Source organism: Macrotis lagotis, chromosome 1 (assembly GCF_037893015.1).
Source record: "Macrotis lagotis isolate mMagLag1 chromosome 1, bilby.v1.9.chrom.fasta, whole genome shotgun sequence".
NCBI classification, from domain to species: domain Eukaryota; kingdom Metazoa; phylum Chordata; class Mammalia; order Peramelemorphia; family Peramelidae; genus Macrotis; species Macrotis lagotis.
The window spans coordinates 776,096,972-776,169,060 of NC_133658.1; the positions used below are offsets into that span (position 1 = coordinate 776,096,972).

General features: G+C 34.5%; 2 protein-coding genes across 2 annotated transcripts; both read right to left on the reverse strand.

Annotated features, from left to right (window-relative positions):
- Nucleotides 1-10,815: 10,815 nt before the first annotated feature.
- On the reverse strand, nucleotides 10,816-22,763 carry LOC141508181 (stromelysin-1-like). The gene is made up of 10 exons (XM_074216564.1): nucleotides 22,537-22,763; nucleotides 21,286-21,530; nucleotides 21,035-21,183; nucleotides 19,833-19,958; nucleotides 17,096-17,260; nucleotides 16,482-16,632; nucleotides 14,449-14,582; nucleotides 13,019-13,178; nucleotides 12,203-12,306; nucleotides 10,816-11,151 (listed from the first exon to the last, which is right to left on the reverse strand). Exons 1-10 carry the CDS (start codon nucleotides 22,642-22,644, stop codon nucleotides 11,051-11,053), a joined length of 1,443 nt encoding a protein of 480 aa, XP_074072665.1. The 5' UTR covers nucleotides 22,645-22,763; the 3' UTR covers nucleotides 10,816-11,050.
- A 25,886-nt stretch (nucleotides 22,764-48,649) lies between these two features.
- Nucleotides 48,650-67,376, reverse strand: LOC141508182 (macrophage metalloelastase-like). Its single transcript, XM_074216565.1, has 10 exons — nucleotides 67,239-67,376; nucleotides 65,583-65,827; nucleotides 61,314-61,462; nucleotides 61,094-61,219; nucleotides 58,322-58,483; nucleotides 57,414-57,549; nucleotides 55,480-55,613; nucleotides 54,402-54,561; nucleotides 52,130-52,233; nucleotides 48,650-49,703 (listed from the first exon to the last, which is right to left on the reverse strand). Exons 1-10 carry the CDS (start codon nucleotides 67,338-67,340, stop codon nucleotides 49,603-49,605), a joined length of 1,419 nt encoding a protein of 472 aa, XP_074072666.1. The 5' UTR covers nucleotides 67,341-67,376; the 3' UTR covers nucleotides 48,650-49,602.
- Nucleotides 67,377-72,089: the final 4,713 nt, after the last annotated feature.

Sequence of the window (72,089 nt, forward strand, 5' to 3'; positions counted from 1 at the left end):
ATAAGAGAAATATAAGTGTTACAAGTATTGTCTTCCTGTGTAGGGATGTACAGTTAAGTCTTATTGGCTAAAATTTCCTCCACCACCACCACCACCACCCCACCCCCTGCCTTCAATTTACCTTTTTGCGCATTTCTTGAATCTTGTATTTGAAGATCAAATTTTCTGTTCAGTTATGATCTTTTTATCAGGTAAGTTTGAAAGTCCTCTATTTTGTTGAACATACATCTTTTCCCCTGAAAGAATATGTTGAATTTTGTAGAACAGTTGATTCTCCTTTGACCTCTGGATTATCATATTCCAGGCACTGTGATCTTTTAATCTTGAGGCTGATAAATCCTGAATAATTCTGGATATGGCTCTCTGATATTTTAACTTGCTTCTTTTTTGGTTGCTTGCAGCATCTTCTTTAAGTGAGAATTCTGAAATTTGGCTACAACATTCCTTAGGGCTTTTATTTTTAGGATCTCTTTCTGGGAGTGATCGATAGATTCTTTCTAGGGCTATTTTATATTCTGAGTCTAGGATATTAGAAGAGTTTTCCATGATAATTTCCTGAAAGAAACTGTTCAGGATGTTTTTTTGATCATGACTTTCAGACAGGGAAATAAATTGTAAATTCTGACTCCTAGATTTATTCTCCAGTTTGATCATTTTTCCTAAGTGATACTTTATATTTTCTTCTATTTTTGATTTTGTTTGATGTAATCTTGGTGTCTCATAGTCATTAATTTCCATTTTTCCAATTCAAGTTTTTAGTGTTGTATTTTCTTCAATTAGCTTTTGTGTTTCCTTGTCCAATTGGTTAATTTTACTTTTAGATGAGCTATTTTCTTTTTCCAGATGGTTAATTTTACTTCAAGATGAATTACATTCTTTTTCTAGTTGGTCAATATTAGTGTTTGATGAATTATATTTCTTTTCCAGTGGACCAGGTTTACTTTTAAAGAAGTTGATTTCTTTTCTTTTTGACCATAGGTATTGTCTTCTTCAATCAACTTTTCATAATTCTCCCACGTGACTCTCATTTCTTTTCTCAGTTTTTCTTCTTTGGCTTTGAAAATTCTTTTTGATCTCTTCAAAGAGTCTTTTTGGATTTGAGACCAATTCAAAACTCCCTTTGTAGTTTAACATGTAGCCATTTTGTCACTGCCTTCCTCTTCTGAGATGGCATTTTTATTGTCCCTAAATTGTAGCTTTCTATAATTAATGTTCTTTTTTGTTGTTTGGTGGGGGTCAGGGGTTATAATCTCAAGCTTTTTGTCCTGGGGGTCTGCAGTCTGGTCCCAGGATTTCCATTCTAGCATTTCTGGTGTTGGAATTTTGTCCCTTCTGCTAGGATAGCCCAGTGCCACTCCAGAATTCTGGGGCTTGAACTTAGTTCTCTGGGCTGGAGAGGGATCCTCAGTGCTGGCCTACTGTACCACCAGCCTGCTGTACTGTGACTAAGAGTCTTTTTTTTTTTTAGGTTTTTTTTGCAAGGAAAATGGGGTTAAGTGGCTTGCCCAAGGCCACACAGCTAGGTAATTATTAAGTGTCTGAGACTGGATTTGAACCCAGGTACTCCTGACTCCAAGGCCAGTGCTTTATCCACTACACCACCTAGCCGCCCCTGACTAAGAGTCTTTTATTGACTTCCCAGTTCTCCCACCTACACTGGGCTACACTTCCCTTCTACCTATGTGAGATAGATCTTTTCCATGAAGTTCCTTCAAATTATCTTGCTAAAAAAATTGTTTCTTTTTTTGTGCATTCTAGCACTTTAGGATTTCCTTAGGGGGGTCATTCAAAGTTGTTCTGGTAAAGGCTCTGGGAGTCTCCTAACTTCATGCCACCATCTTAGCACTTCCCAGGAAGTTCAGAGTATCAAACTTGAGCAAAAAGAAGTCAGTATTGCTGAATATTAGAAGGTGTTAAACAGAAGGTATATGAAACTTGGCAACTGAGAAAAGGCCCAGGTTATAAAAACATATAAATGTCAAAAGAGACTTTATATTTGATTCTGGAGTCTGATTGAGTTTAGAGGAGGTCAGGGTCAGAAGTCACTTTGGTAGCTGAGTGGTGGGGGGGGATTTGAGAAAAGAAGATAATAGCAAAGACCACAAGGAAACCATCAGGAAAGAGATGGTTAAGGCATGTACCAGAGTGACTGTGGTATGAAAGAAATTGATAGAAAATTTTGAAGATAAATAAGATTTTGTAATTTGTTGAGTATATGTTATGAGTAAAAGTTAGGAATAGAGAAGGTCTCCAAGATGGACAGACCAAATAGATGGAAGTTCCTTTGATAGTAATAGAAAAGTTTAGATGAGGTGAGGGTTTGTAATGGAAAGATGTGAGTTCTGATTGATTATGCTGAGTTTGAGATGTTCAAAAATGAGTTGGTAATCTAGGAGACTTGCTCAGCAGGTAAATTAGGGAAGAATGTATACATCTGGAAATCATTTGCATAGAGGTAATTGCTGGATCCAGGGAACTAATGAGATCACAAAGTAACACAGTATAGAGGGAGAAGAGAAGGGGGCCCAGAACTAAAATCTGGTTAAGCTTCTTACAAAAAATAAGTGAATCTTTAATGTAGAAAACATTTTTTTGTAATTTTGGTATATGCTTGAGCTCTCCTTCTAATCCAATAAAGAACTTAAGTAGGGTTTATCATACCAGATCCTGTGAATTTTTCAGATTAGAAACAGGTAATACACTAGGATGAAAATGTTTGAGGTAAAAATACTAAGTAAAGAAAAATGCAATAGTTGTTTCATGTGGTGATAAAGAATGGAAGATCTAGACAAGACCCATAGACTTCATGGTTGCAGTCTTTTGTCCACTAACTAATTTTCTGATTTCAACTTAACTATTATCATTAGAAAGAGATAAAAAGGAGGAATATATTGAAAAACATTGGCTAATTTATTTCTTCTTAAAAAAATCACTGAACAAATCAGGGCATTTGATGTGCGATAAGAATTTAGAAAAATAAAACTGAATATCTGTTCATGATTGCTTGCAATTATATTTGATTTTCTCATCTCTCATATAAGGTTCTAACCCTGTGTAAGCTTTGCTTCCCCAACACTAGACAGTAATGTTTTATTTTTCCATCTTCTGGACAAACCTGACAAGTGAAATTGAAGCTGCCTGTAAAAATACAAATTTCAATGTGGTTAGGTTCTTCAAAGAAAATGCTTCTGATTTCCCCCTCAATAAAACTATCAGTAAATTGGACCATGGAGTAAGGATGACCTGATTCTTTTTCTTCTATGGGATTTTCCCTAAAGTCTAATCCAGAACAGTGGAATCATTCTGAATCAACAGTCACACATTAAATGGCACGAGGTGTTTCTGATTCATCCAAATTAAATGGTTACAAGAGCAGTTTTTCTGTTCATGTCACTGAAATTGTGAAACATGAATTTGCATGCCAACAGTTTTATTGAAACATCACAGTACCTTAGTCAGAAAATTTAAATACTAGAGTCAGATTGACAGAGCAAGAGAGATAAATATCTAATCTATCTGATCCCTTGGTACAACCATAATGATAAAGATGGAAGTCTCTCTCACACACCCTTGAAAATAAGAAATTAGACATAGATTGGCAAGACATGAAATAGTGTCATTCACTAGGAACAACTTTACTGTCAATTCTTGTGTTTTTCTCCAAACTTCCACACAACAGCATATAGTTAGGAAATGAGCTGCCAGGAATTGGATGGCACCAAATACTTTGATTCTATCTGACTCAGCTATAGACACATCTGTTCCATCCCAGTCTGTGACACATCATGCCAAACATCTGACTGCTAGCAGTTATCCAGATGCTGAGTACATGTAGAAAAAAATAATCTTATGGAAATGAATTAAATAGTTAGCCTTGAGAGGTTAACTTCATGTAGCTTTCATGAAACTAGTCTAATTATTAGCTTACAAATATATGTATATATGTGTGTGTGTGAATTCTGTATTAAGCATATATATATATACATATATATACATATATATATATCTTTCAGTTTCATTACTTTTATAATAGGGTGGGTTTTGCTACATTTTGCATTCTATAATTATATTTTATACTATAGTTTTTATATTATTGTTTGTATTTTGCATCAACCTTCCCCAACTAATTGCAAGGTCAGTTATTATGATCTAAATTTTTACTTTGAAGCTACATTAGATAAACAGGTACTTTGAGTTTATGTTTGAACAACTGGCATGCATGGCTAAAGTGCTCTTGAGAATTCAACCTCTACCCATTTCAATGTTGTAGAGTAGCAGGTAGATGAGAGACCTGTTGGAGATGTAGTTTACCTTGCTCAAAGTATTTGTCTCTTAGCAATCTTCTTATAATAATCCTGGGAAAAGGATAGAGAGAGATATAGACTGGATGATAGTACCATTAGATGAATTTGGAACTGATTGAATAATCAGACTAAGAGAACGATCTTTAATGACAATATCAACATGGAGAGATTTCCTTAGTGGAAGAGATGGAAGATATGCCCTTGGTCTTGTGCTGTTCATCATTTTTTTTTATGAAATACATGGAATCATAGATGGCATGCCTATCAAGAAAAAAGATAAACCCAAACTGGGAGAGATAGCTAGCCATGTCATTGAATAGTATATTGACTAACTGAAACAATGGGAATCATTATAAAATTGACTAAGGATAAATGTAAAGTCTTATGATTGTGTTTTCAAAAAAGCAATTTCTCATGAACAAAAGAGAAAGATATGACTAATGAATATTTTATCTCAGAATTATCTTGGAATTCTAGTACACTACAATTTTAATTAAGTGAATTCTTGGTTTATAGATAGCAAGAGGTGGGTCTACTGGGGGATAGATGAACTGCCAGATTATCCCAAGAACATCTACAATACTTCTGATTTTCCTAAAACTATGAAGAATATTGATGCTGCTATTTTTGATAATGATACTGGGAAAAAAACAAACTTTGTAGTTAATAAGTCTTGATAAAATTATTATTTAAATTAAATTTTTATTACTTGATGATTTTTAAAATAATATTATCATATCATCTGCATAAAAAGATAGTTTTATAACTTCATTCCCTATTGATTTCTTCCATTTAATTTTCTTCTCTTATTGTTATTCCTAGAATTTCCAATAAAATGACACTAGGCATCCTTGTTTCATGCCTGATCATACTGGGAAGGCTTATAGTTTATTCCCATTGCAAATTATGCTGTTTGATAGTTTTAGATAAATGATTTTTTTCAATTTAGGAAAAATATATTTATATCAATACTTTCAAGTGTTTTAATAGTATTGTTTTGTAATTTGTCAAAAACTTTTTTCAAAATCTATTAATGCAATAAATATGTTTTTACTTTTACTATTGATATAATCAATTATATTAATAGTTTTCCTAATGTTAAACCAACTCTGTAATCTAATATAAATCCCACTTGATTATAATGTATAATTCTTGTAATATATTGTTACAATCTTTTAGTTAGTATTTTATTTAGGATTTTTACATCTATATTCATTAAAGAAATTGTCTATAGCCTTCTTTTCTGTTTTTACTGTTCCTTATTGTAGTAGTAATATCATGTTTGTTTCATAAAAGGAGTTTGGTTGAACCCCCTTTTGCCTATTTGTCAAATAATTTATTTAACATAGGAATAAGTTGATCTTCAAATGTTTAAAAGAATTCACTTGTAAATCCTTGAGCTTTTCTCTTAGTAAGTTAATTTGTGATCTGTTCAATTTCTTTTTCTAAAATGTGTCTATTTAGATATTCTATTTACTCTTCTGATAATTCAAGAAACATATATTTTGTAATCATTCTTCCATTTCACTTAAATGGTTAAATTTATTGGCATGTAATTGGGCAAAATAATTTCTTATAGTTATTTAAATTTCATCTTTATTAGTAGTATAGTCATCCTTTTCACTTTAGATACTAGTAATTTGGTTTTTCTCTTTTTTAAATAAAATTAATCAATTGTCTGTTTTATTTTTCTTGTAAAACCAATTTTTTGCAATATTTATTACTTCAATAGTTTTTTTTAACTCTCAAATTTATTAATATCACCTTTAATTTTTAGGGTTTACAATTCAGTGTTTAACTGAGAATTTTTAATTTGTTCTTTTCTAGTTTTTAAAAATCGTGTTCCTAATTCATTAATCCACTCTGTCTATTTCATTGATGTAAGAATTTAGAGATATGAATTTTCCCCAAATCATTGTTTTGCTTTACTCCATAGGTTTTGAAATCTTATCTCATTATTGTCATTTTCATTAATTGAATTAATGACTATTTCTATGATTTTTTTCTTTAATCCACTCATTCTTTAAGAGTAGTTATCTATGTTTCTCTGATCCCATATTAAATAAGTGGCTTGCTCAAGGCCACACCTAGGTAATTATTAAGTGTCTGAGACTGGACTTGAACCCAGGTACTCCTGACTCCAGGGCCGGTGCTTTATCCACTACGCCACCTAGCGGCCCCTAAATAATACTTCTTATTGCATTATGAGCTAAAAAAGGATGCTTTTAAATATTTGGTTCTCTGTTTGGAATTGTAAAATTTTAGGTATTAATATATGATTAATCTTTGTGAATATACCATAAATTGCTGGAAAAAGGTATATTCCTTTCTATTTCTTTTCTATTCTATCCTGGTAGCTGTCATATCTAACTTATCTAAAATTCTATTTACTTCCTTAACTTCTTTCTTATTTTTCTTTCTGTTATATTTATCTAGTTCTAAGAGGGAAAGATTAGAGTTCCCTACTATTATAATACCATCTATCTCCATCTGTATTCATTTACCTTTTCTTTCAAAAGTTTAGATGCTACTATTTGGTGCATATAGGTTCAATATTTATATTGCTTCATTGTCTGTGATACCATTTATCAAAATTCAGCTACCTTGTTTATTTCTTTTAATTAAAACTATTTTAGTCATAACTTTGTCTGCGTTCATAACAACAATACTCCACCCTCTTTACATCAGCTGAAGCTCAATAAATTCTACTTCAATCCTTCACTTCAATTCTATGAGCATCTCTCATTGCTAATGTGGTTTTTTTTGTCAATGACATAGTGTTGGATTCTGATTTTTAATTCAATCTACTATTTCCATTTAATCTCATTCACATTGACTTATAATTATTATTTATGAATTTCTCTCCATCTTATTTTACTCACTATTTTCTTCTCTGCCTTCTTTTATCCTATTCTTATAAAGTTATCTTTTCCCTTTCCATTTTATTGCTTGTTTTTACTCTTCTCTCTAAAATTCCCTCCTTTATTTTCTTCCTCACTTCCTAATCTTATCCTATGTGCCATTCTAAAAGACCCTCACCCACCCTATCCCCCAGTTTTCTCAACTTTCTAAAAGTTCAGAAGACTTCTAAACTTTTTTCAGATGTATGTTTTCTCTTCAACCCAGAGGAGAGTATGTTTTCAATATTAGCAGTTCTCCACAGCCACCTACTTCTTTTGTATGAGTTCTTTGTTTCACACCTTAATCTTATGAGATGATTGCTCCTTTTTACTTTTCCTACCCAATTTTCTTTTTTCAGAATCATCCCATCACACACAATTCAGGCCCAACCTTACTTTCAGACTACTTTAGTGATGATGGAAGTTTTAAGAATACTACTAACATTGTCACATATAAGTCAACATTTGGTCTTAATGAATTTTTTATAATTAGTTTTTAATGTTTTCCTCATATTTCTTCTGGATTGTTTACATAAAATTTTCCATTAAGTTCTGGTATTTTTGTTCTAAATTCTTGGAAATCCTTCAGTTCATCAAATGTCCATATTTTTCCATTAAAGATTAAGGATAAATGTTTTGTTGGTTGTTTTTCTGGGATTCAATCCCAGCTCCTTTGCTCTTTGAAATATAATATCTCAAGATATAAAGTCTTTTAATGTAGAAGATACTAGGTCTCATTTCACAATTATTGTATATTCAAAGGATTTTATGATTCTCTAGTTCCATGAACAAATTCTGCAGTTGTTTTAGGGCATTGAACACATCAGTAATACTAGCATGATCCTCATTCAAAGAACAATGATTTGGGTATAAATGTATAATACTGAAATTAATGTATATTACTAATGTGTAAATTTTGTTCTAACAGCTATTATAGACTTTTAAACTAACTAATCAAAATATATCTTATCTTCTATTGAAGCCATTTAGTATATCAGAGTATAAGTAAAGAGACAAAAATTGATTTCTTTGTTCATTAAAAATTTGAATAAATTAGCTCTCTAATGTATTATATAGATTTTTTAAATCCCTGATAGAACTGAAGCTATTAAATATTTTAAATTGTATTTGAATTTTATGTAAAGTTTTTATGTACATACATGAATTTTTTATATTAGCATTAGATTTTTAGAATAAGAAAATAAAGGATCACTGTGTTCTTGGTTAGGGATGGAGTGCAGAAAATAAGTGCCATCTAAATATATATTTGTCTAGAGATTTGAAGACTTAGTTAAAATTTAATTTGAAAATAAAGAGGAGGGGCAGCTAGGTTGCACAGTGGATAGAGCAGCAGCCCTGGAGTCAGGAGTACCTGAGTTCAAATCCAGTCTTAGGCACTTAATAATTACCTAGTTGTGTGGCCTTGGGCAAGCCACTTAACACCATTGCCTTGCAAAAAAACCCTAAAAAAAAAAAGAAAATAAAGAGGAGGGGGCAGCTAGGTGACATAGTGGACAGAGCACCAGCCCTAGATTCAAGAGGATCTGAGTTCGAATTTGACTTCAGACACCTAATAATTACTTAGCTGTATGACCTTGGGCAAATCATTGTCTTGCAAAAAACAGAAAAAAAGAGAAAGGAATGATATAGTCACCCACTTGTAGCCACCAAGGTAGATGTCAGAGAAGGTAGTAGTCAAAACAAGAGTATCAATGAAGAGGAACAGTCATTCACAATACCCAAGAGAGGTAATAATAAAATTTATGAACTCTGATGCCAATAAAATGCACAAAATAAGGATCATAAAGAGAAATAGAAATGTTTTTTTTTTAAAAAAAGAAGGTAGATTCAATCTCATTGGTGTCACAGGGTTAGGTAGAATATGATTCATGATAATAATATGAAAATGGAAGACTGTTATATTTCAAAGGAAACAAGAAAAAACAAGAATAGTGGAGTAGCATAATATTTCAAAAAACATTGAATTATTTTGGAGAAAAATTTGAATGAAGATCAAGGGAAGTCAAAACAAGAATGATTCTTTGGTATGTGTATATTAGGCATTTTCTGGCCACAAGGGGAAAAAAAACAATTTGTTTGTCTATCTGGAGAGATGTCTCTGGAAGATGGATTCAGTGATTTGCCCTTGGACTTGCTTTGTATGTTAAATGGTGACTTGGAAGAAAATTAATTGAATGATTATCAGATTTGAGAATGACATAAAACTGGGAAAATAAGGATCTAAATACCTGAACTGGCTACAATAATGTATTAATTTTAATTAAATGAAATTTATTTAATGCCAATGAGCAAGACTGAAACTAGATTTAAAAAACCTGTCTAAGGAAATAATAGGGAGAGTCTAGATTCCAGTTTAGGTGTTAAAGACTAAAACAGTTTTTGTGAACTATAAGTTCCACAGGTTGCATCCAAACTAACTTAATTTTAATTTTATCAATAGAGCAGTAGGGTCTAGAATAAAGATAGAATGATAGACCCATTATACATCCAAGGTAGTATTCTGTTCTAAGGGCATATTTTGCAGAACAATATGGATAAAGTAGAGTGGAATTAGGAGAGGATGAGCAAGATGACAATGTCAGTATTGTAGGAAATATTTGACCTAAAGAAAAGAAGGGGAGGGATCCTTGACTCCTCATTCTCTCTTACTTCATGTATTCAATCAGTTGCCAAATCTTGTCATTTGATAATAGCTAGCATTTATATACCTAAGTACTTTAGAAAAACTATCTCACTTCATCCTTACACCAACTCTTGGAGATAATTATTATTATTCCATTTTACAGAGGTCCCTAGGCCAGATGGCAGAGTGATTAGAGAACTGGCCCAGGAGGTAGGAAGCTTCGAGTTCAAATTCAGCTTTAGACACTTGCTAGCTTTGTGAACCTGAACAAATAACTTTATCTGTTTTTCTCAGTTTCCCCATTTGTGAAATGGAGATAATAAAACCCACCCTCCAGTGTTGTGAAGATCAAATGAGATAACATATGTAAGTGTTGTTTAATTATTTTTTAATCATGTCCAACTCTTCATGATCCTATGTAGGATTTTTATAAAGATCCTGGAGTGGTTTGTCATTACTTTCTCCAATTCATTTTACAGATGAGAAAAATAAGGTAGACCAAGTGACTTGCTCCTGGTCATGTAGTTTTTAAGTGTCTGAGGTCAGATTTGAACTCAAGAAGATAAACTTCCTAATTCCAAGCTGCGCACTCTCTCCACTGTGTCACCTAGTTGCTCAACATAACTAAAGTACTTTGCAAATCTTAAATGTTAAATATTATCAGCTATTTTTATCTACCTTTATAATATCCTATCAGAGCTATCCAAAAGTAGAATGGGCTTTCTTGGAAAGTAGTAGGTTCCCTGACTAGAGGAAAGGTTTGGGTAAAGGTTTGGTACCTGTTTCAAAATACCTTGTAGATGGGATCATTTTCTAGTGTGCTTTGAACTAGAAGGCCTCTGGGATTCCTTTCAAATCTGAAATTTTTCATTCTATGTAATGATTCATTTTTGAACCAATGACAGTAAATATAGGTAAAAATCTTTATTGAATAATAAGTAATAACTTATTTTAACACATTCTTCTGTCTATTGCACATGAGTGTTTTCCTCCTGCATTCATGGAAACATAGGAAAAAAAGATAAATATGATCCAACTTGATGTGACACAATAAATTAATACACTTTTAAGGCACACATAGCAGGCTTATATCCTCCCTGGTCCTTGTGTAGTCATCAGAAAATGAACCATTCTCATTCTCATTGGTTTTAGTGAAGAATTTGGTCCATTCACTTTGACAGTGCCCCCATCTTATGACTCTCTTAACAATTAAACCAGCTGTTGCTCTTTAGGGTTCTGATCACCGTCTTAGCATTAGGGTCAAATTCAAACTGGGAGGATCCACTGAAGAAATAGAAGAATCCTGTAAGTAAAAGCAAAGAAAATAATTAGCAGTTGTTTTTAACAAACAAAACTTTGAGAATATACATAACCCAGAATCAAATATTACTTTCTCAAAATTTAAATTGGAATTTTTCTCTTTGCTTCCCTTTCTCCATCCTTTTTGTTGAATCAAATTGAATTATTAAATCAGAGCATCATAGGTTTAGAGCTGGAAGAGATTTTAGAAATCATATAAGCCCATACCTACCCTCATGGTACCAATGAAGAGATTAAAATCTAGAGACATTGAGTCCCTAGCTGAAGATCACACAAATAGTAAGCATCAGAACTGTATTTAAATTCAAATTTCCTGGCTCTAAGTCTATTTTGCTCTTTCCTTTGGAAATTCCATGTAAGGGAAGGGAATAAAATACTATTTGCCAGACACTATGCCAAGAACTTTACAAATATTATCTCATTCGATTCTTACCCCAACCCTGTGAGGAATGTACTCTTAATATCCTCATTTTACAGATGAGAAAACTAAGGCAAAAGTTCAGTGACTTCCTTAGGTTCACACAGCTAGTATGTGTTTGAGACTGGTTTTGAACTCAGGTCTCCTTGATTCCAGAACCAGTACTCTATTCACTGCAACACCTAGCTGATCTTTCGTGGTTTCTTTTTTTAAAGTCACTATAATGAAGACTTTCCTATATTTATATACCCACCAAAGAATACAAAATGTAGCAACTCAACACATGAGCTAGTGAGAAAGCAATGTGCTTCTGGTTTGCAAGCAAAATAAAGTTTAAAATTGTTACAATTATTAACATAATTAAGACTATACCATAGCTTCAATATTATTTTCTCAAATAGAAATTTAATTATGACAAAGTTGTTGGGAGGAGGTAGGGAGAAAAGTTGAAGAAAGGCTTGAATTATTATATAATTGATTTAATTTTCTACCACATTTTAAATTTGCAAAAAGTGTCCCAAGGCAACCAGAAGATGAATCAGGAAGAAAATTTCTAAAATCTTCCCATTATAATAATAGGTACACTTTGTTATTGAGAAAATATATTATATCTTACCAAATGCCTCAAAAGCAGCATTGACCTTCTGGTCAACTCCTGGAAAGTCTGTTGCTATCTGTCTAGGATAGCCATGGTCCATGGATTGTCTCTTTTCATCATAGCTAATGAAAGCAAAATGAACAAAGGTTAGAATGTAAGATCCTTGAAGACAGGGTAAGGCTTGCTACGGTATCCCTTACTAGTGCATAGAAGATGCTTAATCAGTATCTATTGACTGATCATTCTAATGAGGCTGAAAACACATCCTAGTGTGAAGGTGAGTACATTCTGCTGAATTTAGAGAAGAAGTCAACCATTTGAAACTTTTCCCAGATATGTTTACAGAAGATTTTTACTTATTCTTAAGTTTATTTTTTCCTAAAAGACATTCAGTGTAGCAATGAAAACAGGTTCTTTTCTTTTAATGTTCAGTTCATATATAACCATATTGACATCTTAGCCCTGCTATTCACTTGGTGGCTCATGCTGGTCCAATGTTTTAACTGTCTTGAAAAGAAATATCAAACATTTTTAGGCCCCCAGATATTTTATTTGTCCTATGTATCCTTGAGTCCTAACAGATACATCATCTCCCCACCTTTAATCAACCATTCCCAACTACTAAAAGCAACATACAGTTCCAGATTTGGAAGGAGGGGCAGGTAGAATACAATATATGGGCTTATAATGGAGACTTTTTCCTAATCAGTAACATATATCAGAGTTCAGCTTCACTGGCACAACCTTAGGGAACCTAAAAGTCATCTCTTCACCTATTATAATAAGCTATCAGGGTAGAACTTCACTAAAGAATATCCTCAAGTTGAGTCTTACCTCCAGTAAATATCATTCACAAAGAAATAGGTTTTTTGTTTTTCTTTGTGGAAAAAGGCTGCATCAATTTTCTTTACTGTTTGTGGAAAGCCCAGAGTATGGATATCTCTTGGGTAGCCTGCCTGGATGTCACTTCCTCTGACAGCCCAGTACTTGCTTCCTATGAAAAGAAATCAATCAGGAGGTTTGAATGAGAGATAAATCAAAATTCTTTATTGTCATTTAATTTTAGAAGTACTTTTGATGAAGAAATATGGTAGAGCAACAAAAATATTCATCTGCCCCTGAGTGGCTGGATAACTCCAGTTGAGTTATTTTAATCTCTCTGTATCTCAGTTTCCTCATCTGTAAAACGGGGATAGTCATATTTATCCCTGTTCTTGTTTGAAGATCAAGTGTTAAGGTTTTACATTTGCTAAAACAACCCAAACCTTTATATGAAATTTGAAAACAATATTTAATACTAATAATAACAGCTTACATTTATATAACATCTATTATATATGAAGTGGTAAGAGTGACAGACCAGGTCAGAAAGACTTATCTTCCTGAGTTCAAATCTGGTCTCAGACTCTTACCTAGTTGAAAACCCTAGAAAAGTCATTTAAATAATTTGTCTCAGTTTTCTTATCTGTAAAATGACATGGAGAAGAAAATGACAATATTTCCTTTGCCAAGTACCTGTGCTATTGTATCTTTGTCAATAAAATCTCAAATGTGACCACCAAGATTTGAACACAACTGAGTAACATCAAAATAAACTAGGTTCAGTGCTTAGTACTTTTAAAATTGATTTTCCTTGACACTCTAGAAGGCAGGCATTATTAATATTATCTCAATTTTATAGTTGAGGGAACTGAATCAAACAGAATTTAAGTGATTTTCCCAAGATCCCACAACTAGTAAGCAGTTCAGAAGCCAACTTTATCCACTACACTACATACCTGCCTTATTGGGTATTTTATTAAATGAATTTGTCATCAATTATGTCGCATGCTTAAGCAAAGAAGGGTAATTTTGAGGTTTTAAAGTTGTAATGTTGGATTCTTTAAGAAAAAGCAACTTCAAGAGGCAATATTTAAACCATAAATATTTAAACCAATATTTAAACAATATTTAAACCATAGGACATAGATATTGTGTTTCCTTATTCTCAGGAATATTTCTTAGAGGGGCAAAGAGCCACTGGGTCTAGATTTAGAGGACCTAGAGTAGGGCAAGTAACTTAGCCTCCCAGGTATCAGTTTCCTTTTCAGAAAAGTAGAGTTTGATTTAAAGATCAATACTATGATTATTATTTCATACATTTAGGCATTAGAACTGCTATATTATATACCAAAGAATAAAACATGATTTGATAAAGTAAAGAAAATGCAAGTCTTGTTAGGGTTTAACCCACATATTTAAAGAAATTAATGTTCAATAGTTACCTTTAAAAAGAAAAACCATGTCCTTGGTAGTTAGTTCATAGGCAGCATCAAAACCCGTTGGAAGAGAGGGCCAATAGACAGACAACATATAAAGTGATGGTTCTATACTGTTGGTGGACTTGCGCCAAAAGTACCTGAAACCAATTTTTAAAAAATTTAATTCATCAAATATTCCATTAGTTTTAATATTTGAAATATTTATAAGTAAATTTCTCTGAGAGAGGGGGAGGTGGGGAGCAAGAGTATAGAAAAGGAGGGCTCTCTTATTGGGTGATCAGAACTTTCTTCTTAAGCCCATTTCTCACAGGTATTTTCTCTGTTGCTGAAGACCTTCATACACTGTCCATCCCCACTCTATCCATGCTGTTCTTTTAGTAGTTTAGAAAACTGTTAATCAGTAATGGGAACAGGTCTTCTAGGATATCTCTCAGAAACATATGGAGTCTTATGTTCCAGGAGAAACAGGTTGAACAACACTGTATATTCTCTCAAACTAGACTTTCTGTAATTCACTCTTAATCTACCTTAAGAACTTGCAGTGTGCATTTTCCAGGGGTTATGGGGCTGTGCAAGCCTCATATCTGACCTGTGGAAGGTAAGCATGTCTTTGTAATTATTTATTAGTAGGGTGTGTTTTAAAAAGTCAAACACAGAATATTACTTTGGGCAGATATATAAATGTGACTACTCAATTATAGATTACTCATAATAAATCAATGTCACTAGATGAGACTCCAGTGGCAAGAGAACTGTACTGTTCTTGGTATCAGAGAACATAGGTTTGAACTCCAGTTCTGCAATTAAGATTATGGGATTTAGAACTGAAAGAATCCTTTGGGACCAGTTAGTGTAACTCCAACAAAAAGAAAGACTTGGGACCCACACAATAGAAGTCAATTACTCTAGGTCCAACAAGTAATCTTAGATCTGAGATCTAAGTCCAAGTCTTCTGTTCCTAAATGCAAAAACTATTTAACTTTCCACTGAGGCACACAATTCACTTCTTTAAGAGTCTTCAAGGGTAGTAAATGACATGTTTTCTCCATTTTTCTAGAGCTTGTCTAGTTCTCTGAGTTAGTGGCAAAATCAAGAGCAGAACCCTCACCCAGGTGCTTCATAGAGGTGTAAAGATGATATCCTAAGTGGTCTGATCAAATCTCTTTATTTTACAGATGAAGAGACTGAAGCCAAAAAAAAGTAAAGTAATTCTCCCATGATCCATGCTACCCTTAAAGATCTGTTTCCATTTTAGGTTTTTTTTTTTTTTAGGTTTTTGCAAGGCAAATAGGGTTAAGTGGCTTCCCCAAGGCCACACAGCTAGGTAATTATTAAGTGTCTGAGACTGGATTTGAACCCAGGTACTCCTGACTCCAAGGCCGGTGCTTTATCCACTACACCACCTAGCCGCCCCTCCATTTTAGTTTAACTCAAAAGTTGGGTAGACTACAGCTTCCTTTGTTTTTCTGATTCTGAGATTAAGGCTCATTACACTACACTATGTTGCTTTCTAGGCTCTGCTACTGGGTGGGACAATTAGGGGAAAATTTTTAATAAGTGACTGTTTTGAGATTTAAAAATCAAATCAAATCAGAAGTAGCAGAGATGGAATACTAAATCTCTTGACTCATAAAATGGTAATCTTGATTATACCATGCCCTTAATGATCCTGGGACATTGGAGGAGTCACTTGACCAACGACATCTTAGTTTTGTTATTTTATAAAATGATGTGTTTGCACAATGCAGGCCTCCAAGATTCTTCCCATTTCTAAGTCCTATCAATCCTATGATTCATGACACTGAAGGCAGCTATCCTGAACCATCAATTACATTCAGGTCTGCAAACAAGATGTTCATCATTTAGAAAGACAGAGTCTAGGGAATGTAGATCAGATCTGAACTTGTGGGTAGCCTAAAGGAAAATTTCTGATACTGAATGTTTAGAAATTCGTGTAGAGATTTGGTTTTGTTTTTCTTTTCTTAGTTCAAAAATTTTAAGAACTAGGTGGAGGGAAATGTTTCAGCAGCTCTTACCTGTCTTTAAAGAACAACATTTCTCCCCGAAGAGTGCTCACTGCATCAAAGGACATTTCTGGGTCACAAGTTGCTGGGGTCTCTTCAGGCTTCTCTTGTTCTGTAGATTCTGTGGGTAGCACTGGATCAGCAGGAGAGTCTGATGGATATCCTAGAGGAAAAATTAGGGAAAAACAAAAGGAAATGAATGAGTGTGCTATGATGCAGGCATTTAAGTATGTCCTAAAAGGATCAAGCTTTCCTTACATTTACAGAGTATACTTGACTTAAACCCATTTCATCATATTTAGATTTCCCCCAAGATTCCTCATCTCTGCCTCTTAAAATACATAGCTTCTTTTAAGATTCAATTAATGAACTCTTACTTCTTCTAGGTGGTCTTCCCTGCTCCCCACAGCTTATAGTGCTTCCTCATCTAAGACTACCAAACTTGATTTTCCCATTAAAATGTAAACTCCTTGAGAGCAGAGACTATTTTTTCTTTGTATCTCTAGCACTTAGCACACTACTTAGTAGTAAGTCTTTAATAAATGCCTGTTGATAAACAGACAAACAGATAAGGAGACAAATTGAAGAACCTCTTAAAAAGAATTGAACTCATTTTTTTCACTCACCATAGAGAGTCTGAATGCCATCAATATCATCCTGAGAAAGGAGAGACTTGGTGAGGTCTATGTTTGGATCGTAGACTGGGTACATCAGAGCATTGGGAACATTAGAATGAAGGAGACCCAGGGAATGGCCAATTTCATGAGCAGCAACAAGGAATAAGTTGATTCCTGGTGGGAAATCATCAATTTTCAGTGACCAAAAATTAATCAATATGTCTGAGGTTAAAGAAAATGTTTCTTATTGGCTTAGAGGAGAGTGATGACTTGTGAAAGAAGACTAAATATGTCATCTCAATGATAAATGAAGTTGGAAAACAATGTTTTTTCCCTTGTGGTGTTGGGAAGAACATTGAGCAAACCCTGCTCTAGAAAAGTGTTTTTCCTTTTTTTTTTAATTGAGAGAAAAAATATATAGAATTAAATGATATATGTCATTATGAAAATTGTATTTTGGCTCCTAGACACTATTGAAAAGTGGCATGTAGCAACTCTAATATCAATGCCAACGATATTGACATTTTCATTCTACTTTGAAGTCTTTGGGTGGCAAACTCTTGCTATTTTTCTATTCTACTAATAAATACTTTTTGAAAGTATTGATTGTATAATCCTGCTTAAGTGGTTTACCTAAAAATGTGCAGGCCATTATGTTAGGTACTGGGAGATTTGCCTACTTTTCCTTCCACTATTTTTATAAAATACTTATTCAAAGGCAACTGGAGGAGGAGTGGATAGAACTTTGGATGTGGGATCAGGAAAACCTGGCTTCAAGTTCCTCCTCTGACAGTTATTGATTGTATAATCATGCTTAAGTGGTTTACCTAAAAATGCCTCAGGCACTAGGACTTCTCTACAAAGTCATAGAAAATGGGGCTAAAGAGAATTCCCAATGCTGAGGAAATCATGATTTATGACTCTTTATTAGATACTATTGAGACAGCAGTTAAGGACTAAATATAACATATCTTTAAAAAAAAGACAAATTATTCCTAGTATATCTATCAATCATTTCTCAAAAGTAATTGACTATTGCACAAACATCTTCAATCTTTGTAATCTAAATAGTATAACCCAAGTCAATAGGAAGTAGTGGAAAATGAATCAACCTTTTAGTCAGTAGAAGTGATTTCAAGTCTGACTTCAGGAATACACTAGCTGTGTGACTCTGAGAAAGAGTGTAGGTGGCACAGTGGATAGCGTGCTGACCCTAGAGAGACCCAGAGAAGGACTCCTCTTCATAATTTTAAAATCTTGTCTCAGGGGCAGCTAAGTGGCACAGTGGATAGAGCCTCAGCCCTGGAGTCGGGACGACCTGAGTTCAAATCCAACCTCAGACACTTAAGAATTGCCTAGCTGTGGGGCAGCTAGGTGGTGTAGTGGATAAGGCACCAGCCCTGGAGTCAGGGAGTACCTGCGTTCAAATCCAGTCTCAGACACTTAATAATTACCTAGCTGTGTGGCCTTGGGCAAGCCACTTAACTCCATTTGCCTTGCAAAAACCTAAAAAAAATAAAGAATGGCCTAGCTGTGTGACCTTGAGCAAGTCACTTAACTCCATTGCCTTGCAAAAAAACATCTTATCTCATACACTGTCTAGCTATGTGACCTGGGTAAGTCATTTAATCTTGTTTGTCTCAGTTTCCTCATCTGTAAATTGCGCTGGAGAAGGAAAAGGCAAAACACTCCAGTATCTTTGCCAAGAAAATACCTAATGGGGATCTAAATGATTGAAAAATGACTCATGACCCTGAGAAAGTCAGACTCTTAGTGCCCCCAAGCAACTCTATAAACTGGTTACCCCAAAATAGAAATGAATGTTACATAAGAAAAACAATTTGTTGCACACAAGAGGAATTATTTCTACACTGAGATCTTGATTGAGGCAAAATTATGTTTATATTTAGCCAATGAGTTTATGCTATTTGTGGTCAAAATGGAAATTCCAATCCTGATCTAGATGGACCTTTCCCCTTTCTAGAGGTAATTGACCCAATCTAGTCTAAAAGTTTTTGTTTAGTATGCACTTCAGTATTATTCTTTCAATAAAGTGTCTACTTCCATTTAAATTTCTAGCACAACAACAATTTTCATTCTTAGTAAAAATATAATATGTTTTTATAACTTGCTAGAGTGCTCTGAAACATATAATTAAGCAAAGAATAGGAACACTGAAGCAAGGATACTACATGGTTGGAATATTTCAAAGATACCATGAAAGAGTGTCTGAGCCTAGATACATAAAAATCCCAATTAAACAAAACCCCATCTCCCCTCTCAAAAGAATAACTTCCCAGCTATACCATTAGGTAAGCAAATTTTAATTCACTATATTATACCTTCAACATTTAAAAGATTATAGAAATTGCCACTGATAATAAACTTCAAGATGCTCAGATTATAGATTTAGGGCTCAAAAGCACCTTAGAGAATGTCTAGTCCAATGCATTCATTTTCCAGATGAAGAAACTGAATCTTAGGGACGTTAAAAGACCTGTCAGAGTTCACATAGGTAGAAAGAGTCAGATCATAAATCTTATACCAGGTCCAGATTATGAATCATTAACTATACTCATTTAAAGTAAAATGGTGAGTTAATGTATTTTAGAAAAATTTTAAGCAACAGTGATATAAAACAAAAAAAAATCAACTTCTAAAAATTCATTCAACAAGGTCATCTATTTCCAAAGCTTTTTAGTTAGTCATTTTTATTAAAAATTAACCTAAGGTAATTTTAACCTACCAGTCTTATCTTCTGTCCAATTTTCTTCATCATCCAGGTGAACATCTCCATTAATATTAGCTCCAGGTGGATAGGCATGACCCAAGACTCCCCCAGGTCCATCAAAGGGTAGAAAATCTCCATGATCTGACAGAAAATAATCATTTTTTGGAGTAGTCAGGGATTTGACTTCAAAAGTCTTGGAAACAATTATAACACATTATTAAATTCATATGGTTAGTTGTCTTTTAACTAGTTAGTTTCCTTTGGCAAATCCCCTAACTTATCTCTACCACTCCTAAAGGAAGTGTATGAAATCAAGATTCTTTTCTATCTGTTTTTTTTTTAAAGTGGGGTTATTCTTCCAGGCTATTATGGGTTCATTGGATCAAATATTAAGAGCTAAAAAGGACTTGAAAAGTCATGACTTACTGAGTATACATGTCCACCTCCAAGAAAAGGTATTTATATATTGCCCCTATTGTTAGTTCCCAACCCCAATATATAAATGATTTTATATTTCTATTGGATGTATTTTGTTTTTACTTATCAATCTGTCTAACTATCTATTGGGAGAGAGAGAGAGAGAGAGAGAGAGAGAGAGAGAGAGAGAGAGATAAAATTTGGAAATATGAAAGCTCCTTAAGGACATCCTGTTCTGTTTTTTGACTTTGTTTCTACAGCACCTACCCCACTGTCAAGTCCATTGAGGCACTTATATACAGTATAATATATAATAATATAATTTTATATTATATTATTGTGGAATATATTACATATACGTATTTATGTTTAATAATATCTAATAGACACATTGAATTGATCATAAAATCCCAGATTTATCACTGGAAGAGACCTCAGGAACTATCTAGTCCAACCCTTCCCATACCCTCCCATTTTTTTTTTAATAGATGGACAGTCTCAGCAAGGATAAGTGATTTGCCCAATATCACACAGTAAATAACAGAGGCATAATCTGAGTCTTGGTCTCTATACTTTCAAGCTAAGAAGTTTCTCATTTTACTATTGTTGGGGAAAAAAATCCTCATTTTGTTGAGGAAATTGAGTCCCAGAGAATTTGTCTTAATCCAAATCATAGACATAATGATTGTCAAATCCAAGAATTTAAACCTAAAGCCTCTGGTTTGAAATGCAGCATTCATTCCACTGTAGAAAGAGGAAAGGGGAATGGGGGAAAGGAAGAGAGAGAGTATGTTTTTTACCTTGGATGGCAAAAGAGATCATTATGTCAGCTTCTCCTGTCCAGAGCCTGGTAAACGTGAGGGGAATAACATCACTCCAGACTTTCAGAGCTCTCTCTATGGCAACGTCAACATCAGATTTTTTCATATCATCTGTGTAGTTCACAATCCTTTATTAAAGAATTGAAGAAAATTAACCCAAAATCATTATTTTGCATATGAGAAATAAATGACAAAGTGAGACTGCAAGCAACCTCTGCATCAAGCATTACCTGTATGTAACCTCATTTTTTCTCCATTTAGGTTTATAGGGAAAGAAACCAAAAGAGGAAGCATCAGGAAATCCACATCTGGGCTTCTTCATCATCTCCATAGTGTCATCATCCAAATTCCCAGTCACCTTCAAACCTAAAAAGCTTTGCATCTCTTGGATTTTTGCAACCACAGGACTACTGTCCTTCCTACGAACAAACTGCTTCACATCTTTTTCAAGGTGATAGAAGTCTTCTAAGTATTTCTAATGAGATAAGAAGCATAATTATTTGGTCACTCCTAAGACTTTTGACCTAAAACAAATAATAATAGGATCTAATATGGCATAGCATATAAAAAGTCAGTCATGAAGTCAGGAAGACTTGAATTTAAAATTTGCCCAGACACATAATGACTATTTAACTAAGGATAACCTTAATTTCAGTGCCTCAGACAACTCTCTAAGAATATAAAATATAGATAAATGATGGCTTTGTATCAATGAAGGGAATTTTTATTCTAAGAGTAATTACACTGATGAAGTCACAGGTTTGAACAATTAAAAATATACTAATATTGTTAGAATGGTAGAAATAACGTTGTTCTATTGTTCATGTCTCAACTTATTTGAAGTATTCCTCTAGCTTTTCAGAACGAAAGTGAATTGACTATATGTTTTACTTTGTTCTTCAATTAACCATTCATCTTCATAGTTGGTTTTTCCTTCATAGCTAACTTAAAAGTGAATGGATTTCTGCACAAAGAAAAATAAAAGGTATTATACAGAGAAAGTAAAAAAAATCACTTTTGATTCAATTGTGTGACTTTTAGGTGAATTTATCTGGACAATTTTCCTATATTTTTCCTTAAGTTTTCCTTTAAAAATTCCTTAATTCTCCACATCTCTATACTATTATAGACCTTATTAGTATAGAGTGTACCAAAATAAACTTCTATCTCCCTCTATACTATTATAGACCTTATTAGTAAAGAGTGTACCAAAATAAACTTCTATCTCCATAAGACTTTTGCCTTTTCCAAGAGATATATCATCAGCTAAAATTTTTATGGAGTGACATAAACAGAAAGTGTTCTTCCTACCTATTCTAAACTATGGTCTTTTAAACCTTAAACATGCCTAGATGCTGCCTTTCAATCTAATAATTTGTTTATTTAAAAATAACCTGAAGGTAAAGATCTCTTCTCCAACTCTTCCATTGGACTCCTGCCTGCTTAGCCTGAGGAAGTAAAGCCTGTCTTCCCTACATTACCTGGATGCGATCCATACTCAGTTTTCCAGCTGTGGCTGCAGGGTTCAGAGGGTAGGCTGCAGAAAATGCCAGATACAACAGGAGAACTGAAAGACTCTTCATTTCCATCTCCAATGCTGGTCTTTACCCAAGTTGTCAGATTCTGCCAACTATCTTTCCTGAATGCCTCGGTGGTTCCACTTTTATAATCCTCCCTGGATTTTGTTGACATGACCCACTGTCTTGAGTCACAGCTGAGCAGAAGTAGAAATCACCCCCCAAAAAGAAAAATAAAAAAAAGGGTGACATGAGTTTTTTCTTCCTAATTCCTTTCAGCTTTCCAATTTTGCAATGCCGAGGCATGATTAAGATGCAGGAAATGCTTCCTGTACTTTCATGAAGGAAAACTTGAATATCTGAATCTAGAAATAAAAATTATACTAAACCCTCTCATTAGAGGGTTGTGCGTGTTTTGTGTGTGTGTGTGTGTGTGTGTGTGTGTGTATGTTTGTGTGTGTTTGTGTGTGTGTCTACGGAGGACGATGACTTTGTAAAAATTCAAAATGGTCCAGATTTTTTTTAAAGCAATGCAGTTTTGTGCTCAATTAATTCTAATCCCTAATACCAGTATCTACACACAAATAAATAGAATACAAGCACCAGTAGAATGTAAACTTCTTGAGGGCAAGGATAATCTCATTCTTTTACCTTTTTAATAGCAATTCCTGGTTCAGTGTTTGACACATAGTAGACTATATTAGAAACTAAATTGAATAAAAGAGGAAAAATTTGCAGGACAATTGACTATTGTCTATGGTCATTACAATTAATGTCAGATAATTAATTTACAGAATTTTAGAGTTAAAAGGGCAACTAGGTGGCTTAATGGATAGAGAGCCAAGCCTGGAGTAGGGAAGACTGTTCTTTCTGAGCTCAAAACTGGACTCAAACACTTTCTAGAAGTGTGATCCTGGGCAAGCCCTTTAACCTTATCTATAAAATGAGTTGGAGAAGGAATAGAAAAAGTATTCCAGTATCTTTGCCAAGAAAACTCAAAATGAGATCATGAACAGTCAAGTAAAACTTAGCAATATTTATTCATTTATAGAGCTAAAAAGAACATTAAAACCAAATTGCCCTGGCTCTTATCCAATGCATGATTTCATTCTACATCATCTCCAGTATATGGTTATTCAGCCTAGAGACTTCTAGGGATAGGAAACTCATTACATGATGAGGAAAGTCATTCCACTTTTGAACTGGTCAATCTGTTAGACAGTTGTTTCAAAGTGAACCTTTGTGTAAAGGTCCGGTACACTAAGAGAGTGAATTCATTTGGGTGATTCCTTTATTTCCCTGACTTGTGAGTCCCATCTAGGAGACTTGGGGAAATGTAAACAGGTACAATAAATATCAACAGAGAAATTGTTGTTGTTTTGCTATTTTAAAATTAAAAGGCCAAATAAAACAAAGCTAGATCTAACCACATCACTCCCCTCTTTAATAAATTCCTTTGACTTCCTATACTTCCAAGATAAGGTCTTCTGGCTTTTAAAGTCCCTTATAATCCAGTCCCTTCTGATCTTTCCAATCTTCTATACTTTACCCCAATTTGACATACTGTATGAATTAATGACACTGACTTTCTTGCTTCTTTGATCCATTTATAATGACTGTCCCTCTCCTTTGCCTTCTGACTTTTCTGGCTCCCTTTAAGATAATTCAATTACATGAACTGAAGCTGAGTGAAGGGAGCAGAACCTAGAGAACACTGTACGCACTGATCAACTGTGATGGACATAATTCCTCTCAGCACTTCAGAGATCAAGGACAACCTTAAAAGACCTGCTATGGACAATGCTATCCATATCCAGAGGGGGAAAAAAACACCACGGATTCTGAATACACTTTTTTAAAACTTCTCATATGTTTTTTCTTCCCATCCCATGGTTTTTGTTTGTTCCCTTTAGTTCTAACTCCTCTTACACAAAGTGACTAATATGTAAATAAGTTAAATACAAATGTACATGTACAATTTTTACCAGACTACTCTCTGCCATGGGAAGGAAAGATAGGGTGGTAGAAAAAACATGGACACATGAATTTGCAAATGGAGGAATGTTGAAAAACTACCATAGCATATAATTGGAAAAATAAAATTTCAAGGAAAAAAGAAATTAAAATACTACCTTCTTCAAGAGACCTTCCTTGTCTGTCCTCTTTCCTCAGTCCATTTTACCCACTGCATTCTAATTCTATTTTATGCTGCTTTTCCTTAGCTTCCTCTGTTGGATAGTGATATCTTTGACAGACTGTTTAGGCCTTTCTTTATATTTCCAGTGCTTTCCATAGCACCTGCCAATTACTGGGTGCTTATTTGACTGACTGAAAACAGAAATCTTGGATAACAAACAGAAGTTCTCCAAAGAACAACCCTCTACAAATATTTAAATGTTTCCATTTAGTTTCAGTCTAGAAGAGACTCTTCCTGCATTAGCCCCTTTTGCTCCCAATAGGACTGAACTGGTTTTCAGAATTCATTCTGAGAAAAATCAGTTGTTCTCTATCCTAGATCCTCTTGTAGTTTTCTGTAGCTCCCAGCAGATGTCTCCAGATGCTGCTTTCTATTGGGTCCTCATCTGCAACTACATATAGGAGTGATCCAAAGGTTTTTCCCTCTCTGACTCTTCTTCCCCCTCACTCCCACATTTCTGTGTTATTAGATTTAAAAAAAAACACCTCCTACAGCAAAATTATTTGTCATTAGGTGCTTCCTACTTTCTGAGGAAAACCAGAAGAAATCATAGCAAATGTCTGTAGACAGGGTGTATTAGTAAATATTTAACAACCAACTCTCAAAAAAAAAAAGTACTCACAATAAATTTTTAGTTTAATCTGCATTCTTAACATTTTCTCTTTCATGTTGTCATTAATCATCTAAACAACAAAGTACTGATTTAATAATGATCTGTAATCTCTGCCCATTTCCAAGCTATAAACACACTAAAAAATTTAACAATCAGCCCTGGGCACTGTCAGGTGCTGCTTCAGTACATCCTGATTGTAGGTCATAACTTTAGAATAGTATAGGACCTTGGAGACCATATAGACTAGCAAATTTTATAGATGAAGAAACTAAAGCCCAGAGAAAAAAGGCGACGTGTATGATCACCCAGCAAGTAGTAAAACCATGATGTGGACCCAAGTTTTCCTAACTCCTGCAGTCCACTCACTATACCACCCTACCTTCAAATAGTGGTTGTTTCTCTCTAGTGAACCTCTGTGTGAGGGTCCAGTACACTAAGAGAGTGAATTCATTTGAGTGATTCCTTTATTTCCCTGACTTATAAATCCCATCTAGGAGACCTGGGGAAATGTAAGCTGGTAACTCCAGTATACTGAGATTTTAGGTTACAATAAATATCAACAGAGTAATTGTTATTGTTTTGTTATTTTAAATTAAAATGCCAAATAAAACAAAGCTAGATCTACCTACATCACTCCCCTCTTCAATAAATTCCTTTGACTTCCTATTACTTCCAGGATAAGATCTTCTGGCTTTTAAAGTCCCTTATAATCTGGTCCCTTCTGATCTTTCCATTCTTATACTTTACCCCAATTTGACATACTGTATGAATTAATGACACTGACTTTCTTGCTTCTTTAATCCCTTTATAATGACTGTCCCTCAAATTAGAAATGTTCTAAGATAGTGATTATTTCTCTCCAGGTTTTATTTTTTCCAGAACAACCCTCACAATTAATTAATAAAACCCCGGACTTTAAAAATCTACTGTAGATTTTTAGATTGCATCTCACTAGGACAAAGGAGAAGACAAGGGGAAAGAACTAGATGGAGAATGAGTAAACTTGTTTCTTCAGATTTTTTTTGTGGTTTCAATTCCTCTATTTTCTTTCCCTTTTCTCTAAAGTCCAAAGTGATGTAGAGGGATGTGAGGGGAAGGTTAGGCTGCTTTTCTAATTTAGAGGTTATCTAGTTTAGTTGAAATGTGAAAGGTAATCAGTGGGAAGAGACTAGGTGCAATAGCAAGAAATGATTATAGTAATCTGCTGTTTGATGAACCCAAAGGGTCCAATTATTGGGATATAAACACTCTCTTTGATAAAAACTATTGGGAAGGGGCGGCTAGGTTTTGTAGTAGATAAAGCACTGGGCCCTGGAGTCAGGAGTACCTGGGTTCAAATCCAGTCTCAGACATTTAATAATTACCTAGCTGTGTGGCCTTGGGCAAGCCACTTAACCCCATTTGCCTTGCAAAAACCTAAAAAAAAACTATTGGGAAAATTGGAAGTTAGTATGGGAGAAATTTGGATAAGACCAACACCTCATATGCTATACCAAGGTAAGATCAAAATGGATACAGGATTTAGACATAAAAAAAAATATTATAAACAAACCAAGAGATCAAGTAATGGTTTACCTGTTGTATCTATGGAAAGGGAAGCAGTTCATGACCAAGGAAGAAATGGAGAACATCATTAAAAACAAACTAGACAATTTTGATTACATTAAATTAAAAAACTTTTTGCACAGAAAAACCCACAAAACCACCAAGATCAAAAGATATGTAGTAAATTGGGAAACAAGTTTTACAACTGGTATTTCCAACAAAGGGCTCATTTCTAAAATACACAGAGTACTGAGTCAAATTTATTTTTAAAAAAGCCATTCCCCAGTTGACAAATGGTCAGAGGATATGCAAAGGCAATTTACAGACGAGGAAATCAAAATGATCCATAGTCATATGAAAAATTGCTCTAAATCACTAATTATTGGAGAAATGCAAATTAAAGTAACTCTGGGGTACCACCTCACCCCTCTCAGACTGGCCAATATGACCAGAAAGGATGATGATCAATGTTGGAAGGGATGTAGGAAATCTGGGACACTATTACACCATTACTGTGAACTCATCCAATCTTTCTGGAGAGCAATTAGGAATTATGCCCAAAGGACAACAAAAATGTGTATACCCTTTGACCCAGCAATACCACTACTGGGTCTATATCCAGAAAAGATTATGAAAAAGGATAAAAACATCACTTCTACAAAAATATTCATAGTAGCCCTGTTTGTGGTGCCAAAGAATTGGAAATTAAGTCAATGTCCTTCAACTGGGGAATAGCTTAACAAACTGTGGTATATGTATGTGATGGAACACTATTGTTCTATTAGAAACCAGAAGGGATGAGAATTCAGGGAAGCCTGGAATGATTTAATAGCAACATGGGGGTGATGGTCAACCTTAATGACTTGCTCATTTCAGCAGTGCAACAATCAGGCACAATTTTGAGGTATCTGCAATGGAGAATACTATCTGTATCCAAAGAACTGCGATGTTTGAACAAAGACCAAAGACTATTACCTTTAATTTAAAAAAAAAAGTTATCTTATTCTGTAATTTTGCTATCTCCTATACTTTATGTTTCTTCCTTAAGGATATGATTTCTCTCTCATCACATTCAACTTAGATTAATGTATATCATGGAAACAACGTAAAGGCTAACAGATTGCCTTCTATGGAGGGTGGGGGGAGGGAAGCAAGATTAGGGGGAAAATTGTAAAATTCAAAATAAATAAAATCTTTCTTTAAAAAAAAAGAAATGTGAAAGGTAGAAAAAAAACTCACTCAATGATCACAACTCCAGCTCTATCGAGGAAGAAATGATTGCTACTCAATCATTTCAGATATGTCTGACTCTTCATGACCCCGTTTTGAGGTTCTCTTGGCAAAGATATTGAAGTGGTTTGCCATTTCCTTCTCCAGTGGATGAAGGCAAACAGAGGTGACTTACCCAGGGTCACATAGCTAGTAGATACTTGAGGCCAGATTTGAACTCAGGAAAAGGAGTCTTCCTGACCAGGTCTGGAATTCTATCTAATGTATCACCTAGGAAACCCTGTGAAAAAAAATTGTTTTCCTTTTTTGGGTGAAGGGATGTTTTCAGGGCAGGGGTGGCTTAATATGAATTGCACTGACCACATTTGAATCATGTATTTTCCAAATTATGGAATATATAATTAACAAATATATGTAATCTTATCTGTGACTATAAGTATGGAGTAAGTTTTATGTCATAAACTGTTCAGGGTAGTATGCTGGAAAATTTGCCCTGAAGCAGGTAAGTGATCATCAAAATTGATCTGCGGAAGTTAGTGAAGATGGTCTCCTGAGTCAGAAAAGTGTGATTGTTCACTCACCTCAGGATATGTCAGTCATCTTGCTCTGCTAATGACTTTAGGCAGATTGACTTCAGACAGAACAAGATAGGGAAAGGCAGAACTAAATTTCACATCATTTGAAAAGAGAAAGAGTTTTGATGATTGCAAGCTCCCTGAGAGCCAACAAAATGTAGTAACCCAAAGAGCTAAGGCTATATTGCTCCACTGAAAGTCAAAGTGCTCAGGACTACAGTCCTATTTGACCAAATTTGGATTATTGTGTTCAGTTCTGAGAACCTTATTTTAGGGAGATCATTAGTTAACTGGAGAGTATCCAGAGTAGGACCTCTTGACAGTATAGGACTCTGAGTTCATGTCAATAAAGGATTAGTCAAAGGTACAGGGATTATTTTTGCCTGGAGAAGAAAGAGCAGGCTTAAACATGATCGCCGCATATCACTATTGGAAGGGAAGTGACATCAGCCGGAGAATAGACTTGTTCTTTATGGTACCAGAAGGCAAAACCAGGAGTAATAAGAAGTTGCAAAAAAGGTAGGTTTAAATGGGTAAGGACAAACTTTCTAATGATGAGAACTATTCACAAGTGGGATGGATTACCTCTGGAGGGAATAGGCTTCCTCTTATGGATGATGTTCAAGCAATAGCTGAATGACCACCTGTCATGTGTGTTGGACCAGATAATAACTTATGTTATCTCTTAGAACTCTAAAATTTTTGATACTGTGAGGAAAGGGATCATTATGGGCAATTCTTTATAGATGACCTTTTCAATAATAAGAGTCAAAAATCAGTTTCTGATTATTGAAAGAGATTGATAATGTATATAAAACATATAGCATAAATAAAATATCTATAAATGAAAATGTGAACAAAATAGTTAAATACAAAGTAACTTGGGTAGGAAGACTACAGCATTTGAAGACAATCAAGAAAGATTTAAGAGATGTCTCTTAAAAGAAGAGAGGAATTTTCAGAGATGAAAGTATTCAGGGAACTGCAGTGTCCACATGGGAGCAATGATTGTTTGCAGCATATGAGATTGAGACTGAGTGTTGCAGCATATGAGCAGAGAAGACTGATGTGGATGAATTCCAAAGTATGGAAGAAGTGGAAAAGAAATTCTTTTGAATAGGAATGTTCCATAGTCATCTTAAACTTTCAAAAGAAATAGAGAATTTTGAAAGGATAGTGTATTTGAGGGAAAGTTAATAAGTTCTATTTTGGACATGTGCAAAGCATTTTGCAACTTTTTTAAAAGGCAAATACCCCTGATGTAAGTATAATTTTTTGCCCTGATGTAGATTTGAAATTTTAAGTTACACCTAGAGCTGAGAGGCAGGTAGGAGGAAACCGACCTGAAGTCCGAAAGACTAAATTCAAATCTGGACTCAGACACTCACTGGCTATGTGACTTTGGGCAGGTCACTTAACCCTGTTTGCTTCAGTTTCTCATCTGTAAACTGAGCTAGAGAAAAAAAATGGCAAACTACTTCAATACCTTTGCCAAGAAAATCCCAAATGGAGTGATGAAGAAATGACAGAAGGATATCAAGGATCTTGGGCACTACTTTCTAATGTCTACTACAAATAAAGTTACAGAATCATTTACTATTCCAAGAACAATCTGGTCTTGTAGTTTCTAGATGAAGTTGAGAAAAGTCATAATTCTGAGAAATACAACAATCTTTTCTTGAATAATGAAATTAATATTCTTTTAATGATATAGATATATATGTATGAGATGTGATTTCATATAAATATATTTTATAATCATTGAAGTTTGTAAAGCTTGTATCATTTCATTTGATCCTGTGAGATAGATAATAATATATAATAATTATATTAATATAATAATTCTCCTTTTGTAGATGAGGAAACTGAAACTAAGAGAGGTTACATGACTTACCCAAGACCATACAATCTAGCAAATATCTGAGGCAGAATCTGAACTCAGAGTGTCCTGATTCCAAGTACAGTACTATGGTGCCACCTACTTGCTACATCATCACCAACACCATCATCTACCAAAATCCTACTTCATTGCCCCATCATGAATTAGAGATGATTTAGGGTCCTTACAGACCATGCCATCAGCATGCAAGGTGTAGCAGGTTATATTAGATATTCAAGCAATGACAGTTGATGTGTATCTTGGCTGAAAACCAGACTATCTCGACTTCTGGATCAGGAAACACCCCTCTTCTGAGTACCTGACCATACCACTACTAGGTTTTTAGTACAAAAAAATACAGAAAAAAATCCATTTGTGTAAAAATATTTATAGCTGTTATTTTTTGTAGTGACAATGACCTGGAAACAAAGGAGGAAATTTTCATCATTTGGGGAATAAATGAATATATATTATGTTCTATTAATGTAAAGGAATGTTATTGTGCTGTAAAAATGATGAGCAGGACTAGTAAAGAGAAGTCTGGGAAAATTTAAATGAAATGATGTAGAACAAAGTTAACTAAACCAGGAGAACAATTTGTACAGTCATAGCAACATTGTAAAGAAAAATAAGTTTGAAAGACCAAAGAACTCTTATGAATGTGATGGTCAACCATAACTTCAGAGAACTGAAGAGAAAGTATATTAGTCTTAAACCCAGAGAGGTATGATGGACTCAAAGTATAGAATTAGGTAATGTACTTGTAGACATGGCAAATATGTGGATTTATTTTTTTGACTATGTTTTTTCATTAAAAAGATTTTGTTTTTCATTCCTTTATTTTTTAATTGGAAGGGAAGGGTCTTAGGAGGGAAAGAGAAATGAATGATAGGGTTCCCTTTGCCCTCAAAAAATATCTTAAAAACATTTACATTGAAGAGAAAGAAGTTCAGAAGAAAACACAGAGAAATAAGCAGGACATCTTTAAAAGTAATATGTTGAATATATTATGCACTTTTAAAATCAAGCTATAATTAAATGAAATTTGAATTTGCTTGTATGTCTAAATATTCTTTTGTGATAATTGTTAAATTCATACTAAAAAAGGAATTAATGATTGCCACTTAGCTAGATAAATTTATTGATGTTTTGCTTTCTTTTTGTGGGCCTCAAATTACTTTTGACCTATATTTTTGCCTATGTCCTATAAAGAAGATACACTTGAGTTTAAGTTGATATTTTCCTCCTTCTGGTACTTCATAGCTAGAACAAGGAAACTTTCTGAGTTGACAAATATGTTGTAATTCTGTGTACAAAGAAACATCATCTTTTGAGTTATTCCTTTATTGCTATTATTATTATGATGGATCAAGGTACTATGATGATAGAATGAAGGTTTGAATTGCAGAAAAATACTGCTAACAGCACCATTACATGAGTAATAATAGTCGATGGGCCTATTTACTTCTGTCAGGGGGATTATAGTCATTGAACTGGAAAGTCCCTTAGAGATCAAGTCCTCTCATTTTCCATATAAACAAACTGAAGGCTCAGAGAGTTGAACTAGTGGGGCAGATAGGGACCATATGCCCTAAATAGTGAGGATCAGAGCTGCAATTCAAACTCTTGATCCCATATCCAGGACTTTTCCCACTATACCAAATTGCTTCTCTATCATAAAACATTACAAAATATAAAAATTAAAACTCATGGCAGTAAAAATCAGATAGGTGGAACCAATGCTTTCATGCATTGTAACCTTTTAAGCTGCAGATGACTCTTTTAGATCTATTGGAGTAGTTTCCATGAGCAGCCACATCCTTCAATTAAGATCCAGCAAAATGTGAATGTGAAGAGATTCCTCATTTACCACTATCATCTCTCTAACTACTGGGGAAATCATTCAGGAACAATAAAACTTTGAGGTCAATGATGAAGAGCAGTCATTTTTCTTTTACGGGAGTAGGTTATTGCCAGGGCTGAGAGATAATTTCAGCATGACACATTATTTCATAACAATATCCATACACACATCAACACATTCTTCTATTGAAAGTCCATACTTTTTTTTTAATTCTACTGTCACAAGGGAACATTCTTCACTAAATAATCCATCTAAAACCCAGTCACTGAAATTTCAAAAGTCTGTGACTGTACCTTCTGGTATAGTTCATAACCTCTCTAAGTCTGTTTTAGGAAGATTTTTGGCCAGAAAGAAAAGACTGTTCCTTAGAAAATGGAGGCTCTGAGAAGAGATATCCCATCAGAGAGAGAGAGAGAGAGAGAGAGAGAGAGAGACCCTAGAATTAGAGGAAATTTGTAAGATATATAGATATATCTATATCTATATCTATATCTATATCTATATCTATATCTATATATATACAAGTTTCTATTACAATAGCTCTGGGTAGTACCAGTTCATACATTTCCTGGGGCAGGGAAACCTTTTTTGATTGCTCTAATTATTAGAAAGTTCATCCTCATATGAAGTTCCCCTGCTTTGCAACATCTACCTCTGAGTCTTAGTTCTACATACTGAAACTACACTGAATCAGTCTAGTTCTTCTTTGATGTGTGAAAAAATAACCTGAAGTCTTAGTGGACTGTAAGCTCAATATGTTAGCCATATGATTTGACATTACCTCAAAAAAATGAATTACTTCTTGAGCTACATTTTTCTAAGCACAAAATCCAAAATCTGGGAAGTCATAGGTTTAGTCAGAATATAACTATTGTATGAAGTTTTAGTTCCCACATTTTAGAAGGAACTTTGTCAAGCATGGGTATATCTAAGCAGCTCTTAATTTTTTTGTGTGTCACCAGATCCATTGGTTTTATACAGATCTCTTTTTAGAAGAATGTCTTTATGAATATAAAATAAAATACAGAGGATTATCAAGGAAACTAATATGTGAAAATAGTTTTTACACTTATACATATCTATCCAAACATACATGCATACATACATACATACATACATATTTAAATGCATAGATCCCAAGTTAAAAACTTCTGATAGAGGAAGCATAAACAAGGTGATTAGCATATAGATTGAATCAAGGCATTTGGAGGGGAGGGCTTATCCTGGAAAAGAAAAAACTTTGAAAAAGAACAAAATTTCTGTCTTCAAGAATTTGAAGGCATCTTAGATTTCATTTTGTTTACTCCAATTCAAGGCAACAAACATTTATTAGTAGCCTACTATAAGCCAAGACACTGGGATATAGGGACAATTAAACAATCTCAATCTTCAAGGAAAGGAGTTGTTTTTTCGAGGCAAATGGGGTTAAGTGGCTTGCCCAAGGCCACACAGCTAGGTAATTATTAAGTGTCTGAGATCAAATTTGAACCCAGGTACTCCTGACTCCAGGGCCAGTGCTCTATCCACTGTGTCACCTAGCTGCCCCCAAGGAAAGGGGTTCTACATTATCTTGTTTTATTCCTTTTTTCATAACTGATTATTTTATTTTTTTAATTTATGGGATATATGTAACAGTATAAGCATATATGTAACAGTGTAAAAAAAAGAAATATTGCTGAAACCTATTATGGTACAACTTGCTATTTCTTGCAATACTACTACTACTAAGTATATTTCCAAAGATGATTAAAGGAACAAAGAAAAGAACCTATAGGTTCTAAAATGTTTATAGCAGCTTTCTTTGTGGTGTCAAAGAACTGGAAATTGCAACGATGTCCATCAACTGAGGAATGACTGAACAAGTTGTGTTACAAGATCATGATATAATATCTTGTTTTATTACAAAGGACAAAACTAAGATCAGTGAGTGGAAGCAAACTTTTAACTCCAACATAAAGAAAAAGTTTCTACCAATTAAAACTGTACATAGAATCAGGAAATCTAAAGAATGACTCTCAGCACATTGGGTGGAAGATGATAGGAAAGGATGATTTATTTATAGATATGGACAAAAAACACAGATGGATTGAAGTCTAGACTATTGGAGGGAATGTCCAGATAGACAAGATAGCAAATTCATTGAAGAATTGAAGTACACTGTCATATATACCCCCAGAAGCTTTTTCTTCTCCAAACTAAACATCTATTCATCACTCTGATTTCCCTTTTCTACGGACCCTCAAGCTAATTATGTTCTTTTTAAAGTAAGCCATTCTGAAGCCTGTCTATAAGTCCATATGCTTCTGAGAATCTGCATTCATGATGAAAGGGTGGGGGGAAAGGAATGGAGGCTTCTCAAATTGAACCAGCATTAGTTTCAGTTTTTCGTGATGAAAAGTTTCATTAGCTGGCCGAATGCTCTCATCTACCTTAGGAAACCTTGAAGAAGTTGGAAACCACCCGCCTTCTGTTGCAGATTCCTAGCTGAATTTCAACCAGAAAAGCAGAATTAGTTTGCCCTCAGGCTCCAATCTCATAGTTCCATGCAAGGAAACTTTCAAAAACTCCCTAGATAACATCTTACCAGACAAACTTCTGAATATAATTAGATTTCACATTTTCTCTTCTGGGGCATAGTTCTGTCACTAAGCAAAGCAGATGATTTTCACTACTGGGGTTCCAATAGGAAAATGACTGGTTTTCAAGATTCCTGTGTCTAGACTGTTTAGTGTAAAATCAAATGATCAGTACTTTATCATCCATTGGCTAAATCAATTCTAAAGAAATCTGGCCTTCAAGAGCTCACAGACACAAGCAGATTTCCAGAAGCATTATGGACAGTTATAGACAGGTTTCAGAATGGCTTACTTTTAAAAGAACATTATTACCTTGAGTGTCTGTAGAAAAGGGAGATCTGGAAGTGGTGCTTAGTTTGGAGAAGTAAAAGGTTGCTGGGGGTTATGTATGCAAAGTACCTGACTTCCCCAATCTCTCTTTTATTCTTCATTTTCTTTGTTTATGCCACCTGTGTCAGCAGTATCCTATTCTTCTCTCTTACCAATATAGCTTCTAGAAAAGGTTTCTTATAGCTTTCATTTATATATTGTGGAAATTAGTCCATGGGTTACTTCTCTGGTAAATTTTCATTTTAAATTTTATCTCTAAACATGAATTAAAAAGCTCAATCTCCTACCATTTTAGGAATCATCAAGAATTGAATATGGAGTTAGGGTTAGAAGACATTTGGGAGTGGAGGGAACAGTGGTTTTCCAACTTATGAAATATTATATTTGCTTTCATTTAACAATGGTTCTGTTTCTCAAACTAAAAGGTAATCATCATTAGGGCCCATTGCAGTTCTAAAAAGTATCTGATCCAATGAAACTCCAGATAATTAAATCTTTTTCCTTCAATCATTCTATACTTTATCATAGTACCTGTGGATGGATGCTCAAACTCACTTTGACAGCTAGATTTAGAATTATCTGAATTACCAAATCATCATCAATTTACCAATTTGGCAAGTCGACTCTCATTTCCAGGCTAAGTGCCAAACAAAACCACAGTAAAGGAAACCTAGGGAAGAAGGACATATAGACAGACAGCAATTAAATCCTGACTCCTATCCACCCCTTCATCTACTTTTTTAACAAGTCAGTAGAACAATAGAGCACCACACAAAGCCTATCTCAAAAAAAGAATGTTCTGGATTATTTCTGTACCCCAGTCAGGTTGAGTGGCACATGCCTATAATCCCTTTTACTACATGGGCTGAGTCAGCATCATTGGAACCTAGGAGTTTTGAGCTGCAATAGGGCTAAAGCTGATTGGTATCTGTTCTAAAATCATGTCTTTTCTCTGGAGCAGACTGTCTGAGGAGGAGCTAAATATCCCAGATCCTATAAATACATATGTACCCCCTAAAGTTTACTTTGATCGGGTTGGTTCCTCTTTCTCCTTCTAAGTATTACCAAGAGCAGCAAGATTGCAGTCAGTCTCTCATCAATCAGCAATAGTAATTGCCCTGCTGTCTTTTTAAATATTATGGCTAAATTACTACTTTGACAAATATATAGGTGAAACTAAGTATTGCTCCTACCATTCAGTATACCCTTTGAATAATGTGAAAAAATGCATCTAAATGAGCCATTTTCCTTGGAGAGGAAACAGTTGAGGAATTGGGTAAAAAGATCACTACACTGAAACTGAGGCAAGACATTATAATGATGGGAAACTGCAATGATCCAGACAGCTGAAGTTCTCTATCTCTGACAAAGCAAAGTACACAGTGATGTTTTAGCTTGACTGAACAATAAATTAGTTTCCCCAAAAGAGAAGAAACTAACACAGGGAAATTCTAAACTGGATCTGATACTAACAAACAAGAAATAGTTACAAAGATAAAAATGATGGAAAGTTGCCATTTTTACTTGTAATTTATGACAGAGAAAGAAGGCTAGACATAGTCTAACATGCACTCAAGATTTTAGGAAATCATATTTCTTTGTTTTTAAAGAAAGATTTTATTTATTTTGAGTTTTACAATTTTCTCCCCATCTTGCTTCCCTCCCCCACCCCGCACAAAAGGCAGTCTGTTAGTCTTTACATCATTTTCATGGTATAAATTGAACTAAGTTGAATGTGATGAGAGAGAAATAAAATCCTTAAAGAAGAAAAATAAAATATAAGAGATAGTAAAATTACATAATAAGATAATGGGTTTTTTTTCCTAAATTAAAGGTAATAGTCTTTGGTCTTTTTTCAAACTCCACAATTCTTCCTCTGGATACAGATGGTATTCTCCATTGAAGAAAGCCCAAAATTGCCCCTGATTGTTGCACTGAAGGGATGAGCAAGTCCATCAAGGTTGATCATAACCCCCATGTTGCTGTTAGGTTATACAATATTTTTCTTGTTCTGCTCATCTCCCTAAGCATCAGTTCATGCAAATCCTTCCAGGCTTCCCTGAATTCCCATCCCTCCTGGTTTCTAATAGAGCAATAGTGTTCCATGACAAACATATACCACAGTTTGTTAAGCCATTCCCCAATTGAAGGACATTCACTTAATAGGAAAGCATATTTCAAAAGGATTGGAGAAAAATAATTGGGATCCTATGGATTAAAATCCTACAGAAGTCATAGAGGAAAATAGAATAAAATTCTGAAAAAAAAATAGAAAGCAACTCCAAAAAAAAGAAGGGGGGGAAAAGAACAAGAGTTGTCTGAAGAGAACAATATAAATATATAGGAAACTCATCAATCAAGTTATATTTTTAAAAAGTATACAAACAATGGAAGCAGAGTAAATAATAAAGGATATATATATACAAAAATACATTATGGACAGATAGTGTCAAGGGCAACAAAAGTTCAAAAATGCGTTGAGACTGGGAAGCAAAGCTAAGGGCAACAACAAATGTTTAACATTTTTAGCTATACTATGGGAAAGAGGAAAGGAAGTAGAGATTGCAAAAAGATGGCAAAGCTTTATCAAGATTCAGTTCAAGCTAATTTTATTTCCTTTTCTGACAAGATTAGTAAATTGGAATATTAGAGAAATACTCTAATTATAAAGTATTTGATAACATCTCGTACTGCTCTTATGGAAATGATAGAGCTATTTGGTCTAAACAGTAAAATAAATAGATGAATCTAAAATTTGTTAATTGACCAGACTTAAAGAAATGTCATTAATGATTCAAAAAAGATGGGTGGATTATAGACAGTAACCCAATTGAACTCTCCCATCATTCCCTACCAAAGATTTTAAAATTATTCTACAAATCAAATTTCGATTTGAAGTGGCAGAACCAACAAAAAATTCAGAGTGAAATATTTTTCTAGCCTAGGGTAACTTCAGAGGTTGGCAGGAGTTGGCAGGAGAAGTCTGTGACACTGGGGTGCAACCTAACCTGGAGCATGGTAGCAGCACCATCTGTGGGTGAGTGACTGCACATTTGGAAGCTCTCAGCCCAGAGACAATAAGAAGTTGGACAACTGCTAGTACTTGTTACACCTGGAGCCAATTCACAACTCAATTGCCCATAAATAGTTCTGGATCACCACTGATCATCACCTAAAAGAGATTCCAAAATGAAAACTCCCAGCAATATGATAGACAAATTCTGGAGCCCCCAGTCAAGGAGAGAATACTGCAAATATCCAGAAAGAAACAATTCCAACATCATGGAGGCACAATCAAGATCACACAAGATTTAACAGCTTCCATATTAAAGTAGTGAATGATCTGGGATATGATGAAACAGAAGGCAAAGGAGCTAGCATTATAACTAAAAAATAAACTTCCCAAGCAGAACTTCAGGGGAAAATGGATATTTAATAAAATAGAGAACTTTTACGTATTCCTGATGAAAAGACCACAGTCAAACAGAAAATTTGACATTCAAACTTAAGACTCAAGCATAAAATGTTAAATACAAAAGAATAATCATAAGGGACCCAATTAAATTAAACTGGTTACATTTCTATATGGAAAGATTACACTCCTAAGAACTTTATTCTTAGTATGGCAGTTAGAGTAAACAAGTGTGAGTCGATTATGCTGGGATGATCTCCAAACAAAGAGAATGTAGGGGGTGAGGAAGAGGTTTGGGCTGGGATAAGGGAGAAAGGAGAGATAGAATGGGGAAAATTTTCTCAGTTAAGGAAACACAAAAAGAACTTTTTTAGTGGAGAGGAAAATGGTGGAGTGGCAGGCAAAGCTTGAATTTTCTTCTCAATAGAATTAGTGAAAGAGGGAAGATTTTATTTATAGATAGAGATATCTGAGTTTAGGTAGATATGAATATATATATATGTACATATATATATATATACCTGAGTCTATAGATAGAGAGATAGTTACATAGATAGATAGATGGATAGATAGAGATAAACACACACACACACACACACACACACACACACACATATATATATATTCAGTTGGATGTGTGTGTGTGTGTGTATACACACACAAAGTTCACAAAGTTGGGTATAGAAATCTATTTTATCCACTAAGGAAATAGGAGGGGAAGGGAAAAAGAAATATAAGGGGAAAGATAATTATTATGGTGGTAGTGGTTGGAAGTAAAACACTTTTTTTAGGAGGGATTGAATAATAAGAAAAAGTGAAGGACAAACTGAACAGTATAGGATGGAGGGAAATACACAGTAAATCCTAACTGAATGTGAATGGGATGAGCTTACTCAAAACACAGAAACACAGCAAAAGGAATAGAAACGAGTCTCCAGCATTACATTGTTTACAAAAGACACATATAGAACAGAAGGATATAAACAGAATTAAAATAAAAGACTGGAGCAGAATCTATAAAGCTTCAACTAAAGTAAAAAAGGTAGGGGAGTAATCATCATCTCAGACAAAGTATAAGCAAAGTAGACCTAATTAAAAGAGATAATCAGGGAAACTACATTGTGTTAAAAGGTACCATAAAAGTGAAGCAATATTTAAAAAATTAAGGGAAATTTCTCTGATGAAGGCCTATTTCTTAAATATGTAAAGAACTGGATCAAGTTTATAAAATAAGAGTCATTCCCCAAGTGATAAGTGGTCAAAGGATACGAATAGGCTGTTTTTAGATAAAATCAAAGCCATTTATAGTCATATGAAAAAATGCTCTAAATCACTAATAATGAAATTCAATTTAAAACAATTCTAAGGTACCACACTCAATAGAAAGTAAAAATGCTGGAGTAGTTGAGGGTAGTAAATATAATAATGGACTATTGGTGAAATTGTAAAATGATCCAACCATTCTGAAGAACAATTTAGAACTAAATCTAAAGGACTATAAATCACATAAAATCTTTGACCCAATATTACTAGATCTGTATTCCAAAGATATTTTTAAAAAAGGAAAAAAGATTTATATGTGCAAAAATATTATATCAGTTCTTTTTGCACTGACAAAGATTAGAATATTGAGGGGATGCTAATCAATTGGAGAATGGCTGGACATATGATTGTAAAGGGGAATAACTGCTATTAGAAATAATGAGGTGAATGGTTTTAGTTAAAAAAAAAAACATGGGGGCAGCTAGGTGGCACAGTGGATAGAGCACCGGCCCTGGAGTCAGGAGTACCTAAATTCAAATCTGACCTCAGACACTTAATAATTACCTAGCTGTGTGGCCTTGGGCAAGCCACTTTACTCCATTGCCTAGTAAAAACTAAAAAAAAACAAACAAACAAACAAAAAACATGACAAGAACTCTGTGAATTGATACAAAATAAAGTGAGAACCACTGTGTATTATAACAATAATGTAATAATAATCAGCTGTGAAAGATTAGGCTACTCTGATGAATACAATGATCCAAGACACCTAAGGACTCATCATGAAAAATGCTTTCTATGTCCAGAACAGCATGAACTCTAATGAACTCTTGAGTATATATATTGAAATACACTTTTCTTCCCTTAGTTTTCTTGTGATATGACTAATACATAAATGTTTTATATATACTTGGTATTTCAATGGGTGGAGAAGGATTAGGAGAATGAGAGAGAATTTGAAACAATATTTTTTTTTAAAAATGTTTCAAAATCAGCCATTGCCTTCTGGTGAAGTGATTAAGGATCTCTGCATGACTCTCAACTATTTTGTTTTTATTATCCATCAATGACATGAATAAAGTCCTAGATGGCAGATTTAGCAAATTTGCAGATGATTAAAACTGGGAAGAAGCACTAATACATGAGATGGCAGTCAAGATCAAAAAGATTGTTAACAAGCACCAATATTTAACTGTATCTAATAGAGATATATGTAAAGTTTAGCAATTTGTATTTTTTTCAAATCAGTTGCTCAAGAATAGCAGTTTGAAAGTAATCTGAAAGTTTTAGTGCATATTACAAACTCAGCATGAGAATATGTGGGTATGAGTGTGTGTGTGTGTGTGTGATATGTTATATGACATAATATTTTTAAAAAACAACTAAAAAGAAGGTATGCAATCAGGAGAATGAGGGAAGGGATATTTAGAATTAATGTGATCTAAAAGCAAAACACCATCAAGATAAACAACTTTCTTTTAAATGATCCATCTTTGGAATTGACCTCCCAACTATTAAGATTTAATGTTATTTGCTCCCCTCATTTACACATCTCTATGGGATTTCCCAAACAGACATCACCAACAGCAAGACAAGATCTTTTAAAACAAAATACAGTTTTCTTTGTCACTTCCAAATGGAAAATTATAAAGATAAACTTGCTCTGATTTGGGCTGCTGTTCTGCATCATTCTTCCAAAGGGTCATAGGACTTATTTCTTATATGAAATCATGTTATTTTTCTCATCTCATATTTTCTTTACCATATATATATATTAAATTTAACATATAGTACTAACATGTCCTTTTATTTGTGTTCCTTTGTCAACTTCTGCTCTCTTGTGTAACTTTTTTTCCCTTTCAGTGAATTTTTATTTTTTAATTAGTTTTGGGGGGTTGCAAGGAAATGGAGATAAGTGACTTGCCCAAGATCACACAGTTAAATAAGTACTAAGTATCTGAAGTCAAATTTGAATTCAGGTCTTCCTGACTGCAGGACCAGTGTTATATCCACTGTGCCACTTAACTGCTCCTATTTAATTACTTTTTTAACATTATTTTTTTTAAATATGAGTTCCTAAGTTTTTCCCTTTCTCCAAGTTATTCTCCACCAATGAGAAGGCAAACAATATGATATCAATTATACATGTGAAATCATGCAAAACATATTTCTATATTAGCCATGTTAGTAAAAAGAAAAGCAAGAAAAATAAAGTGGAAAAAGTGAATACTTTAATTTGTTGTCAAGAATTTATCAGTTTTGGGGGCGGCTAGGTGGTGCAGTGGATAAAGCACCAGCCCTGGAGTCAGGAGTACCTGGGTTCAAATCCAGTCTAAGACATTTACTAATTACCTAGTTGTGTGGCCTTGGGCAAGACACTTAACCTCGTTTGCCTTGCAAAAAAAAAAAAAAAACTAAAAAAAAAATTTATCAGTTTTCTCTCAGGAGGTAGATAACATTTTTAGCATGAGTCCTTAAGAATTATCTTAGAATAGATCATTGTATTGATCAGAGCAGATACGTCTTTCACATTTGATCATCATTATATTATTACTATTAAAATTTATAATATTGGGGGCAGCTAGGTGGCACAGTGGATAAAGCACCGGTGCTGGAGTCAGGAGTACCTGGGTTCAAATCCAGTCTCAGACACTTAGTAAGGACCTAGCTGTGTAGCCTTGGGCAAGCCACTTAACCCCATCTGCCTTGCAAAAATCTTAAAAAAAATGTATAATATTATCATGGTTCTGGTCACTCCTCTTTTAATCAATTCAAATAAGTCTTCCCAGTTTGTTTTTTTTCTCCAGCCACTCCCCCATCATTTCTTATAGCATGATAGTATTCCATTATAATCACATTCCACAACTTACTCTGTCATTCTACGATTGATTCTTTTAGTTTTTTTAATATTATATCACCTAGGTTATATCACACACATATATACACACACAAACACACATAATCTCAAGTCTAATTTTTAATATGCTCTAAAACTTTCAGATTACTCAATTTCCAATTTTTGCAACCCTCCTCCCAAAGCTACTTTAAAAATTTTGGTACACATAGGATCCTTTTCCTTTTTTCTTCAGTTTCTTTGAGGTACGGACCTAGCAGTATCATTTTTCAATTATTTATTTTTAATTTATGGAACAAACAAGAATTGTTATAATATAGTTTAATAAAAAATTATTGCACATGAAACTTCAAATTGATTAAGTATATCTTGCTATCCCTTGTAAATATTTAATAAAATAATTATATAAATTTATATTTTTCCCTATTTTCTTTCCTCCTTCCCCTTCATCCTAGAGATGGCTATCATTAAGCACAAATATGTGTGTGACATCACACCCAATTTGGATCAAGGTACAACATGGAAACAAAGTAAAGACGGACAAAGTACATTCTGGGGGGGGCGGGAAGCAAGATTGGGGGAAAATGTAAAACTCAAATAATATCTTTAATAAAAAAATAAATTAAAAAAACTAAAAAAAATATGTGTGTGAATGTAAAGTCATTCTATACTTACTTATTTTTATCAGTTCTCTCTCTGATTGTAGATAGTGCCTTCCTTCTTATGCCCTTTATAGTTTAAAAAAAGCTATGGGCAATTTAATAACTCTTTGGACATAATTCCAGATTGCACTGCAAAATGGTTGGATCAGTTCACAGTTCTGCCAATAATGAATTGGTGTCTGAATTTTTCCACAACCCCTCCAATATTTGTTACTTTCCCCTTCAATCATTTTATCCAGTATGATAGGTGCAAAATGATATCTCAAGGTTGTTTTAATTCACATTTCTCTAACAATAAAGATTAAGAGCATTTTTTCATATAACTATAAATAATTTTGATTTTTTTAATGTAAAAGCCACCTGATTATATCCTTTGACCATTTATCAGTTGGGGAATGACTCATATTTTTATAGATTTGATAAAGTTCTTCATATATTTGAGTTATTGGACCTTTATATGAGAAATAATCTTTAAAAAAAGTTTCCCAATTTTCTGCTTTCTTTCTGATCTCGGGTACAAATGTTTTGTTTATATGACAACTTTTTAATTTGGTTTAAGTAAAATTATTCATTTTATTACTCACTCTGCTATCTTTTGTTATTCATAAACTGTTGGCCTATCCATATGTATGATAAGAAATATGCTCCATGTTCTTCAAATTTCTTTTAATATCTCTCTTGTTATCTGTCATGTATCCATTTTGACCTTATCTTAGTAAATGTTATAAGATATTGATTTATGTCTAATTTTGGTCATACTGCTTTCCAATTTTCCCAGTTATTTTTACCAAAGAAGGAATTCTTATCCCAAAATCTCAAGTCTTTACACATGCCAAATATAATGTTAATATATTAACATTAATATATGTTAATATATTATTTATAATTATTATAATATTATAATAATTCTATTATATTATTATAATATTATTATTATAATCTGTTAATATATTATTTATGATTAAAAATTTCTTCCATTGATCTACCTTTCTATTTCTTAGCCAGTTTTGGTAATTACTTCCTTATAATATAGTTTCTTATTTGCTGCTGGAATCTCTTCCCTTTTTTTAGAATTAATTTTCATTAATTCACTTAATAATCTTGGCTTTTTATTCTTTCAAGTGAATTTTGTTATTATTCTTTCCTAATTCAGTAAAATAATTTTTGATCTCATATTTGGACAACTTGTTCCTTCTTTGGGCCTAATTCCAACCTATTTCCCAAAATTTTAGGACAAGTTCATAACTTTAGTAGCAGTATAATAATATATGGATTTTTTTCACATCCCCTCCAGTATTTATCATTTTCTTTTTCTGTCATGTTAGCTAATGTCACATGTTTTGTTTACATTTCTCTAATCAATAGATTTAGACCCTGTTTTCATTTGATTATAGATAACTTTGATTTCTTCATCTGAATACTACCTATCACATCTTTTCACCACCTATCAATTGTGGAATGGCTCCTTTTTATATATAAATTTGATTTAGTTTTTTTACATATTTGAGAAATGAGGCTTAATCAAAGAAATTTGCTATAAAAACTTCACCCTCCCATCAATTTCCTGCTTTTCTTCTAATTTTGTCTGCACTGTTTTTTATGTACAAAATTTTTTAATTTCATTTAATCAAAATTCTTCCATTATTCACATTAGACTCTCTGCCCTTATCTATATATCCAACAGGTAAAATTGGACCACAAATTGGATCTCAGAATCTGATTTCCCTGTCATTTTTCTCTTTTTGTTGGGCATTCTGACTACTTCCTCCCATCCCTGACCTGCCACTACATGCCCGTTGATTGCTCCCTAATAGAGCAATTTTATCTTTTTTTTTCAAATTTTGAACAGAATACATGGCATCTCATGAACATTCTATGTGGATATTTAATAAATGTTTACTGAATTGAATTTAAACTTAAATCCATGCAGAAAATATGTATGCTTGTTATCTAAAATGACAACAAAATCAACTGATAAATATCTGCTGGTGTGTATATATATTATGTAGAAGCATGTGTCCCTTATGTACTTCAGAGAAGACTGAGACTTTAGAGATCATCTTCTAGAAAATAGTTTTTTTTAATCTTTCTTATGTCAAGGACCACTTTGGCAGTATGATAAAGTCTATAGACCCCTTTTCAGAATAGTGCTTTTTAAAAAACCTCATAATTGAAAGAAAATGCTAAATTTCTTAGAGATTTCTGAAAATACAGATTTTTCCCCAATCCATATACAAGAACCACATGGAATCTATTCAAAGATCTGTTGGGGAATCTATGGATCCAAGATGAAGAAGTCCTGCTCTAATTAAATAGTTTTTAAATATTTGAAAAACTGAAACAGGGGTGGCTAGGTGGCGTAGTGGATAAAGCACTGGCCCTGGAGTCAGGAGTACCTGGGTTCAAATCTGGTCTCAGACATTTAATAATTACTTAGTAGTGTGGCCTTGGGCAAGCCACTTAACCCCGTTTGCCTTGCAAAAACCTTAAAAACAAAACAAAAAAAACCAAAAACCTGAAACTTGAATTCATTAACTTGCCCAGGTCACACAGCTAGCACCTGAGGTAATATTTGAATCCAATTGATGCCAGAGAATTTAACTCAGTTCTCTACACCTGAATCATTACTTTGCTAAATGGTTACTTGTCACAAAGATTAAGCAGTTCATATATGTGACTATTAATTGTTCTTTTATGCATTAGCTATTTAATGCCCATGAGTATTTTGAGTGTTCAGTCAATTGACAAGCATTTATTAAGCCAGGCACTGTGTACAAAGAATGAAACAACTCTTACTTGAAATGAGATTACCTTGGCTCAGAATGAAGTCTGTCCTAAATCTATAGATAGCTTTGATTAGGAGTAGTAGGGTTGTGATGAAGAGAGAAATATAGTGAAACAAGGAAGCAGGACAGGTGGGAGGGCAGAGGAGATAACACAATAAGGATGAAATGGCACAGGAAGAATGGATTCTATATCCCTGACATTTCTGAGCACAGAGGGATAGAAGGAAAAGAGTAGAGGAAAAGGGATACATATCACCAGTTTGCAAGACCACTCACACTATAATAACTTCCAGTTCCTATCAAATCAATGCTGCAAGAATTTTCTTTTATGACAGAGAAAAAAAGAAATTGAAAACCTGGAGAAACTAGTACTACTTATGTTAATCAAAGAATAAAAGAGAAATCAGGTACTTTCCTATTTTGCCTGGATGTTGGAATTGTTTTAAAGATAACTGGAAGGTTGAAAGATTGAGGTTATATATCACTAGAGTCAAAGAGAAGATCACAGAAGTTTCACAGCCTTCATGGTCTTTGGGAGGATAGGTGGAAGCTAAAGGCAAAGTGTCTTCTCATCCTGAATGACTATGTGGAAAATGAAAGCCTTTAATGGAGCCTATGATTTGACACCTTTATCGTGAGCCCACTTGTTATTTTTTCCTAGGACTCAATTTTGCAATAAAATATTCCAGGGAACAGTAATTGGCAACTGAAGCTGGAAACCAAGGTGATTGTTAAATAGTAGAGGACTTGGCTTAACCTGGTTAAACCATGACCTTGACAGAGTCACTTGCCTGCTAGCCAGTGTTTGATCAATGTATTGCCCTTTAGGTTCCTGAGAAGTTGCTATATAAACTAAGGGCTAAATTGTGATTTTTAGCCATTGAAATTGCACTAATTGGTATGAGAAACTAGAAGAAAGAGAACCTGCTATAAATATTATAATTCTGGTCAACATTAAATAAAGTTTGTTCCTATGAGTAATTTTTACAAAATCAGAAGACACATAAAATTATCTGAAAAAACAAAATCATTTATAATGCAAAGTTCATGAGCTTTACCAAAGTTCATTGGTACCTGATTTAAAAAAATGAAATACATTGGGGAAACAAATGAAATTCATTTGTTATTAGGCTGTTAAGGAACTTCCTGCAGAAACAGTTGTTCGAAAAAAATATTCTACTGAATAAATAATAGTCTCATGATTCACTATTTATAAAGGAGCATGGTTACTATATAACCTGGATATAATACATTTGCTATCAAACAAAATTCACAATAAGGCAAGGGATACTGAAAGAGGGAGTGTGGCTTAATGGAAGGGAACTTGAACTCAAAGTTTGGAGACTGGTTTGAGTCTAGGTACTTGATCTTTAACATATTACTTAGCTTGTGAACCTGATGCTCATCTGAAAAGTGAACTAATGGAATACAATTACAAATAAGAGGAAGATAGTATTTTCCCTCAAGGAACTTAAAGTCTATTGGGGGAAAAAACACACAAAATAAAACTGAAAAGTGAGGGAATGATACTTGGTTTGTGGTTGTGATGGTGGTGAACAGCTGAGGGGAAATAGTTGACTGGGCTTCTGAGTCCTCTTTGAATGAGGGTTCGGGGAGAAATTTTTTTATCCCACCCTTTAGCCCTCCAATCAGAGGGACCAAAATGATAATACTTACAATCATGAAAATATTTCTTAAAGTCCTGAATCTTTTAAGTGTGAGTCTACCAAAGAATCATGTTAGAGTCCAGTGTTGCTATTAGAGAATATCATGACTTAGATCCCAAATGCTTATTAATATGGATGCTTCATTTCTCCTTTGCTTCCATTTTATTCTGCTTTGCATTTTGCATATCTGTGTACATATACCACCCTAACCCCCTTGCCCTGTCCAACACACCCACACCCTGTAGAATGTAAGCTTCTAGAAGTTAGGAATGCTGCCTGGACTGGTGAAATGAGATCTGGAAGGGTAAGTGCATTCAAACAGCCTCAGGGAAGTTCTGATTTAGGCCAAGGGAGGAATCAAATCAGCCCTGAGCTTTCTCGGTCTCCCACACAGATTCATGCACAGACAACTGAATCTACAAGCAAAGAAGCCTGTTTTCCCCAGACAAGTCAGAGATCATAATAGGGATGTGAAAACAGTCTGATGAGCTAAGCAGATCAAACACTGAAGTGTGACTTTCAAAAAAATTTATTTCTGAGCAAAATATATAATAACAATAACACTTTATAAATATAGTTAAAAGATAAAAATAATTAAATCTGTATTATACAATAGGATAAAAAGAGCAATAAGTTAGAGAGTTAAATTACTTAAATTTTTCACTTTAATTACATGTTCAAGGATGACATTTTGACTTAAAGAGAAAGTCTGGATTTCTTGCCTTACTTTCAAAGGATGCATTTGTTTTAACTATAAATAAGCTTGAATTTTCACATAAATAATTCATATCTGAAGTTAAAGGTAGAATGGTTGTATTTAATTAAGCCCTTTACTATGTGTCAGAGAGGTATTTTAAAATAATGAACACAGGGACCAAAGACAAGCCATGGAGTTAAGAGGACCCAAGTTCAAGGTCTATCAATGACATCTATTGGCTATGTGACCTTGGACAAATCACCTAACCTCTCAGGGTCTCTATGCAGCTCTTTATGACTATAAAATATAGAGAAAGGACTTACATCAAGGGAGTTCTCTACTAGAAACTCTCCAAAACCAAAAAAAAATCACAATTCCAAAATAAGAGCCTACAGTGGCAGATGGGAGTTTCTCCTGGCCTGCAGAGATTTCTTCTCTTAAAATGGTTGAGTGACAAACACAGAAGGGTAAAAACAAGGAACTCAAGAAAATTACATTCTCTTGTATTATAGAGGCTTTTTGAAAGGGCAAAATACCCCTCCCCCAAATAGGCATCAATCTATTATTTTCTACATCAACTTTAAAATTATCTCCATTTTTTTAGTCATTAAGTTGTTTGAGTATTAAGTAAGAATATATAAATATGTCTTTGCTTTTAATGTATACTACATTTTATCACAAAAAGTATAAGCATCCTATCAGTTATATTGGTAGAGGGAGGCTCTCCCTTATCCCTCTTTTCCCACATGGATGGATGAAATAAATCATGGCTCTATCAAAGTGGGAAAAACCTTGCACAATCCTGGGCAAAGAGTTTATGGTCAATAAATTAATGAGCTAAAGTTAATTGGATCAGCCCTTCAGTCCACAGGCTCTGCTTCTAACAACCAAACCAGCTGTTGCTATTCAGAACTCGAGTAACACGGTTCAAATGGATGTCATATTCAAGTTGCTTGGCTCCTTGGAAAAAATAGTAGTGATCTACAAGCAAAAAACAAATTTAAATAGTTAAATTCTCAGAATCGTAGACTCTTAGAGTGGGAAGGAACCCCAGGTATGATGGAAACCCAGTCTGCAATAGAACAGAAAGTCCAGCTATAATACCTTCAGTTAGTGATCAAGCAACTTTAGCCAGTGTTGGGGAACTCAGTAGTTTCACCTGCCTCCCACCTCATTTCATTCTAGGTATTTGTTAATTAATTAATTGTTCATAAGCTTTATATTTATCAGACAAAAGTCTTTCTCCAATTTCCAAACTATGCTGCCTATTCTATGTGTCCTTCCATCGCAGGAACTTGGACTCTCCCCCCAAAGATCTTAGATTCTGAAAAGTGAGGATTTACCTTATCTTGCTCCAAACCAGGTTACCCTATTCCTCAGTCATTTCTAAATTCTGTCACAGACTGCCCATTTCCTACTTTTTTCAACTCTAAATTCCTATTATGTGCTGTATTCCCTTATTAGAATGAGTTCCTTGAAGGCAAAGTTGGCTTGACTTGTTTATTTTTACAGCCTCAATTTAGCTCATAATAAATATTTCATATATGTTTTTTCATTCATCTCTCCATTCATTCATGGGACAGTCTTAAATACTTGAAGACAGTTCACTTTTTCCCCTAAGATCTTATGTCTTCAAGGTCAAATGTCTTTAGTTCCTTCAAACTGATGCATAGAATTGATGATTCCAATTTTTCCCTGTGTTGATTGTGGCAGGAATGGGTAGGATTATGATTAGAAATCAGGAAGGTATTAGAAATCCCAAAGATACCTCCTCACCATCTTGTTTAAGGTCCTCTGGGAAATTTTTAAACTTATCAATAACCTTCATTAAAGTCTGGTCACCTAATACAAAGTTCCAGATAAGGTTTGAATAGGGCAGAGCCAGAGCTGATCAGGATTGAGAATGTCAATGTCTTTGTATTAAATCCCATGCACCTATTAATGCAATATATGATTACATTCACTTTCTTGTTCTCTTTACTGACTCACATTGAGCTTGTCATCCACAAAAACTTGTAACTCTTTTCCATGCAATGTTGTCTCCCTTCCCTGTCCCATCTTGTCCCTTTGACATATATTTTAAAATGTAAGAAGAGACAATTCTACTTTTATATCTATTAAATTTTATTTTATTATATTCTGACTATTGTTCTATCCTATCCAGATCATTTTGTACTTTTTCTTTTTCATTCAATGTATTAGTGGCCCATCTCAATTTTCTACCATTTTTAAATTCAATACACATCTCTTTCTATTCTCCTAAATAAGGAAAGGACTTATATTTCTGAGACTTCTGGGGAGCATTTAGTGTTCCAGGGCCAATTAATGAGAATGACTGGGATTTTTCTCTTGTTAGAGATGGGGAAGCTAGAGAGTGAAAATATTCATAGGTAGGTTTAACCCTGTGAACAGTTATAATCACAAAGAGGTAGAATTGAAATTGTAGCGATCAAATTTGGGCTTGGAAGAAGATAAGGGAGGAGAAAATGAATCTCCTTTCCTCCTTCACAGAGATGAGAAAGTATGGGTATGAAACTTGTCAAACTTGTTGATATTTATGTTTGGAAAATTTAAACAAGAGCAAAAAAAGAACTAGTAGAGCTCTGAAAATGGTCATGTAGTAGCTAATTAGGAGTGACTAATTAACTGTAGGAAGAATTCCTTTACTTGCTAAGTGAACAAGGGAGCTCCACTCCACAAATAGTCATCATTTACTTTGCAATTTGCAAAGGATAATTGGAGCTTTAGATCCCTCGACAAAGGCACGTTTGGATGTAAGATTTTTCTACTTCTACCAGAACCCTTGCTACCTAATATCAGGGGAATTGTCATGCCACTATTATAACATCCTTCCTCTATATCATATACTTCAAAACCAACCCTGTCTCTTCTCCATCCTATCCAGGGCTGACCTGACTCAAGTACACTCACAGACCTCAAGGAACAGTTTTGGAGATCCTTGAGGCAATTCCAGCACTTTTGAAATAAAGGTAAAGGGCAGGGAACCCCAATTTAGGTAATATCCAGGATATGGGAAATCTTCTGTTCCCTTCTCAGGGAGTGAAAATCTTTCCATTAATGTTCCACAAAATTAGATATCTTCTTGGCCACTATAGGCAGGAATTAAACCAAAAGCAGATGTCAGAGAACTAAACTCACAGGCTCACTGAAAGAATCTTAGGAATTTGAGAGACATTAAAAGTATACACCAGAGAATATTACAGTAGAGCCATAGTTCATCCCCATCTCCACTCCCTTCCAAAGTCTGGTTTTGGGAACCTTGGAAAGGATCTAGGTGCTAGTGTTGTCTTTGTCAATTTTGTTTTCATGTTTATCTCCTTACAGGAGAGAGAGAGTTCCCTTCAGTTGGAATTTTCTTATTTCTTAAACAGCTTCAAAATACTTACTATTGTGGTAAAAGGCAGCTTCCACTTTAGGTCCAATTCCTGAAAGTACCTTAGCAGTCTGTCTGGGATAACCCCTGTCCATTGATCGACTCTTCTCATCATATCTGAGAAAAGAGATCGTAAGAAATGTTCTATCAGAAGACTGGATAGTAAACAATCTTCTGACTTTCCCCACATTCCCCCAAAGGTCCTTTGGTACTTAAGTCCATTCTCTTCTTCCTTCCTTTTTTATTTCCTTCCTTCCTTTTTCCTTTTTTCCTTTTTTTTTTTGAGGGGTAGGAGGGGAGGAGATAGAGTCTTCTCATATTAGCTAGTCTAGAAATGGAGTAGTCATTTTTGAGCATGACCCTTCATTGATTACCACAGCAAGTTTGAACTGAATTGCTCCTTTTCTTTCCTGCTTTGTTTCTAATCTGTCAATTCACCCCTCTTTAGGCAGCCAGGAGTCAACCTCACCTCCCAGCTCTGGGGAGTTTATTTAGTGGGGATACCCAAACAGCTTAAGCCCACTACAGCCTGTAATTCTCTATCTCAAGCAACCCAACCAGGTTCAGCCTCTCCTGGAACAGGTGAGGGCCACCACAACCAGTAACTCTCTTTGTTCTTAAGACTTTTCACCTATGAACTCTTTAACTTAGTGGACACCACAGATGTGGAAGGTGGCAAGAAAACTTCAGAGATCATTTTGTCCATTTCATTCATTCCACAAATGAAGAAAACGACTTGGAAGGAATGTATCTTACTTGAGATCACACAGCTACTTTGTGAAGGATCCAGGACTGAAGCCCAGGTCTCTGTTCTACCATTTACTAGCTCTGTGTGATTTGGGAAAAGTCACTTAAACTCCTGGGGCCTCAGTTTTCTTCTGTAGTAAAATAAGGTGATAGGAATCAATGACTTCTGAGGTCTTTTTTCAGTTCTAAATCTATAGTCTCATGAATTTCACAGTCAACATTCTTTCCAAAAAAAATTGATGGCAGAGTGAAAAGAGTGGTTTTAAAATCTGGAAACCTGGGTCTGACTTCTGGCACTGACAGATATTTGCTAGCTAGGTGACTACAGACTGGTTGTGTTACCTTTCCGATCCTAATTTTCCTATCTATAAACTAAGGATAATATTCATAGACTATGTTTATTTATAGAGTTATTGCAAGGAAAATATTTGTGAATGAGAATTCATCATAGGAATATGAGTTCCTACATTACATCTTCAGAGATATGACTCAAATATGTATTATCCTGCTTTCTCCCTTTCTGCCATTGTTGCTGTCCTATTGTATCGATATGATTAATAATTATCTAATAATTTTGCTGAACTAGGGAATTCTCTCCTATATCATCCATCACTGAACATCTTTCCCTCAAGACAACTTTGGGAATGTTTCCTCACCTGAGAAAGGAGAAGGAAAGCAGGGAGGAATGGAAGCAACAATATGGACCAGTTGTTCCCAACTACCATCTAAACAGGCCTCTCTCCCCTCTTCCCTTATCAACTCAGAGGGTCTCAAGTCTACTAGGAGCTATGCTAGAATGGACATTAAATCAGTTCGCTCTGCAAAAATTTCCATTTAATAGCAATATGTGTTCCAATAGCTGGATCTCTTTGTCCAAATTCAGACTGTTACCTGCCAGTCCTTTTATCTTTACAATAATTATCCTCCTCTCCACACTCAGGTTGTTTTTCCTAGTATTAGCTGCTAACATCACTTCTCTATAGGGGTGGGAGATTGAATGAGAAGCCCCCAAATTCTACCTACCACATCCAGTGTCCTTCCTCTGAAATTAAAACATCAGAAAAGACCAAAATAGGTAAATCTTCTGTCTTGCCATGTTAGATTTGTGCTCAGTCAAGAAGAAACACCTGTCTTTAAATACTGTTTGGTAGAATTATAGGACCCTTTTGTCTTCTAAACTGCTCTGGTTCTCTGGCCCCTGTCAAAGTTACCTATCTGGAGGCACAGGATTTCCATTCAATAAGTTCCTTCTTTCCTTGCCAGTTGCTTAAATGACCTAAATTTGTTTTCATATTTCACAAACATTTCAAGTATAGCAAAACTCCAAAATGCATAATAATCCATCACTAAATCTGAACTAGTGTTTCCTTAAAATTATTACATTTGATGCTGGTCTTAAGCATTAAAAAGGATAAAAAAAAGGTCACCCACATCTGTGTGCTCTATCTCTAATGTAGGGAGGGGGGAGTTAACCACAGGATGCCCTTCCCTCATTACTTCCCATTCTTAAGTCAAAAGTACTAAAAAAGGAACCTCACCTCCAGTAATTATTTTCTACAAAAAAATAGGTTTTTCTAGTGAAAGGGTTATGAACAGCTGCATCAACTTTTTTCACATAGCTTGGAAAACCCAGAGAAAGGATGTCCTTGGGATATCGTGTTAGGAGATTCATTCCACTGACTACCCAGTACTTGTTGTCTGTGAAGAAAAAAAAATTGTTTAATTTTAAAATTTTATATGTAAAATGTTTCTCTCCTCTTTGCCCAAGATCCAAATGGGACTTATAATGGAGGGAATTAATAAAATCTAATATGAATTAAGATAAAAAGTAGTAACCCTGCCACATTTAGCCAACAATTCATTCCAATTATTACACTTAAACTTTGTCCTCATTTTCCATAACCACAAATAATCTGAAGAAATTTAATGAGAGAGTAGCATGTGCAATTTTTTAAAAAATGTCACTACTTGGCATAGCCTAAATTTTAAGACCTTGTCCAATATTTTCAGTCTTACATATAGGCTGCATATATTTGCAAGTCTACATTAATATTACACATAAATCATAATCAAGACTAAGTTAAAATTGTATTTTTAATGAACAGATTGGAAAGTAGAAATATGTATCCTTTAAACTCAATTTAGATCTATAAATGCACTGAAAATTCAGAAACCTGTTTGTATTTACAGAAAAGTATTTTGATCAAAGAAAACTGTCCTTGAAAATGTGCTTTCCCATCTCCCCTTTCCCCTTCATATATTACATTTTCAATAACCTTGTTTTTAGGTAGTTGATTCCCCTTAATTGAAAGGTCTTCAAAAAGGGAAAAGATGGCTGATTACTGAGTATATCATATGAGTTGAATTAGTAACTGCTAAAGTCCTTTCCAATTCTATGAATATGATTTTCTGTTAATTTGATTTAAAGAATGGGCTATTCTGGGTGTAGTTCATAGTAGGGCAGTTGCAAAGTTAAACAGTTGGTAATATACCAAAAATGTGAGTCTGTAATACTATACCATATAAAACTATTAATATTCCCTTAACTTTGACTTCTTTTAAGTGTATTCACTCCAAAAATAAATGAGAGAAAAATAAACAAATATATGCAGTCACCTTTAAATAGATAAACTTGATCCCTGGCTTCAACTTCATAGGCAGCCTGAATGCCAGATGGTAGGAATGGCCAGAAATAGGAAAGCAAATCAACACTCACTTTTGGGTTCTGGGGCTGCTTCCGCCATAGGAACCTGATAGAAATGACAATACATAGACAAAAGAATTACCTTATTCTATATTCAAGAGGTTGAATCCTGGAGTCAAGAAAACCTGAGTTCAAATTTGTGGGTCGGTCCCTGGGAAAGTCTCTTAACCTCTATCTGCCTCAGTTTCCTCAACTGTTAAATGGAGATGATAATTGCACCCACTTTCCATAGTCTGTTATGAGCATCAAATGGCATAAGATTGATGAAGTATTTTAGTACATCACAGGGACTTGAAAAATCTTTCTTTACTTCCTTCCAGAGTGACCTTAGCAGCAGCAGCAAGTCTCATTGATTTAGACCCTTGAGATTGTACCATGCATTATAAACAATTCTATAATCCTCTAGAGGCCTCTTAGAAAAATAAAGATTAGGTTACTAAGGACCTACGATTGCTTTATCTTCCATGCATGTACTGGTTAAAGTTTCTTCTGTGCATTTATATATGGCAGCATGTCTTGGATTCTTGACCATAAGGGTCAATCTAGTACAATTCTTTCAGCAGCATCTGAATTCTTTCTACAGCATGGAATCAGGCAACAAGGATGATGAGTGGAGCATACCCTAATGGACAGAGCCTAGGTCTAGGATAGTAGACGCAGGTTCTAATATTAGCTCAGCCACAGATTCTACGATGTACACATGATATTAATCAAGTGTGGGCCTTGGTTTCCTCATATGTCAAAAGGGCAGGATAATATTTGTCCCACCTAACTCACAGAGTTGAAAAAAGATGTAGTGGAATAACAGTTGTGAAAAATAAAATGTATTAGACAAATATTTTGAGAATAATGATTGTGAGGATAATGGTTATATTTTCAAAAGTAATGAAGTCATACAAGGTACGGTTTCTAGGATCCAATGTAAAAAAAATTCTTAATTTCCAAAATTCCTATTGTCAAAAGACAAATCTGCTTTTGTTCCTATGAAAATACAAGTTCCAAACCTTCTTACCCCCACACATATCTAGACACTTTTCACTTTAAATAGTTTTGAGTGTTATTTTCATGCTTAAAAGTAAACTTTCCACTTATGTTACACAGACTTCATATATCTTATATTACAATATCTAGTCATTTAACTAAAAAAAGTCAGTTAAGTTGATTATCATTAGATGAAATAATCAGCTAATTAATTTTTTTCAAATAGTTTATTTGGTACCAAAAAAGGTAGAATCTGGCAATCCACCAACATCATTGACTGTGTAAAATTTTTAAAGTTCCTCCATCTTTCTGAAATTATTTCCTTATTTGTAAAATTGAGGGTTCTTGAGCTACAACCTTATAAAGGAATAGAGCTTGGTGGAATATTGAATCCAGAATTAGAAAATTTGGTTCAAATCTAGTCTTTACCATTTCCTACAATGAGCTCATAGCACTCAACTCACCACTCTAAGCCTCAGTTTTCTTATTTATAAAATGAGTCAATTAACAAAATTTATTTCTTAATAAATAAGTAATAAAATCTACTATGTATCAGTATTGTACTAAGCACTGGGGATACCCATGCTTGAAGATTTGCAAAGGGATTACAAGGATTAAGATTCTCATAACAACCCTATGAGGCAGGTGCTACCATTGTACTAGATAGAAGAAGGATCTGAGCTTGAGAGAGGTTAAATGAATTGCCAAGGATAACCCAACTAGATCTTTGAGGCAGGCTTGAATCTAGGATTCCAAGTCTAGCACTATGCCATACTATCTCCCATCCAGTTCCCCCTAACAACCCTTCCAGATTCAAATTTTATAATTCTTGAGTCCTGAAAGTTTAGTTTGAAAGTTGACCTACTTGTCTTTAAAGAAAAGGATTTCTCCTCGAAGTGTAGCAATAGCATCAAATGTCACAAAGGAGCTGCAAACATCTGGATCTGGGCTGGGTTTGGAGGGTGATTCTGGTTTGTTAGGAGGACGATTCACTGGACCTCCTGATAAAAAAAAATCCAGAAATATTAGAAAAACTGTGTGTACTACCATATGAAGAAGATCATATTATTGAATCTATGGCATTTATTTCAGACATGACACATTTTCTTGAACAATAATAAATGGAAATGACATGAGTATTCTGTCTCTGAAACAATTACTGGATTGGTGATGTTTTGAAAAATCTGTTTAGCGTGATTTTATACATTAGTTCTGCCTGACTTTAAAAAAAGGAAGCCCCAATTTATCTACTTTATATGGATTTTACATTCTGCATTTTCTTGCAATTTTCCAATGGAGTTAACTCCTCTGTTTGACACTCTTTTCAAAATGGAGAATTAGTTTATTGAAGTAAGAAGTGAAATGATTTGGGAGTCAGGAGCCTTGAGTTCTAAGTCTGGCTATTCCATTAATTGACAAGATGACCTTCAGAAAATCAATTCACCTCTCTAGGCCTTAGTTTAATTCATCCATTGAAAAAAGAGGACTAGACTAGGTGATTTCTTTTTTTTTTATTATTAAGGCAATGGGGTTAAGTGGCTTGCCTAAGGCCACACAGCTAGGTAATTATTAAGTGTCTGAAGTCGGATTTGAACTCAGGTACTCCTGACTCCAGGGCCAGGGCTCTATCCATTGCACCACCTAGCCACCCCTGGACTAGGTGATTTCTAAGGTGTCTTCTAACTCCAACATTTTTATGATTCCGTGACTTCATTTCCTCATATTCCTAAGAGATATTATATGATGACAAAAGATAAATTATTGGGTGCCTACCATAGAGAGTCTGAATGCCTTTGATATCATCCTGGGAAAGGGAGAATTGCCGGGGGTCACCACCATTGTAGGTGGGATACATTAAGGCTTCTGGATTCTTTGAATGGTCAAGACCCAGTGAATGGCCAAATTCATGAGCAGCAACAAGAAACAAATTGTACCCTTGAAAAGAAGCAATAGAGATAAAAATCAGTGATATTCATAGGTAAATATTAGATTAAAATATTCAACAAAAAAATTATACAAAAAATGTGCCTAGACACTGCACACTGGGAGGTCTTCTACTCCAGTGTTGCCCAATGTAAAAGACCAATGATCTAGCTAAATTTTCTCCTCTGAAACTTTCTTCCTTCAAACTTTGTCTGGCTATTTCCAGGAACTCAGAGAACAGAATAGGAAGAAAGAGGAAGTTGTAAGAAGAAGGAGGAGGAGTCAAATTTTTCTATTTTTTTTATTTAGGTCAATGGGTTTTTTAAAAACAAAGAATTCTGATGATAAAAAATTTTCTAGTCAATAAAAATATTCTAATTAGTTGTTGGGTTAAACCAGTCTATTCCTTTATCCTCTAGAAGCATCATACTTAAACCATAAAGATAAGAATATGTTTTCTTAGTAAAGCTAGCTAGTGAAGATGCTTCTGAAGCTCCTTGGATAACCCATAGTCATGAACAACACTATTCTGTGTTCTCAGAAGAACGTAAGTTTCTTGAGGTCAGGGACTGTTTCATTGCTGTATTTGTAGTTCTAGCACTGAGTTTGGTTATTTGCACATAGTAGGCACATGATAAATGTTTATTTAATTGAAATGAATCAAAATTCTTCCTAATTTTAAATATCTCAATCTAACTCCAACATTTTATGATTCTATGATTCCATTTAAGAGTTCATTTCTACAGGAAATACTTTTTCCTCTTGTCTTGTGCTCAAGAGAAATGGAGAATATTTGGTTGCTCTCATATACATTTGAGAACCCCTGTGTTTGTATTTTAGACTATTATTAAATCCCCTTTCATCAATGATCCCAGTACCTTCTACATTTTTTCATATCAAGTCTAAATTCAGTGATTTTTAACAAATTCAAGTAGACACAAAATTTGGATTTTAATGCAATGTCAAGTTACAACATTTGCTTCCTGTTTTCCTTTCTCCCTACTAGACATTTTACTTCCCTTAACTAAGGAAGAGAGATGAAGGAGTCTCTGTTTTTCATAACATATAACTGTTCTCAAATATCCTCTTCTACTTCTAATAGTCTATTCTCACCCTATAACTCTGATATTTTTTTGACTTTGAAAAAGATTACTGTTAGGAGAACAGAGTTAGGGAATATCATCACATTCACTGAACTCTGAATGAAGCCAAGGAGAATAGGAATGAGGCATGGGAGTGATATGGATGGACATTGTCCTTCTGTTGGGTCAGCAGGAATAACCTTCTCCACATTGAATAAATCTGGGAACCTTTATGTCAAAGAATTGTGTTCATTAAGTATTCAAAATCTAAAATCATAGATTAATATCCAAAGTATCTTCTTCTTTTACTCAATCAAATAAAACATGATATAGTATAGCCTGTTATTTTTAATGGGTGATGTTTTTTTCCCTTAAAGATTATCATTGAGGAGAAATAGGAATGTCAATTTACTTAAAGCAAGGAGATAACAGAGTATAGAAGAAAGTATATTGGAGCAGTACTCAGAGGATCTGAGTTGTAGACCATAGTAAGACTACACTAACTGTGTGACCTTGGGAAAGTTGCCCTATCTGTGCCTCAATTTTTTCATTTGTAAAATGAGAGATTGAAGCAGATTATTTCAATCTCTTCTAGCTCTAAAATATTCTCTGAGGCAATTTACCACATGGCTCCCAGTTATCCTTTATACATCATAAACTCCAAACAATCTTATTGAACACATTGGATTGGTTATTTTCAGCTCAGGGAAGTTCTAATCCTGAATTGTTTTGTGTTTTTTTTCTTTTTTTTTGTCCAGTAACGTATAAAGATAGTTTTCAATATTCATTTGTTGGAAGATTTTGAGATCCACATTATTCTGCCTACCTTCTCTTCCCTATTGCTATGACAGTTAAAAATATACAATCATATCATCCCATGTTCTTCTATCAAAATCAAACTCCAAGGCAGGGAAAATTAAAAGGCCTATATGCATTGCTTCTACTTCTTTACTTTTCATTCATTTCTCCATCCCTTGTAATTGGTATCTGATCTCATCCCACAACTGAAACTGCCCTCTCTAAGATTCCCTGTAATCTTAATGAAAGAATCCAGCATCCTCTTCTAGGTCCTTTTCCTTCTTAATTTCTCTGTGTCATTTAACTTTGCTGACTACTCTTCACTTCTTTTGTTTGTGACACCACTTTCTTCCAATTTTCCTCCTACAAATCTGGTCACTCTTCAGCCTCAATTGCTGGGTTATCATCTTGACATCCATATGTGGATTTGCCCCAGAGCTCTGTCTGGGGTCTTTTTGTCTCTTTCCACTCTTTCAATAAAGGCATAGTCTATTTCATGTTTAGCTGTTTATCTTCTGAATCTAGCACAGTGTCTGACCTATAGAAGACACTCATTAAATGCTTATGGAAGAAAAAGAGGAAAAAGAAGGAAGGCAGGGAGGAAGGAAGGAAGGAAGGAAGGGAGGAAGGGAGGGAGGGAGGGAGGGAGGGAAGAAGGGAGGGAGGGAAGGAAGTTAAAATTGAGTTCTCTGTGTTCTCATTTGTAGAATAAACACAATAAGAAGAGCTTTTAGTAGCCTACCTCTTGTGCCAGCTGTCCATACTTCATCCTCATCAAAGTGAGCATCTCCTCCAATACCAGGACTAGGAGCATAAGCATGAGCCAAGGTACCATGTTGACCATCAAAAGGATAAAAGTCACCATGAACTTAAAAGAAAAAAAAATTGAATTTTTCTTTTCACATTATCAGTGATACTGAAAACTATCTGGGTAAAGTATTATATCTTAAGAGCTATTTTACCTCTAGATGCAAAAGATATCATGATATCTGCTTCTCCCGTGTAAATTCTTTTGAATGTCAGTGGGGTTACATTGCTCCATACATCCAAAGCTGTCTTAATGGCATAGTCCACATCAGCTCTGGTCATGTCGGGGGTATAGTTCATTATTCTTTATCAAAAACAATAAAGGCAAAGAATGAATGTTATTATTTGATAATAGAATAAAGTATCATTCTTTTACCATTATTGGAAGGGAGAAAGATAAGACATTGGATTGCAATGAATTTTACAGATAATTGAAACTTTGCTTCCTTTAGCTATTTTAAAAGAAAATATTTTCAATGCAATATGATGCACAAGAACTCTCCTCATTCTCAATTATTAGCATTTAGTCACTTTCAAATTAATTTGCATTTCTTTGTATATATTATATGCTTGGTTACTTATGTTCTTGTCACCTAATAAAATATAAACTTCTTGAGAAAGGGATTAATTCATTTTTTATCTTTGTATTTCCCTCATCTAATCCAATGCCTGGCACATTGTTAAGTACTTAATATTTTAAGATTATTATTTTGTTTAATTATTTTGTTTTATTAGTTACAAATTCTATTACTCCTTTCTGCACTTCCCCCAACCATTGAAAAGGTAAACAATTTGATGTTGACTCCATTTTTGAGATTTTCTTGTTGAAGAAAGTGAAGTAATTTACCATTTCCTTTTCTAGCTCATTTTACAGATGAGAAACTGGGGCAAATAGGATTAAATGACTTTCCTAGTGTCACACAGCCAGTAGATTCTTAATATTATCTTACTTTAATTGAATATAACATAACCCAACTTTTTTGTCCTGGTCTGATCACTGCCATAATTAGTTTATGATTGCACTATAATCATGATGTGTCCATTGTATAGGGTCATTGAGTATATAGGAATATTGACTTCTGACCAATGGACCAGACTGCTCTGTTTGAATAGTTCTATAGGCAATTCACCTTGTTTTCAGACAATTGTTTTTTCATTCTTTCAGCAAATATTTTCAGCAAATACCTACAATGTATACTTAGAGACCCTGTCCTCATGGTTCTTCCAATCTAAAACGGGAGAGCACTAACTCAGGAGTCAGAGTATCTGAATTCAAATTATGGCTCTTCTATTTATTATTGTTGTGAACCTATATAAATAATTCTCCCTCTCTAGACATCAGTCTTCTCACCTATAAAATGGGGGAATTTGACCAAATGACCTCTGAGATCCTAAAAATCCTAAGAGTTCTTTTAGAATCAAAGACATAGAGATTGGAAGGCATACATTTATAAAATATGGATATATATATATATATGTATATTCACATTATACACATAGAGATCACAAAACAAAGAGCAATGCTAATTAGAGATTGTTCACATTTTAGGCTAAAGTTCTTAACCTCAGTGAACTTTTTAAAAAGATTTTTTTTATAACTGTTGCATGTGGTTTCCTTCATGATCTATGACATTTAAGAAAACTATCATTTATGAATAATTAGTAATTATATTAATAATACTAGCATTATTTTTAAATAAAAGGGTCAGTGACACTGTCAAATGCCAAAGTTTCCTCATGGTAATGAGTTTGCAGTTTATAAGCCTTTGGAAGAGTGATTATTTCTGAGGGTGTCAATAAACTCTAATTGGTTAACTATGAGAGAATGAAAATTGCAAAGAGAAAAGGGCTTACTCCAATAAGGAGCTGAGAGAGTGACATTATGACAAAAATATTATTTCTACACCCAGACCACCCCCTAGCCTTAAGTCATCTAGACCTACTTCCAATCAAAACTTGCTTTAGAGGAATGCAATAGGCAGAATTCGCCTCGGATAAGATACTCTAGGTGGGGAATATTTTTGGCAGAGGTCAGTAATGTACTTAAAAAGATGGGCTTTGAAAAGAAAATAGGACAAGGAAAAAAACCTGTATCTGTCCCATAATTGAGTATTGATAATCATTTCTCTCAAATCTTATGTATTTTATTTTATTAATTAATAGTTATTCTGAAAAAAGGGTTAATAAGTTTCATTAGACTGATAAAGGGATTCATGATGCCAAAAAAAAGTAAACTTTTGCCTTAGGGGATAAGGGAAGATTAGGTAAGCAAGGCCTTGAAAGACATGTAGGAGTCAAATAGGAAGAAATAGGGATAATGAAACAGTAGGTATAGAGAAGAGTGTATGAAAAAGCCTAAGTGGTGAGAACAAGAAAAAATGAAGCATAATTTTAAAGCAAGCAAATAAACAAGTACCAGAGCAGGAACGATCTACACACTAATCTAACCACTCATTAACATATAAGGAAGCTGTGTCCCAGAAGTGCAATGATTTGTCCAAGATTAAAAAGATGATGAACCTCAAATATCAGGATTAGGGTTTTAAGAAGAAATGGGAAGGACTCATTGCAAATTTTAGCAAAATGGTTAAAAGATCAGAGATTTGCTTTTAAGACAATCCATTTGATAGTCTAGAGTAGAAAGGATTATGGGTGGCAAAGACAGAAGGCAAGGCAAAAGTTTCTTTCAATAATTCAAGGGAATGATAAATAAAGGCCTGAACTGAGACAGATTAAGAACAGGTAAAGCCCTTAGAAAACACACTGATGAAGGTGTGCCTCTAATAATTAGTTAGTCATTTCCAACTTAATTTATAGTGCAAAATGGAGTTTGAAGGTTCCTTTCCTTTTGGTAGAATTGATTTAGGAGTCACATGAATAGAGGCAGATTGAAGTAAAAGGAGAGAAGACAGTAATGAAAGGAGAGAAAATTCAGTTAATCTATAGAATTTTGAACTGGAGGTCAGGAAGATTTATTTATTTCATTATTCTTATTGCCTTCTACTGCACATCACTATCCTTCACAAAATGTGGCACTAAAAACTATATAAAATTTTCCAAATATTGTCTGACCAAGGTAGAATGGAGTTATCACTCCCTTATTTCTGGATGCTCTTAGTCACTTAAAGCAGACTAAGATTGAATAAGCTTTCTTAGCCTTCACATCATACATTTGATTCATATGTAGTTCACAGTTCCACTATAATCCCCATAACTCTTCAGACAAAGTGCTGTCTATCCATGAATTTTTTAATCTTCTTTTTGTCAAGTTGCTTTTTTATGGGACTTCATATGTATCTTCATAAAGGTTATCTTATTAGATTTATTCCTAGTCTTATCAAGAGTTTTCTGAAATCTTCATCCACTGTAATAATTATTTCTCCCAACCCTGTGTCATCTGCACATTTGATAAGCATGACATCTATTCCTTTATCCAAGTCATTGAATTTGAAAAATGTTCTATTGCATAGGATTAAGCACAGAATGCTTAACCACTCCATTATAGTCACATTTCCAGATCAACATAAAATCATTGATTATTCTTTGCGCCTGATAACTCATCCATGTATCCAAACAATTATTCTCGCATCTACCCATATTTCTCCATCTTTTCAACAAGTATAATATGGGGAACATTATCAAATGCTTTTCTAAAATTTGGGAAAAGTGCATAATGTTCTCTTAATCTAAAGAAGGGGTCAATGTCACAAAGATAGTATTTCTAGAAAGAGGAGCTTGTCAACAATTTCAAATATTTTAAGGGGGTGAATAGTGATGAAGACTGAAAAAATAAAAGCATTGGATCTGATGGTTCAGAGATTGTCAACCTTCCAGAGAGCAGTATCAATAGAGCAGTAGAGACAAAAAATCAGACTGACCAGTGTTGGAGAGTAAATGGTTAGTGAAGAAATGAAATTGTTGTCTGTACTTCTCTGTACTGCTCTGTAGCAGTAAACTATTTAAGATTAGAACAATGTACTGTGGAGCAGTGGAGCAAGTACTGGGCTTGGAGTCAGGAAGACTCATCTCCCTTAGTTCAAATCTAACCTTAGACACTTGCTAGTTATGTGACCCTGGGCAAATCCTTTAACCCCTGCTTGCCTTGATCTCCTTAGCTATAAAATGGACTGGAGAAGGAAATAGCAAACCATTCTGCTCTCTTTGCCAAGAAAACCCCAAAATGAGTTGTGAAGAGCCATACATCACTGAATAACAACTACAGCAAGAGTGAACAGGCTCTGAATAAGTCTCCAGATCTTGTACTGCAAGAATCATAAGCACTGTTTGTGCTTTGTATTTGGACTCCATGAGATTAATTTGATCAAACAATTTAATGTCCTAAATTATTGGTGGTTCCATATTTCCTGATAAAGCAAACATTACTATGCATAAAAAAATACCTGACACAGAAGATAAAATGTTACCTGTAGGTAAGATCATATTTCTTCCATCTTGGTCTATTTGGAAATGTACTAAAGTCATGGACATCAGGAACTCCACATCGAGGTTTGTGCATCATCTCCAAAGTTGTGGAATCCAGTGTGCCTGTCACATTCATCCCAAAGAAATCTTGCATTTCCTCAATCTTCTGCACTATAGGGTCACTGACTTTTTCTTTATTCAAAGATTTGTCATTCGTTGTAAGGCCATAAAATTGTTTCAGGTAAGCCTAAGGAAAGAGTAAACATAAGAAGAAATTATTGCACCTGTAAATTTCTTTTGACTCATTTAATCAGCATAGGATGATGAATAAGATTTGGCTCAAAATTAAATAAACAGAACCAAGAAAATAATATATAAAAATATCAATGCAAATAAAAAGAATAAGATTCAAACAAAATTGAACAATATCATCAACCCATCCCAACTCTCTTAAGAAGATCACAGAATGGTGAAATCTGGGACATAAATGGGAACTCAGTTTCTTTTTTTGGGAAGCTAGAGACAGGATAGAATGAGAGTTCTCAGTCAATGATTTCACTTTTGTGGAGAACTTTTGGCATGTAGAACAATTTACAATTTGTAATCTTTAAGATTCTCCTGGGGACACTGATAGATTAAGTGACTTGTTCCTGATTCCACATGTGTCAGAAAGAAGAACTTGATCCTGGTTCTTTATGATTCTGAGATCTGTCTTCTATGTCAGACTGTCTCTCCAATATTATTAGGATGGCTAGAAACTCTGTGCTAATTTGGTGGCCTCCTTTGGACTGTGGTGGTTCCCTTGTTAAATTATCCCTCCTCTAATCTGAGTGACTCTTCTTGTATACTTCCTCTGGTGCTTAAACATCCTACTAACCCAATTTTCATCTGGAATTCAAATTCAGATGCATATTAAAAAATAAATATTATTCAAATTTGTCCCCAACCTATGACTTGAAGAGGAAAATACACAAATATTTTTAGATACTAAAAAAAAAATTCCCATTGAGTTTGGTATTTCTCTATTTCCTCTTGGAATAAGACAAATAGAGGGAAGAGTTGAGGTTATCACATCTAAACAACACTAATAAAGAAAATAGTTGGGAAAGAAAGTGACCTGGATTATCAAGACAAGCTGATAGTACTGAGAGTACTTGCTCAGGATTCAACTCAATAGCTGAAATGCTGAAGAATAATGTAAATATTTAGATGAAAATATATCTCTAATTATTATCATACCTCCAATTCGTGTTTGTAATATCATCTCTTTTTTTTCAAAGTATACAAAGTAGGAAAGCCTTCTCTATCCCCAGCTTAAAATGCTATTCAAGACCAATACTGTTAGTTTAAAATTTCTATTTGGCAAAAGAAATAATGTATACAAAAAAAGACTTGAAGTAGTTCACCTCTAATTACCCAGATAGATTTAGTGAATTATCTAATGCTATCACATACCAGTTTTTCACAAATTCGTTTCAAAATAAAATCAGCAAATCAGCAAACATTAATTGAAATTCTGCTATAAGTAATTATTAATTAAGCACCTATATTGTACAATTAAGCCATTGACCAGTTTTCAAATTGTTCATTCAAATCAAAGCTCTAGATACAAAAAAGATACATATAATAGCTGGTTCAATGCAAAGGTTAAAACTTACCTTTGCAAATAAATACTGTTTTTCAGAAAGAACATCCTTGATTATTGGGAGAGTATAGGAGATAGAGGCATGCAAAGCCAATATCAGCAGAAAGTTCTTCATTCTGAGAATCTCTTCTGCCTTTTAGCTGAAGTTGGTTCACTCTCTTCCTCTGCTATACAAGGTTCCCTAATGGTACCTCTTTATATAGTACTTGGCTTTGTTAATCTCATGGCTATGTGACTCACTCTTCAATATCACTCTTTGATTTGTCACCAAAGCATGTAAATACATGTTTAACCCTCTACCAGGACAAGGAAAAGAGACTGACAAGTATTCTCTAACATACACCAAAGGTACCTACACATCAAATAGATTCTAATATTTTACCTTTGTCAAGTAGATTAAGAAATTCTGTAGAAAATGCATAGCATTCTGGTATTGATTCAATTGCAAAGCATTCATCATGTTCTAGTCCCTTGCAAAGTGGCTTCCTCTGAAAAGCCCAACTAAAATTCCATCAACTAAAATTCCATCTTCCCCAACTCATCTTAACTCTAGTGCTTTCCCTTTGTTAATTATTTCCTCTTCATTCTAACTATCCTGTTATAGTTATAGTCACACATGCACAAACATACAATCTTGTTTTGTTTTTGCTTACATGTTAGCTACTTCATTAGATTGTAAGCACCCTGAAGGCAAGGACTATCTTTTGCCCCTTTTTGTATCCTTGAGCACAGTGCCAGGCCCATAGCAGGATCTCAATAAATGTTTATTGATTAGTTAACTGAGAATGGACCTTTCGTAAATGTCAGGTAGGTGGCACGGTGGATTGAGTGTTGGGACTGGAGTAAGGAAAATTCATGTTCTTGAGTTCAAATCAACTCATACATTATCCTGAACAAGTCATTTAACCCTGTTTGCCTCAGTTTCCTTATCTATAAAATGAGCTGAGAAGGAAATGGCAAACCATACTACTATCTTTGCCAAGAAAACTTCCAAAGGGGTCACAGACTCACTGATGACTAAAAATAATAAAACAACAACAGCAAAAAAGTCAGTATTAGCAATATTAACAGTTGGGTGGACAAAGACAACTCAGAAATTTAGTGATTAACCTTTTGGAGTCTCAGTATAATGTTTCAGGAACATAAAAATTAAAGCTTAAGAGATCTTGGAAATCATTTAATCTGAACTCTTCAATTTATAGTGAAAGATCATGGAATTATAGATATCAAACTGGAAAAACCTTGGAGACCATCAATTCTAACTTCCTCAATGAGGAAATGAGTCCTGAGAAGTTGAGTGCTCAAAGACATATGGTGAGTGTCTGAGACATTATTTGAACCTAGGTCCACCTAACTCCCAAGGCAGCATTCTATCCATTATGCCAGGGTTGTGACTTCTTCAAGATCAAAAAAAGTAGCAGATGTTAAACTAGGCCAAATCCAGTACTTTTTTTTTCTTATGACATCACACTGCAGAGACATAGCTGTCTGTTGCCACTACAATTTTGCTTATACCTCAACATCTTTATACATGAAAAGTCTACCCTTCTCTCTCAATTTTCAAATGAGGAAATTGAGGTCCAAAGAAGTGAAATATCTTTTCTCCACTCATCCAGCTAGTAAAATTTCCCTTAATCTGATACTCTATTTTGTCGGTTAAAGAATCACTAGGTCAAAATTCCAAATATACTTGGCATTTACATAACACAACTCTTAAAAACCTAGGTTACAATAACATATACAAAACCAATAGGGAAAGATTAATTATATTTCATATTTATATCTTTTTTTTACTTTAAATTATTTTCATCTCATTCTGCCACCATGCACAGAGTGAATTGCTTCTTCAGGTATATTGGAACCCTATTCTTAGAAATAGATGACTGCAGAGGGACCCAGCCAGGCTTGAATGGCTGCAGTATTAGGACAGGGGGACAGGAGTTGGATGCTCTGGCAAAACTGTGGGGCAAGTGAAGTTACTCTTTGGCTTCTTTCCCCACCACCTCCTTTCTTGCCGTGCCAGGAATCCAGGGTTGTTCTTGTAAGTCTTGCTCCATGAGGCTTAGTGCTATCCAGGTCTATTTGCATTTCCACTGGGGTCCTTCAAGACCCTGAAAACCCAAAAGGTCCAAAGAAAGAGAGAAAGAAGACAGAGAAAAAGATTGCTAGATTTGAAGTCGGAGCATCATAGAATCACAAAAATTGGGAGCTGTGAGGAATCTAGTCCAATATGCACAAAAGAATTCAGAGGATCTGGTTTCAAATCCTAGCTGTGTTACTTCCTACCTATAAGACTTTGGAGAAGATATTTCACTCCTTACCTGGGTATCTGTTTTCTTATTTGTAAATATAACGGAGGTGAAGTTTCCTAACAGCTCTAAATTTATTACATTGACATGGTATAGAGGTCCTACTTAATACCCTGTCTAAACATAATACATAAATTCAAATAAGCAAAGGATTTCAGAACTGGGTATTGCACACCAAAAGGGGACGCCATATGACAAATTACTAGATTTCCTTCTTACAAGCTATTCTTATGGGTAAGACTCATCTCTTAAGGTTAGCTAGGGAGGAGAGAAGGGGGAAACAATGTATTCATAAATAGATATGATATAAAACTTGAATGAATAGATATTTTAAAAAAAATTAAACATGCCTCATATTAGCCCAGCCAATTTTTAATTTATATTATCTTTTTTATTCTGTTTCCCTGAATAGAAACTCAGAGGCATAAAGTGCTTTTTTTCAAGGTCTTACACTTAATAAAATTCAGAATAAGGATTCCAGCTTAAATTTTCTGACTCCAATATACCACATGTCACTATCTGTCCTTCATCCACTTGTACCATCAAATACTAGAGTGAAAACAGAGACCATCATTGCTTATGTAAAATTGTTTTTGTCCCAAGACCACATTAGCCAGCAGTAAAGTTGCTATGAGTCCCCCCTATTCATGCTAGTGTCAGCTAGCATGAATTTATTTGTGTGACCTTGGGCAAGCTTCTTAACCTCCCTCAGCCTCAGTTTCCTCATCTGGAAAATAAAGGGGTTGGACAAAGGGACTCCACTGCTGGTTCTATGATCTTGTAATCTCTGATCTATAGTCTGGCTCATGGGCACATTTATTCACACCTGCTGGGAAAAGACAAAATAGAAAGCAAATAAGGTCAAAGGATCCTAAGAGACCTGCCAGCAAATCCTGATAGGTCATGGGGTCATAGATAACAGCTTCCTCTTTAGAAGTAGATTCTGGGGCTGGGCTCACTAACATTAGCTTTCCTGGACATTCCTGGGTGTCTGATTGACAATATTTCCTGTAACCACCTACGTATGAGAGGACCAGGAAAATGCCAAAATTCTATAATGTTGATATAGTTAGTGGTAATGAAGATGGTGGAATATAGGGCAATCGGGTGACTTCCCTAGGTGATAACCTGCTTAAAATATTTGCCCTCATTGCAATATTACAGAGAACTCCAGAAGAAAGATAGGTGTTTCGAATGCAATGAAATCTATCTCTACTGATGGGTTGGGAACACCCTTACTCAGGGATTCCTGAAGGAGAGAACACTCAGGGGAGATGTGGTAGCTACCTTTTAGTGCTTAAAAGGTTATCATGTAGTAGAAGGATTAGATTTATAATCTGCGTGTTAGCTAGGTAATTAGGCTGGGAATCAGGGTGACAATTTCAAATTTCATCTCAAACACTTAATAACTAGGTGACCCTGGGCTAGTCCCTTACCCACTACTTTCCTCAATTTTCTCAACTAATAGTACCTACCTTATGGAGTTGCTATGAGGATTAAAAAAAAAGATTATATTTGTAAAGCACAGCATCTGATACCTATTAGGCAATTAATAAATACTTGATATTTTTACATTTCCCCACTTGTTCCCAGAGGACAGAACTGTACTGTAAGCAAAGGGTGAGAGTTTCAGAGAAGTAGACTTATACCTGATGTGAAGAAAACCTTCCTAATAATCAAAACTCTCCCACTGTGAATGTGCTGCCTCAGGAGGCAGAGGCAGGAGGGTTTCCCCTTCCAATGGGATCTTCTTTGAAACTGAATGACCATGTCAGTGATATGGAGTAGAGCAGAGCACTTGGTTAGAAACAGGACAAGTTCAATGGCCTCATATCTTGTAATTTTAGGAATTCATATCATGTAGGCAGGCACCTACTCAGTTTACTAGGAAGTACAACCCTCCCTAAAAACAAAATGTAAATTGCATAAAGTGAATCACAACAGGTTCTGGAAAGAAGAAAAGGAGGTAGAGGAGCATTGGAGAAAGACAAAAAAGAGAACAACAACAAAAAAAGTTAAGACAATTATCCTAACTCTATTCTATACCCCTGGAGGTCAGGAACCATAAAAGTTGGAGGTTTCATCAGTCTAACCCTCCAAATAAGAGTTCAGATGTGCAAAGAAGATTGATTTTATTGATAATTAAATCTGGAAAGAATCTCAGAGTTCATGGAGTCTTAACCCCTCCATCATGATTAAATTGTTCCAAATCACACAACCTGACCTCATGTAACAACTTCCATCAGTTGCTACTAATTTTGCTTATTGAGATCAAGGAGAACAGAAAATGAGGGGGTGAAAACTATGAGTAGAAGCTGTGGGGGAAAAGTAGGAAATCAAATGATATCTCAGTATAGAATGTGTAGCTACCTCACCTATGAGGAGCAAGAAGCTAATTCTTTCAATACCATATAAGGGCATTTCTTCCTTTTATTTACAACCCCTCCTCCCCACAAGCTACATGTTTCACTCATGCTCCCTTGTGAACAAAAAATAGCTGGGATTTTCCAACCTAGAGCAGCAATGAGACTATCCACTATTTAGAAAGGGAGAAA

What these genes read in the sequence shown, in the direction of transcription:
- LOC141508181 (XM_074216564.1), bottom strand. Translation starts at nt 22,644, where the DNA reads ATGGAAATGAAGAGTCTTTCAGTTCTCCTGTTGTATCTGGCATTTTCT. An exon ending in ATGTTGTTCTTTAAAGACAG is followed by an intron (nt 14,583 to 16,481) that starts GTAAGAGCTGCT and finishes AATTGGTTTCAG; the next exon opens with GTACTTTTGGCGCAAGTCCA. An exon ending in CATGGTTTTTCTTTTTAAAG is followed by an intron (nt 13,179 to 14,448) that starts GTAACTATTGAA and finishes TTCTTTTCATAG; the next exon opens with GAAGCAAGTACTGGGCTGTC.
- LOC141508182 (XM_074216565.1), bottom strand. Translation starts at nt 67,340, where the DNA reads ATGAAGAACTTTCTGCTGATATTGGCTTTGCATGCCTCTATCTCCTAT. An exon ending in TCAAGTTTATCTATTTAAAG is followed by an intron (nt 54,562 to 55,479) that starts GTGACTGCATAT and finishes TTTTCTTCACAG; the next exon opens with ACAACAAGTACTGGGTAGTC. An exon ending in GTAGAAAATAATTACTGGAG is followed by an intron (nt 52,234 to 54,401) that starts GTGAGGTTCCTT and finishes CTCTTTTCTCAG; the next exon opens with ATATGATGAGAAGAGTCGAT.